This window comes from Arachis hypogaea, chromosome 9 (genome assembly GCF_003086295.3).
Source record: "Arachis hypogaea cultivar Tifrunner chromosome 9, arahy.Tifrunner.gnm2.J5K5, whole genome shotgun sequence".
Taxonomy (NCBI): domain Eukaryota; kingdom Viridiplantae; phylum Streptophyta; class Magnoliopsida; order Fabales; family Fabaceae; genus Arachis; species Arachis hypogaea.
Genome location: NC_092044.1, coordinates 10,858,037 through 10,930,125, shown reverse-complemented (window position 1 = coordinate 10,930,125; position 72,089 = coordinate 10,858,037). Strand labels below are relative to the sequence as shown.

Sequence of the window (72,089 nt, the reverse complement as noted above, 5' to 3'; positions counted from 1 at the left end):
GAGTCAAGACCTAGTTTAGAGACCGGGTCTGGTAGATGCCAGCCATCACCGATCCGGCCACCCTTCAACAGTACACCAAGTGCTATATCATGCTGCTGATCGGTAGATACTTGATGACCGACAAGTCCAACAATCAGGTGCACATCAGGTGGTTGCCATTGTTGGCGAACTTTAGGAGGTGCAGCGGTCTTTTGTGGGGGTCCGCTATGCTTAAATAGACGTACCATTCCTTGTGCCATGCAGCACATCATGATACGACGGACATTGCCTACTGTACACCGCTTCTTACGGACGAACAACTGCTGCAACCTCTCGTAGGTGCATCTCACTATAGCTGAAATGGGTAGATACATTGTTCCCTTCAGCACTGCATTGATGCACTTGGAAAGGCTCGTTGTCATGTGACCACACCGACGTCCACCATCACAATGTTGCAGCCATATTTCCTTCTTAAATCTCCCGACCCAGTCAGCCATCTCACGCGATAAGGTCCTCAGAGCATCCATGTACCACTTGTAGCCAGCACTGCTAGGACTATAGGCATCATTAATGAGATATCGCTTGCCCTCAGCTGACTTGAACTGGTACATGAAGTTTGCAGCCATATGCCTAACACAATATGCATGAAACGCCCTAGGAGGCTTCCATAGGCTATCATCCGCTGTAAGCGCAGCCTTGATTGCTTGGAATCTATCAGATATAACAAGAAGCCCTTCCTGCGGTATGACATGGCGCCTCAAATTGGATACAAATAACGACCATGACTCCATACTCTCAGACTCAACAATGGCGAAAGCCACAGGTAGGATATTGCTGTTACCGTCTTGGACAACTGTAATTAGCAACATCGCTCCATACTTACCGTACAAATGTGTGCCGTCTACTGAGATAAAGGGATTGCAATGCTTGAACGCTTCAATGCATGGAGGGTACGACCAGAAAACCTTGTCAAACTAACTGCAGTCCGGAACCATCACGTGTCCATCATAGTATGGCACAGCACTCAAGTCACATAACGTGCCTAGACAACAACTCTGCAATGCTTGGAGCAACCGTGGCACCCTATTGTGTGACTCCTCCCAATCACCATATATCTGTGTAATTGTCTTTGTTTTGCCATCCATACCTTGCTGTACGGCGGCTTGAAGTGATAGCTTTGTCTCAGTGTACTTTGTAGAACAATGATAAAAACTGATGGACTTGACTGTATGAGCGGCAAGATGAGGCTGCATATGAGATGACTGTCCAACTGCTGATAATCCTGCGACATGGTGGGGGGCTAGACACGTATGCAGTCTGCCAAATTTATGCACCTCCCTAAAGTTTTTAAGTATCATCAAATTAAAATCTAACCAAAATGACAACAGCGATTTTAAAGACGAGCTAAAATCCTGAAACACTCACCAATATCCAAGATTCTGTCGGAAGGTGACCCGGAGGGTCCAAGGACAACCGTACGTGAAATGCCTGCATCGTACGTGGTACTTCATCCGGTCCGACTCAACTACCTGATACTTTGTGCTTCACCGAATGCTGTAATTCTTCACACCTTGCAGCACTGCCTCTCTACTCCTGAATCTATGACCAACCCTAAACTCCACACTACCATCCGTGTTGTAATCCTCAGCCCCTGTGTTCGAGTACGGAGTTTCTCATACATCGCATCCAAGTCCAATGTGTGGTAGTAGCTGGGCACAGATGATAACTCCGGGATTGGTTTGGGAGTTGGCAACAAGTATCGACGTGATCCCCCAATGGGAGTCTTTGGTATGAACTCATCTTCATCATCACCCACAGATGAACCACTTCCGTCACTATCGGCAACGTAGTCATCATCCGATCCTCACCCTTAACTTCCATGTCCTGCACCGGACTCGCACAGTGCAACGGACGTGGTGCGAGAGGAAGGTCATTCGGTAAAGTCTGAGGTACCACTACCGCCCCCACCAATGTTACGAACCTCCACTAAAAGCTCCATCACTTGTTCAACCATAATTCTCCCGTGCACATCAAACATAAGGCGCACATGCTCGTCGCCATCGAGGAAAAACAGATGAAATTGAAACACCTCATTCCCCATCGATGCTAGCATCCTATACCCGACTCGACCAACCTCTTTTGGCTTCGTACCACCAACGTGCGACAATATCATACTCTTTAGTTCTAACAACGAATCCACTCTTCTACTTCGAAAAAGCGTCAGACTCTCGCACTCAAATATCACCCTGCTGTCACTATGTCTCATCTAACAGTTGGGATAAACCATCGTAACAAAAAAACCACTACTATTAGACATTTTTTCCAAAGCTCTAGGAAGGAAAACGGAAGAGAAGGAATATTTGATAATTTTGTGAAGAATACCAATAGTTTGTTGGTCCTTTTATAGAAGCTAGATGTTTGTCTGTCCTATTATATCCCGTTTATTGTGTCAACAACCTAAACTCAGTCTTATCTGATTTACACTGGCCATATCTCGTTTGCACTGTAAACGAGATAAGGCATGTATGACATCATGTTTATAAACAAGATAATGAGAGACATGTGCGTACCATATCTTGTAAACGAGATACAATCATACTTATCTCGTTTACACTATAAACGAGATAAGATTAAATATGAAAAATCGTTAATACTATCAAAACTACATATATCAGTAATTATAATATTTATTTTATTTATTTAAAAAAATCTAACGAGTATATAATGCTTAATTACTTCTCATAATTTCATATTTGCTTTTAATACAAATATGTATCTAAACTCTAAACTAAATAAATTTCTTTTAAAAAAAAGTTTTAAAAACATTTACTAAATGTAAGTATTTTTTCAACTTAAAATGTATATTTAATGAATAGTAGCTGGGGACTGATGGGAGTGATGGCTAATGGTGTACAACGATCAATTTTGGAAACTTTATGGCAGGAAAAAACTCAAAGGGGAAAACAATACATAAATCGGTTTCTGCCCTTGTTACAGTAAATACAAAACATCTCTGGCAACGCAATCTTTCACCAAGAAATACTATTGATAAGAACCAAAGTCAAAGTGAATAGAATAAATCTGAGTTCTGAATGAATCCCTCAGCAGAGTCATGCAGAACCAGACTTTCAACTTGACATGATCATACTTGAAGTGACTATAAGATGCACATAGAGACCGAATGAAACCAGATAAATTACAATTAGAAATAATGGTAAAACTCTGGTTTATTATAAACCATAAGCAAATGTAATTAGAAGTATAGCATGAGAGCATTATTCCATTCCAAACAGTTCAGAAGCAGCAATATCAAGCTTTCAAAATCTCTCCCGCTTTCACCAGATCTTCAAGTGCCTTGGAGATCTGTGCCTCAGACAAGCCTTCCAATTTGATGCCTTTCTCAACACCAAAGTCTAGCATTAACAAATTGAACAAAGTGAGAGCTCGCCATAAAGAGGTGCTCATTTCAAAATAATGCAAGAAATAATCAAGATGTTCGATAGACATAGATAGATGAACAATAGATACGCTGAAATATGGGGATTTATTTCTTATACACATTCTATATGTCAGTGGATTCTTTAAGCACTCTTTAATGCCCTCAAAATCTAGAGAAAAAAAGGGTAGGAAACTGGGAATTCGTTATCTCTATTTCCATGTCACCAATTTTTTCCCAAAGGTATGGTGATGCCTTTTCATGGAATTGCAGGTCTCTTCATAAATTCTATTATCTGGTGCACATTTGGTGGAATGTGGGTAGTTAACCAAGTCATTTTACATAGAAATTATATCAATATCAAATTATTAATTAAGAAAAAAATGAACATAAGCAGGGCCTTAGCAAGAGCAAAAATCGCTCCCTACATTAGGTTCTTGACTTGTATCAAATTTGTTATAAAAACCTATTTTGTTCACATTACATGATGAAGGTTGAAGGATGTCAACCGATATTTAAGAAAAGAATATAATATGATGTTTTCTTTCAATAAATAATCTAAAATTGAACAATAAGGGGTAGTTTTTGTCATTAGGAAGATGTATGTTTACCCACAAATTGAGCATCCCAGGGGTTTTAAAAGTCGTAAAACCCAACCCCACAAAATTATTCTCTCAAATGTGGTATATATTTATGTCACAAATGACAGCATCAACCATCGAAATTGAGTTGCAAGAGAAACAGGTCGGTAGGAATGAGGTAACTCACCAAAATGGAAGAGTAAATCAAAGAGCTAGTTAAATATTAACCAAGCATGCCACATGATATGGAATATAGCGGTGCAAGGAGAAGTAACCACATGAGCATTTCCAACTAAAAAGAGGCACTTCATTAAAGTGAAGGTATGAGGATGGTGAGACTTCTTTCTTATTTCTGCAATTACCTATTCTGATACTATCTATGTACCAAGTTATTAAAATCTTCCATTTGTGTATCAGGTGAAGTTATAGATACCTAGCCATAGACTATTGGGATTCAATTTTAATTGTCAAGTGTGCAGGATGAAGAGTGAATTGTGGGCAAGGCTCTATGGGGATAGATTTATAAAATAGAAACTAACTCTACCAACTAAACAGAGGAGGCTGAATATTTTAGAAGTGGTAAGGGGAAGGGTATTGAGGGGAATATCTCAGAAGTTAGAAATGAACCAGACTTAGGAGAGTATTAAGCTTCTTGAATACGCAACTATAGAAGAGATTTGGCCTCCAGAAGAGGCATGCACATTTTACTATTCTTGCAATTTCAATCTAAATTCGAGCATATTTTCTGTGATCTAGTCCTATTATGCCCATGAGTACAAGGTTAGTAAAAGATAATCATTAAATGAACAATTCATTGACGGTGAATATCATTGCTAATTGTGATTGTAATTGGACTAGTTGGTGTGGATTGATCTTTGTGCAAGACCAGTACAACTAAAACTTTTAGCCTCACTATACATTAAGTGTGTAAGCAAGAAAGTTGAGAATTCTTGACTCAGGATAAAAGCGAAAAGTATTGTATACTAATATTTAGTTATGTATATTGTGCCAATGAACAAACGGGGATAGAATGGCTCATTGATGATGATATAGAACAGAAAAGCATATCAAAGGGTGATAAATTCAAATATAGAGAGAGTTTAATTTTGATGCACTGACAGTGAGTCGTTCACATATCTGTTCTTTTGGAAGACCATTCTTGCGGTCAATATAAAAAGTAGTTATTATTACTGACGTGGTTATGTAATTGGATGCATGTGTAAAACTACTCTACACTATCAAAATTAAATTCAAATAAAAATAAGAAGAAAAAGAATGAGACATTAGAATGATGATACCAAATCTCGCCCATAATTGGGGTTCAGCTCCACTGCATTCGCGGATCAGTATTGGCAATTTCGGGTTCAATGTCTTCAGTTCCTTATAATTCTTTTCCACAAATGTCCTGAAGATAACAAAAAAAAAAGAACACTCATTAGTCATTACTACTTAACTATCTACAAGATTTACATAATCAAATCAAGAGATAAGAAAATGTAAATAATATAATCTTGCAGATGAGCTTGCAGGTGATGACTCGCAAAAACCAACCAAAACCACGGCAAACAGACAAAAAATGACAAAAGCGGTAGATATTGTGATTCACATCATTATTTTGATAAAAAAATTTAATAAAATAATATTTTTTATTTTTTAGCATGTTTGATAAATTTTTAGTAGTAAAAATAAAAGTACTAAAAAAAATAAAAAATATCTTTTTTGAAAAGCTGTATTTTATATTTTTTAAAAGATTTTTTTAAAAAAAATATTTTTTTATGTAATAAATAAACAAAAAAATATTTTTATATTGTTATACCCAAACATAATTGATAGATAAAAAGATCTTTTTGCATGAAATATTTAAACATAAAATTATTTTTATTTTTTTATAAAATCTTTTAAAAAAAGATAATTAAAAAAAGTCTTTTTTTAGAAACTCACACAAACAAATCCATTGTTTGCATATTTATTTTTCTTTGTTATTCTTGATTTTGTTAGAGCTGGATCTAAAAAAGTTGAAGGTAAAGTCGATAAGGTTGTGTTTGTTTTGGAGAGTGCTAGGTAAACAATAACTATCTTGAACAACATAAACAATCACCAATCAAATAAAAATACACTATACCCTAATTTAATGCTACTAATTAAATTTAAGATTAATTTACTCTTTTAACCTTATTAATTCACATTATTCACACATTATTCAAAAATATTGTTCGTTACCTATACTTTTCTGTTTGTTTTTTGGGACAGGACATTGAAATAGAAATTCGGATATATAAATTTGTGTTTGAGGCTCAAAAGTGATATATTCTTTATTATTTTTAATTTTAAAAAATACAATGCATCAATAACAAATTCTGATTATCATATTTCAATAAATAACATATTACACCATTTAAATCGAGACAATATTTGTTTGTAGAAAAGTCAAAATACTCAATAAAAATACAAATATAATCAATTTCGTTTTAGAAAAATCACATAAAAATGCTGTTTATTTTATTTTATACTAATATTTTATTCTATATTTTTATTTATTAAATTTGAAAAGTTATAATACCAAATATAAATGTCATGAAAATGACAAGTCTACCCTCCTGTTAGCTTTGGTTCTTCACCCAAAAGTGAACCGAACACTCGAACAGTATCCATCACTTCGTGGCTTCTTACGCAACAACGCCATTCAAACTTTGTGATTACATTCAGATAAAATAATTACACATTAACTGTTCAAAATTTTGGTTTGATTTTCTTATTGTATACATACATGTCTAATCTAAAACCCTCCTTCTTGATACTGATATCAAGTCACAAGGTGGACATTTTCGGAACCTAGAGGATTTGATACGGGATTTTGCAATATGATAAGAATTAATGTCATTTTCATACTGATTTTCAAAGATTTCTTAGCTATAATTTCTTTATCTGTAATTTTTTTGTCTATAATTTTTTCTCATTATAGTTTGTGGAGATGCTGCTTCATTTTATTTTTTCTTCCCTGGATCAGTATATTCCAATTTTTCGCTGTAATTGTTCTTCAGAAATTAGTATTGTGTAGAAGTATCCAATTTTACCTTGGATCTGTTGTTGTAAGTCTTCCCAAGTATTTATGTATTTTTTTATGAAATTTTTATCATGGTTCTTGTTTATGATTTTATTGAATTTCAAGGACATTCTGCAACCAGGGTGTAGGTATAGGGTTGTACTTTTGTAATATGATTGGAATATGCAGTTTCTATTTTCTTCTTTCAAGTTTTTTAAATTCTAGTAAATAAGTGGCCAAATTTTGGGCAGTAGAACTTCTGCTAGATCATATTGCTCAGTATTGCTTGTTTATTGGGAGAAAACTCAATAGTGGTTGGGCTGAAAATGATAATAATTATGAAATCTTAACCTGAGTTTAGTTAGTTGTTGTCTGGGTGAATGCTTGGGGGTTCAGACACTTTAAAATTTTCTTGCTTTTGGAACTTTTGTGTTTGAGATTAGTCTTCATAATATTGGCATGTAGACTTTTATATCTATGTGCAATGAAAGAACATTGCAAGTATGTTTCCAACTTCCAAGTAGTAGAATTTTGTGTATACTTTTGGGGCCTTTTAATTGATTGTCAATTATTTGTAGCTTAGCATTGCAACTTTGGGCAGTTCTGCCTGTATTAGTTTATCTTACATTGTGTTTGTTGGGTTTTAGTTTTACCTCCCTTCTTTATTGTCTCGTGATGAGAAAAAATCTGAAATAAATTATTAAATTGAGCTAGGAAAGCAATGGCATGGAGAGGACATCTTTCAAAGAACATAAGGGAGCTTAGGTTTTTTATGTGCCAGTCGTCACCTGCAAGCTCACCTGCAAGGTTATATTTATATTCACTTTTTTTGGGGGAAAATATCACCGCTTTATTATTTACATATCTTAGTGTGATTTGATTACTTACATATTATAGATAGGTGAGTATCAATTAATGTTGTTTTTTTTTCATTATCTTAGGACATTTGTGGAAAAGAACTGTAAGGAACTCAAGACTTTGAACCCGAAATTGCCAATACTGATCCGTGAATGCAGTGGAGCGGAACCCCAACTATGGGCAAGATATGGTATCACCATCTAAGTCCCGTTCTTATCTGTTTAATCTGAATTTGTCACCATATTATTAATAAAAATTAATTTTGACTTTTAGAATAATATGTAACGTAGCAAGCATATCTAGGATGAAATGAATGAAAACAAATGAAACAGTAGAATCCACACTGAACAGCCTATTACAATTAGCAATGATCTTCGTTGTTGCTGATTTCTTCCTTCCATATCATGGGAGACACAATTTTTAAGAATTTGATAGATCAGATGGATTGGATAGCAGCAGAACATTCCGGTGAATGAACTGCCTCCATTTAGTTGGCACTCATGTGGTCATTTCTCCTTGCGTCCCAATTTACGTATCTTGTGATGTGTGGCCTACTTGATTAACTAGCTGTTGGTTTACTCAGCACTCTGGCTGAGTAAGCTCATTCCTGCAAACTGGTTCCCAAGTTGCAAAGTGCCCTCCTTCCTATCATTTCTCTTGCTTTAGTATTTGCCTTGTTGATCTTCAACCTCTAGCGCTCTGTGCTGTTGGAACACATTCTAGTGGCTCGTACATACTTGTTCCAAAACAAAATTGATAATCTTAAAAAATTAGTAACATTGAAAGGTCTCCAAATATTGATTCCCTTTGCATCCTTTCAGCAATTTGATTAACAAATTTTTGTTGGGGTAAAAAATTTAAGATTACTCGTTTGCAGTTTACTTTCACTGTCTTAACCACTCATGTTCCATGTTTTCCCTACTAATGTTCCCACTTTTCCATTAACTACTCCATCTTTCTTCAGTTGCTTACTGCCTTTTATTCTCACCACTCATTATTTCTTCTTATTTTTTGCTATTGCATACTAAATTTTTGAAAATGTTTAATTGTACTAAAAGAAGACCATACACAAGGTGGTTAAAGGAGATTGATGTGTAAAAAGTCTCACTATAAATATGATATAAGGCACAATGACATCATTTGATCCATCTAATTGACTCCACCTAGTGGATAAGACTTTGTTGTTGTTGTTGTACTAAAAGGGAATCTTGACAATAACATCCTAGTTGATATAATTACCATACATTGTCTCCTCGCATTCCACTAAATTGTGCACCACAAATAAGAACTAATGAAGAGTCTGACAATTCAATACAAAGACATCTTGATACCTTGTGTGAATAATAATAATAATAATAATAATAATAATAATAACAACTCAGAAACGGGATAAAGATAACAAATTCCTACCATTATTTACAGATTTTGGAGGACCTTGAAAGAGTGCTTAAGAATTTCACTGACATAAAATATGTATAAGAAATAAATCCACATATTTCACGTTAATTACACTGCATATTTACTGTCATGATATCTATCATTAGTGAGCCTTTGATACTTTCTTCTAATATGATTTTTTTAATTTTTTTTATTTTGAAATAATTATCTGTGTAGTTGAGCCCTCGTTTCTTTTGTAATTTGTTGCTTTATATTAGATTTTGGTGTTGAGAAAGGAATCAAACTGGAAGGCTTGTCGGAGGCACATATCTCCAAGGCACTTGAAGATTTGGTGAAAGCTGGAGAGTCCTTGAAAGCCTGATATTGCACCTTTTCAGCCATCTGAAATTGAGTAATGCTCTCATGCTGCACTTCTAATTGAAGATTGCATTTGTTTTTTAATAAGCTAGATGTATTTCCCCTTTAAAAGTGTAATGTTATCTGACTCAGTCTGTCTCTCTGTATATAGTCATTTCAAGTATGATCCTGTTCTTATCAGGGAAAAAAAGAAAAAGAAAAAGAAGGTATCATCCTGTTAGGTTGATAGTCCTGGGTTCTGCATGTCGAGCACACCTGTGATGAGAGATTTATTAAGAACTCAGATTTAAATTTTCATGTATTCATTTTGGACTGCACTGCCAAAGAATTTTGGTATTGATCAAGTCAAATAATCTGGTGTAACAAGACATGGACCAATTTATATTTTTGGAAAAAACATTTTAAATATTCGCAACTTTTTATGCAAAATTTTAGTATTGCCTTAAGTCATTTTCTTAATGGTTCGTGTAAACTGCTTTATATTTTGTTTTCTTAGATTTTTCATTTTTTTCTGTTGGGATTTTTTGACTTGGTTATTTTTATTAACTAATTCCCCTAAACTCCTTCCAAAAAATAAAAAGGTGGGGAGGGGGGATAAAGGAAAAAAAATCAATTAATATTTTTTTTAAAATATGAAAAAAATTATTCTTAAATATTTTTTATTAAATAGAAAATATTGTATTTTTTATTAATTAAAAAAAATAATTCTCTGTTTATTATATTTTTTATATAAATGGTTTAGAATTTAAAATTTAAACTTTATAATTTATAAAAATATATTTAGTTAGATTTAAAAGTTTATATACTATTTGATAAGTGTTTTATTTGTACAGCCACATATTAAAATTTTTTAATATTAAAAAGACCTATCTTTCTTCAACTAATTGGACAAACAATGGCAAAAAGAAAAACACAAGTTCGTTATTATATAACCGGAACCATCTTTCAACAATTCTATTTTGGATTTTATAATCACTCTTTCTTTTTTTTTTTCTATTTTAGGTGAAGTGTAGTTTCATAAACTAGAAATTTTTCTTTCAACTGATCATATTCATATATTATTTTGTCAAAGTTGTTATTCTCGGCTATGACATTGCTTTTCATTTTTCATTTTTTTGTAAGCCTTCTAAGAATTTTTTTTCTCTAATACTAGTCTAAAATATGTTATTTTCATAGCATTCAAGTTATTAAAAATGATTAAGAATTTCTCAAACATTTCATTAGCGCTTTCTCCTTCTTTCGTAAAAAAACATTTCATACTCATTTCTTAATATATTAATCCTTATTTTCTTCACTTGTTTTGTGCCTTTAGGTGTAATTTGAAATTTATTCCAAATTTTTTTTCACTTTTTGAAACTTTTTGAAATTTCTCAAAATTAATAGCACAGAGTAGTATGTTGATTGTCTTTGCATTGAGCTCCACTTTTTTTCTTGTTTTTATCAGCCCACTTATTCTCTCTTTTATGAACCATATCTCCTTCGTTGTTTGTCTTCTTTGAAATGTCTGAAACATTCATGATTATTTTCTAATTGTCATAATTCACGAACTATACAAATATCTTTATTCTTTTCTTTTAATAGGTGCGGTTTTTGCTATTAAAGATGGAGGTTTTTTATTGGATTACTCTTCGATAAATGTGTAAGTTACCACATTTGATTCCATGTTGGCCATTTGAATCTTTCATCCAAGTTGTTACACTGGATACTTGAGACTTTGTCTCTTAATACAAATTGAAATTTTTTAATAACCTAAAGAAGGGAGTTAAATTTATGACATCTTTTAAAAAAAATACTAAAATAGATTCGAGGATTTGTTACTACAGTATTTATTAAAATAATTTTGTAAAAGACAATTATTTTTGTCTCATAACGACGGTATAAAAGTTAGAGCATAGAAGAAGAGCTTGCATCACTATATATCCTAGTTCAACCACTTAATATAATGTGGTTTATATCCAGTCTCCACCATAACAATGATAGAATTTTTTTTATAATTTTAGAGAAATTACAATTACCAACTCCTAATCCTATTAAGGAAAGACACAAGCTGTTAACTAAACTTGTTACTATTAAGTTAATCTAGCTTAAATTTTTCTATTAAGTATTATATCAACTTAGCAAGGAGAACCTCTCAAACTCGTGACACAAAATAAAAATTATATTAAAAAGATTTAATATAATCAATGACTTTTTTTGCAAGTATATCTTTCTTTGCCTATTTTTTTATTGACTTTTATAAATTTCTCACATATTAACTTTGACTTTTATAAATTTCTCACATATTAACTTTTTTTTTTTGAAAAAAAAAAAGATAAACTAGCAAAGCATGACTTTCAAGTAAATACTGAAAAGGATTTAAAGCAAGAATACTTTAAAAAGAACTAAATTTGTGCTCTTTCCTTAACCTCAAAATTTGGCAGAATATATACTCCTTTTGTATAGGTATATGCTTCCAAAAATTAAAACTTTACTTGCAAATAAAATCTGAGCACAGAATACAGGAACGTAGTTGTATTCTTCTCCTAAAATCAGAGTGTTACAGTAGGGGATATTAGAGGTGCAAAAACGCAAAGGAATAAAGTTGCAGTAGCAAAGGAATATGGGTGTTAGGGGTAGTAATGGATATGATATGGTAGAGTTTGGATCTAGCCTTAATTTTATCTATTTGCAGACTGAGAATATTCCAATCCTAACCTATCCATTCTTAATTTCTAAGTATCCAATTTTATTAGTAAGATACTAAAAAGATATAATATTATTATATAATTTGATGATAATTTAAAAATTAAAATAGAACTGAATTTTATGTAAAAAAATATATTAAATTATTAATTATTGATCTTTTTTTAGTGGCTAAATATCTTTTGTATTTAGTGAGAAATTTTTGGTTCAACATCTACTTGAAATATATTTTTATATAAGTATATAATATATATATATACAGGATTCGGATTGGTTGAATAAAGTTAAAGTTCAACCCGTATCTTGCTCGACCTACACCCTATTCTATTTTGTGTGGATTGAGTTGACAATTCTATCTGATTTAAATTGGATCACCGAATACCTGTAAATAAAGTGTATGTTATCCTTATTGTCCTAATTCTTTGCTTTATTTTTTTTGTTGGTAGCAGTGTAGCACCTTATCCTTATTTGTAACATCCAAAACAGCACTATTGATTTTTTTTTTTTACTCGAAGTGTTGATCTTTTCTCACCATCACAATTTAATGAAAAAATTTTAGTGCCAAAGATTTTTAAAAAAAATCACTTTTCCTTCTTACTTTTGTGCTACATCCGAATAAGTGCATCCGTAGATTTCAGCATCTATGGTCCACATTATAGATTAATTTTGGTTCATGTACTTGGAGTACCTTACTTCATTGTTTGCCCAATATGAGTTGATGAAAGGCTAGGTCTTTTTTATATAAAAAATTTTATATGGTCTTCACAAATAAAATACTTATTAAACAGTATTTGAGCTTTTAAATTCAATTAAATATATATTTATTATCATAAAAAATAAAGTTATTATTTTTTAAATTCAACAAAGATATTTTAATTTATTTTTTTAATAATAAGTTAACTTTTAAGAGCATTACACTCTATTTTTTCGAGAGGGCATTAGAATTTGTCGAAAAAAAAAGTCAATAAACAATGTTTCCTGTTAGAAATAAAAAAATATAATTAACCAATTACGAATGTGATTTATTGAAAAAATGAATGTTGTTTGGATGAGAATTTTAAGATTACTCTTGAGCATAAAATTACTATATAAAGGACATAATTTTATACATTTTTTATTTGATTTATATAGAAAAATATTATTCATATATCAAACACTTTTAACATTCTATAAAAATACTATTGTTATTAATTAATTGTGTATTTAAATAATTTTTTAATTAACAAAATAAAAAATCAGTATTTAATCATTGTTAAAAAAATATTATTGTCAAAATGGTATTCACTATAAAGAATATACATCTAACGGGATTAATTTATGTATTTTAATTTAAATCTAATATTTCAAGGCATGCAAATAATTATATGAAAATGTTAGTATTTCACAAAATTATATAAATTTAACTTTTATAATACTTGTATAATTTTTATTTTTATTATTAAATTTTAAATACTAGAACAAAACTTCGATGTATTTTCTTACCTTTGCTTTTCTTTCAAAAAAAAATCTTCACTTTGCGTGTATATACACAGTTACACACTGATGTATATATATTGAAAACTAAAAGAAGTTCTTCAAGATTTCTACCTGTTTTAAGTTGAGTAAGCTGCAATAGATGAAGGTTAGATTTGGAAAGTTAAGACGCTAATTCTTACTTTATAGTAAGCAACGAAAAAAATCTGTGTCAAACACAAGTTTTTTAAGCTTTGCATTGAGAAAACGATTGTTTAAAACCCAAATTCACATTGATCGATGTTGATAAAAAAAATGTTCAAACACAAAGATGCATCATTCTAAGACAATAAACGTTTATTTAAATGATGCAAATAATAAATCAAACACAAGTTTGGTTCGGTAAAACTTTTCGAAGATAAAATTGTGCATAAATATTTTATTTTAGGTTTGGTAAATCAAAAAGTTTATGTGCTTTTGTGTTTACAATTTTTAAAATTTATGAGTGTTTTTAAAAGTACATATAAAAGAGAATTTTTTAAAATTAGCTTGTGTTTATCAAAATTAAAAAGTCTAGTATAATTTTATACATTAATTAATATTTAAATTTAATTCTTAAATTAATGTCTATTATAGGATTTGTCTAGGTGAACTTCTAAAAAAATATTTTTTTAAGTTATCTTTTTTTAAACGATCTTATAGAAAAGTAAAAGTAATTTTATATTTGGATATTTCATACAAAAAGATCTTTTTATATATCAATTATGTTTGGGTATAACCATATAAAATTAAAAGTATTTTTTTATTTATTATGTAAAAAACATCTTTTTTTTAAGAAAAAAGATCTTTTAAAAAAATATGTAAATTGTAATGGGATTTGAACAAATCCAAACAATAGGATATAGCTTCAGGTTACAGAATTGGCTATTTATTTTACCATCCGCCTCTGGAGCTTTGCCCTAATTATATGCAACAGAAAAAGCCGTGGATTGATCTATGGAAGTTGAAATTGCCTCACAAAATTAAGCTATTTATCTGGAAAGCTCTCCATGGCCGGCTCCTGGTGCTTGCTCAGATTCATCACCGCATCCCATCTATATCACCAATATGCCTCTGGTGTCATGAAGCCACCGAAACAGTCACTCATTGTTTGATCGATTGCTCTAGAATTAAAGATGTATGGTCTCAGAGTTATCTTCGTGGCTGTCTTCCCCCTCAGAGTCCTAACGACTTTTGGACATGGTAGATTGCATCAACAGAGATGCTTAACCTGTTGAAGAATGATGACCGTAATCCTCAATTGCTTGCCATCATTTGCTGGAACTGCTGGAAAGCTCGCAACCAGTTGATTTTTGAAGGTTCTACTTCAATGCCGTCTACCATTCTAGCAAGCTCTGTCAAGTTGCTCCGTGAAATCCAAAGAACTCCCAGTTTAGGTCGTCATCTCCATGAGGCAAGCTCTTAGTTGCATTCAATTTGATTTATCATTCTTTCTTCTTTAAAATTTTTTCGTTTTTCGACCTTGCACCGTTGGATGAATACCTTCAATGTTGTGTTTTTGGGAAATCTCCACGTTTCATTATGCTGTCCTGCTTTTGGACATCTTTGTATTTCATTTTTCAATAATTAATGAAATATAACCTACTATCTTTGGAAAAAAAAATAATAGCAAAAAATTGTTTGGTTATAAGATGGAAAGTTCTTTACCAAAATGATCTTTTATATTAATTGTATGTAATAAAATAGTTTTTGAAATTTTAATTGTATTGATTAAGTTTTTGAGATTCACAAAATGTACTATGTTAGTCGCTTAATTCTGTGGTATATTTTTTTTAATATCAAAAAAATAATTGATATAATTAGAAGTTTAAAAAATATTTTAGTATATGTGATTAATCTCAAAAATTATTTTGGAACATAACTCTATGATGGGATATAAAAAATTTTTCTTCTATACTTGCTAAAAAGTGGGAAAAAATTATATTTATCTTTTTTGTCTTTGTAATAGAAAAAGAATGCAAACATAGCTTAGGAGTTGTTTTTATTGGACAATTTGTTCTCTTGTCCTAGCTTGCTTCATTTGGAATTGGAACATTCACGGTTAATTTTGAATTTTCCTCCTCTCCCAAAAGTTTTTGAAGTAGTATGGTGTATGTCTAATGTAATAATGTTGTTGAGTATTGTATCTGTTGGCATATAATAATGGTAGTTTTCTACCTTAGTACATGATTTGAAACTTGAGTTATCAACAATAATGTTATTTATTTGAATGCATGCATTTTTTTTATTTAAATATAAAACATCTCACTCATGAAAGAAAAATTTTTTTAATTAAATGGTTGGTCTATAATTTCATTAAATTTATAATTAGATCCTTATATTTTATTTTTTTAATTGAATTTTTACATTGTTTTTAGTTTTGTAATTAAGTCCTTATCAGTATAAAAAATATTAGAATTAATAGAATATTTTTTTGCAAATTAAAAGTACCCATAATTAAAATTTTAATTTGATCTTTGATCACACAATTTTTTAGAGGAATATTCTGTTAATTTTAACTTTATTGGCTCAAAAAGTACTTAATTACAAAATTAAAAGTAATGTAAAAATCTAATTAAAATAAAAATATAGAGACTTAATTCTAAGACAATAAACGTTTATTTAAATGATGCAAATAATAAATCAAACACAGGTTTGGTTCAGTAAAACTTTTCGAAGATAAAATTGTGCATAAATATTTTATTTTAGGTTTGGTAAATCAAAAAGTTTATGTGCTTTTGTGTTTACAATTTTTAAAATTTATGAGTGTTTTTAAAAGTACATATAAAAGAGAATTTTTTAAAATTAGCTTGTGTTTATCAAAATTAAAAAGTCTAGTATAATTTTATACATTAATTAATATTTAAATTTAATTCTTAAATTAATGCTATTATAGGATTTGTCTGGGTGAACTTCTAAAAAAATATTTTTTTAAGTTATCTTTTTTTAAACGATCTTATAGAAAAGTAAAAGTAATTTTATATTTGGATATTTCATACAAAAAGATCTTTTTATATATCAATTATGTTTGGGTATAACCATATAAAATTAAAAGTATTTTTTTATTTATTATATAAAAAACATCTTTTTTTTTTAAGAAAAAAGATCTTTTAAAAAAATATGTAAATTGTAGTTTCTCAAAAAAAAGATATTTTTTATTTTTCTAATTCTTTTATTTTTATTACTAGAAATTTACTAAATATGCAAAAAAATAAAAAATTCTTTTTTCATTGAATTTTTTTATCAATTTAATGACATCCAAACAAATATATAGTATTTTTTATTATAAAAATTATTTTACTAAATATATTTATAATTACTTATATTTATTAAAAATTATTTTTAATTTAATTTATTAAATACAGATGTTATCATTCTTAAAAATAAAAGTTTAATTAAATTAAGCCTAAGTCTGTCTACAGGATGAACATATAGTAAAGAATTATAAGAACTTGCTTGATTGCTTTTAGGTAATATCGGGTCTAATAATTAATTATGATAATTCTATTTTTATTCACCAATTAATTGTAATGATGCATGGGCGAAGAAGATGTGTGACTCTCAATCGGATACAAAAGGGGTCAACTATACCATCAATTATTTTAATTGGTAAATTATATCATCAATTATTTTAATTTGTTTTTTTTTTATCAAAAGTTCATTATCCTCCTATTACTGCTTATAATAAAAACTAGTGCGTTATATTTAGTTATTAATTATTTTGTTAATCTATATAGTTTTGCAAAAATTTTAATTAGGTTTTTATACTTTTTTTTTTTTTAAGTGGGTCTCTGCACTAATTTTTTTTATTAGGTCCCTCTTGATAATAATTAGCTTAATTGTATACAGGTATAACTAAAAAAAGATAGTGCAGGAATTCAAATAAAAAAAAATATAGAAACTCAATTAAAAAACAATTAGTATAATAATTTAATTAAAAAAATATATAAAAATCTAATTAAAAATTTTGTGAAATTATAGAGACTAATAAAATAATATATTTATTGTGGTTTTATCAAAGCTTTGATATCATTTGTTTTATTAGTACATGTTTCGCGTGTGGATAACGTTCTGAGTTTTGAGCCTTATTATATAACCCAAAATTAAACCATTATTAAAAGAAGGAAGAAGAAAAAACGCGTTGCTTGTGAGAAGAAGAGAAAGTTATGTATATTTAATTTTTTTGAGTTATTATAGCATCAGTGCTTTTAATTTCAAAACACCAGCACCTACTGCTACTGTGAATTCAATTCAAGCCAATAAATGAAGCATTAAATTTCATCTAAGCTAGGAGACAACTTTGAACCAATATTTTTACCAACTTAACTGGCTTCATGATAAATTTCTCAACAAATTATTACTGTGAAGGTAGTTGAATGGAAATAGTAATGAAGCCATCAAGAAATTTAAGTACATAGACTCTCATGCCTTTTGCAAGTTATTAGGTTTAATTATTCTGGTTTCTATAGTTTTTTTAAATTTTTAATTAGGTTTTTTTTTTATTGAGTCCCTATATCATATCAGATTTTGTAATTAAGTTTTTATCGTGATAAAAATGACAGAATTATTAACCGAATATTTCGTTAAACAAATTGAATATATCTAACACTTTACTGAATATTCTATATAGTTTATAGAATATTTCATTAATTTTAACGTTGTTTTTGTTAACTTACTTACAAAATCTGATATAATATAAGGATATAATTTAAAAGAAAAAAAAATATAAAGACCTAATTAAAAATTTGGTAAAATTATAGAGACCAGTAAAATAATTGAAAACCTTGTTATTATTATTAAAAAAAGTCATCAAACCAATCATTCAAAAAAATATAAAATTTTAAATTAAAAAAATATAACATAAATAGTTATATCTCTAACATTCTCTTTTAAATAAAAGCTTTTATTGAGTTTATTTGATTTTTAAATAAGTCTTCTTTTCTTCTTTTATTTAATTTGTTTTATACTTTTTTTTTTGAATTTACTAAGAATCAAATTCTAAATATTTTGGACATAAAACTCTATCTGCTATTATATTATAAAATTACTCATTTTAAAAACTTAAATCGATGAAAAGAGACAATATAAATAATTATATTTTTAACAATTATTATTATGTCTTTTATGAAAATAATGTATGCTTACCTTTTTAGTCACTTATATGTATAATCTTAATGAAAGGTTATTACATGTACAAAAATATTTTTATTGTTTTAGTTACTAATTTTTATTATAAAATATATACATAATTAAAATTAATGACTAAAATCACTGCAACAATGTATTTGAAAATTGGAATGTGAAAGTTTTCCATTCTCAACATATGTAATTTAACCTCCACACTCAGTGATGTCACTACAATGATGTCACATGAATTATGTCACTTTTTGCACACATAAATTGTTACTAACTTATTATAGAGAGTTAGATTTATGCCGCATACATACGAAAATGTATAAAATGTTTCGTCTTTTAACAATTTACTTGTCAATGAGGTTATCACAATATTTGGGCTGAAAATTTGCTCATAAATTACTATAAATGTGTGGGATTTTCTGAAAAATGCAAATTAGGATTTTCTATGCTAAATCGTATTAAGTAGGATTAGAAGTTAAATTTTGTTAAGATCCATTAATACTCGCTTCAATTTTAGTAGTTTTTTTTTTAGTATTAAATATTTAAATCGCTATAGGTAATAGGATATTATTAGGTATAAGGAAAAATACTGAGAATTAAGTCTTTCAAGAAACATTTCTTTTAAATTTTGTTACTATTTTTTTGCTAATTAATCTAAATTGATTCTAATGATTCTCTAACATCCCCCCTTAAACTCAAGTGGGAGCTAAGGAGATCAACTTGAGTTTGGATAGCAGAGTCCGGAAATGCGTTGGGTGATGAGCTTTCGTGAAGATATCAGCAGTTTGATCCAGTGTTCCAACAGCAATGAGACGAACAACATAAATAAGAATACGTTGCCGAACAAAATGACAATCAATCTCAATGTGTTTGGTGTGTTCATGAAACACATCATTATGGGCAATCTGAATAGCACTGCGATTATCACAAAAAATATCAGTAGGGGACGACTGAGGAGCACCCAGATCTTTGAGAAGCCAACGAACCGATATAACCTCAGCAGTGGTGTCAGCGAAGGCACGGTATTCAGCTTCTGTGCTTGAGCGAGCAATGAACGTTTGCTTCTTAGCACGCCAAGAAATGAGAGCGTCGCCAAGGAACAAACAGTAACCAGTAGTAGAACGGCGATCAGTGGGATCACCAGCCCAATCAGCGTCGGAGAATGCCTGAAGGGTTAAAGAAGAATGGGCAGAAAAATAAAGGCCATGAAATAGAGTGCCTTTGACGTAGCGAAGAATGCGAAGAACTGCCGCATAGTGAGTAGTACGATGAGCTGACAAAAATTGGCTGAGGACATGAACTGGATAGGCAATGTCTGGTCGGGTGATGGTCAAGTAGACGAGACCGCCAACTAACTGTCGATAGAGAGTCAGATTATCCAAAACAGTGCCATTCATAGGGGTAAATCGAACATTAGGCTCAATAGGAGTAGACTCAGTGCGACTCTGTAATTCCAGCGCGAGCAAGAAGATTTGAAGCATACTTAGCTTGAGAGAGATAGATGTCATCATCTGTGGAGATGACCTCGAGACCAAGAAAATAGCTGAGAGAACCAAGATCTTTCATCTCAAAGGTACGGTGAAGTTAGGCCTTGAGATCAGAGATACCATCAGCATCATCGCCAGTAATGATCATATCATCAACATACAAAAGAAGAAGGACAAATCCACGTTCGCTTTTACGAATGAAGAGAGCATTCTCATGAGGACTAGAAGTAAAACCAAGACTACATATGGTAGTGCTGAACTTGTCAAACCATTCACGAGGAGCTTGCTTAAGTCCATAAAGTGCCTTGCGAAGGAGACAAACCTTACGAGAAGGACAAGGATATCCCGGAGGTGGTTTCATATAGACTTTCTTTTTCAAGTCTCCATTAAGAAATGCATTCTTCACATCCATCTGACTGAGAGACCATTTTTTAACTGCAGCAATGGCAAGGAGAGCTCTAACAGATGTAAGGCGAGCGACAGGAGCAAAAGTCTCTTCATAATCAATACCATACTCTTGCGTGCAACCTTGAGCAACCAAGCGTGCCTTATAATGGTCAATAGAGCCATTAGAGCGAGTCTTGATCTTGTATACTCATCTACTGCCCACAACTTCCTAATCAGAAGGAGGATCAACCAAATCCCAAGTGTGTTCTTTTTCAAGTGCCTGTATTTCTTCCTGCATTGCTCTTTGCCAATTTGGATTTGTGGAGGCTTCTCTAAATGACTTAGGTTCATGTTGATGAAGAATAGTAGAAAAGTAATGATAATAAAGAAGATGAGGAGGTGGATTCCTTACCCGAGAAGAACGAGTGGGAGGAGGAGGGATGACGGTAGGAGCGGGATCGCCGTCCAGACTGGAATCATCGGGAGATGGAGAAGGCGGAGGAGCAGGAGCCTCGAGGGGTGGACTTGGAGTAGACCCTGTAGTATCATCATTAGGAAAGAGATCAACATTTGGGTTAGTAAAAAATAGTGACGGAGTAGAAGGAATGGACTCAAAAGAGGAAAAACTAGAGAACATGTGATGCTCCCAGAAGACAACATGACGAGATATACGAATACGACGAGAGATAGGATCCCAACAATGATAACCCTTATGTTCAGAAGCATAACAAAGAAAACAACACATGCGAGCCCGAGGTTCAAGCTTATTGTGTTCATGAGGCTAAAGAAGAACAAAGCAGACACAACCAAAAACACGGAGGGAACTGTAATAGGGAGAAGTACGATAAAGACGCTCAAAGGGAGTAATGTTACCAAGAACAGAAGAAGGGAGTCTATTGATAGCATGAACAGCAGTGAGAACAGCTTCACCCCAAGCACGCTCAGGACAAGAAGAGGAAATAAGCATCGCACGGACAAAGTCAAGAATATGACGGTGTTTACGCTCAGCTCTGCCATTTTGTTGAGAGGTACCAGGACAAGAAAACTTGGACAAAGTTCCATGCTCAGCGAGAAAATTTAAAAGTTTGGAGTCACGACATTCCATAGCATTATCACGTCGGAAAACTTTAATGACCTTTGAAAATTGAGTTCGAACCATAGTGACAAAGTTAATGTAAATCTGAGGCAACTCACAACGATTAGTCATCAAATAAATCCAAGTAAAACGTAAATAATCATCAATAAAGATGACAAAATATCGAGCCCCTCCCATAGAAGCGGTGGGAGCGGGGCCCCAAACATCAGAATGAATAAGATCAAAAGGAGAGCATGCAATAGAGGAATTATTACTAAAGGATAAGGCAGGTTGTTTTGCAGTGCGACAAGAAATGCAATCTAAAGACTCATTTTGAACTTGACCTAAAACACCCGTAAATATAAGATGACACAATTTTCCTAAGGAGCTATGGGCAAGATGACGGTGCAACAAGTGAAGAGTAGATGGAGAGGAAGCATCATAGAGATTTGTAGAGGAAACATGAAGGTTCTCGAGCTCAAATAAGCGTCCGACCTTACAACCAGTCCCGATGATCTTTCCCGTCCGACGATCCTGCACACGACAACCAGAAATAGAAAAAATGACATCAAAACCGAGTTCAACAAGCTGACCGACAGAGATAAGATTAAATTCAATTTTGGAATAAAATAAGCATCAGAAAGATGAATATTGGACTGTGAAATAATCCCGTGATGTGTTGCATGCAAGAGGGAACCATTAGCAGTGTTGACAGAAGGTGCATTTATAGTGGGAGACAACAATGAAAAAAGATGACACTGAGGAGACATATGATTGAAACAACCAGAGTCAAAATACCATTTAGAATTACCTGGAGGGGTGGAAAGAGTAGCGGGGGTATTACCAGAAAAAGAAAGAAGTTGCTTAAGAAGGGTTTCAATATCTGGTGGAGAGACAGAAGGTGTGTTGAGAGATGTGGAAGAGGTAGACTCAGTAGCAGCAGCAGCAGTAAAGGTAGGCACATGCGTAGAGTTGTTGGGACGAGGTTGATACTTGTTCTTATCTGAACGTGGTGGTCGAGTAGGACAGGTAGCAATCAAGTGACCCGAGAGCTTACAATAATGGCAGAACAGTTTCGGGCAGTTGGAGCCAATGTGGCCTTTTTGTTTGCACTTACGACATTCAATAGAAGAACAGTCAGAGAAGGAATGCCCAGGCCGGTTACAGTTGCGACAGATTTTGCCCTTTCTGTCGGTGGCAGCAAAGACAGTTTCACCTTTGGAACGAAGCAATCCCAAGCGCGTTTCTTCAGACTTGAGACGAGGAAGAGCATCTTTAAGACTAGGCAAGGGATTCTGACGAAGAAGAGAAGCCCTGACCGGCTCATAGTCATCAGTAAGTGCCATAAAAAATTGGATGAGACGTGTCTGGTTCCGATAATCCTCATATGCCTTAGCATCAATGGGATCTTTAAGAACAGTCTCACAAGAGGTCAACTGATCCCAAATAATCTCCATCTGAGCAAGAAAATCAAAAATTGATTGCCCACGTTCTTGCTTAAGGCTATGAAGTTCCTTAAGCAGTTGGTACTGATGATAGAGATCAGAAATAGTGTAACGTTTCGCCAAATGATCCCATACCTCTTTAGCAGTTTCAAAACGCCCAAACTGTAAATGAATGCCAGGAGTAGAAGTGTTGCGGAACCAAGTGATAATCTGATGATTTTTACTATCCCAATCTTCCAATTTCTTTGCATAGTCCTTCTCCTTCTCAGTATCTTCCTTGGATTTGGAGACACCATCTTTGGATTGGTCAGTCACAGTTGGCTTAACAGGACATGTAATATCACCAGTCACATATGGCCATAATTTTCGCCCTTTAAGAAATCCTCGCATAGCTTCAACCCAATGTGCATAGTTGGAGCCATTAAGAATAACATGGATAGGCTGAAAGACATCAGGCTTTTCCATAGTAATAAAAGAAATAGCAAAGAGAAGAAGAAAAATTGCAAATTTGGGGTAAAAAACAAAAAACAGAGCGCGAAAACAGAAAGAGCTCACCAAAAAACCTTAGAGAGGGTCCCACTTGTCCGCCATGTCAGCGCCACGTCAGCCAGACGATGACACGTGGCGGCACCTGAGAGGAGGGAGAGAGCCACGCTGGCGGGGAGGTGCAACGCGGGTCGGTGGATCCAAGGAGAGCTTTCTTGCGACATGTGGCAGAACGAGAAGCGTACGATCGGAACCAAGATCAACGGCTGCTGAAAACTGGAGGGCAAGGAAGGCTGGCGTCGCGACACGTGGTAGCGCCAGGAACGTCCGATTGGCGTTGAGATCTAACGGCTGCTGAAACTTCTGGAAGGAGAAACACTAATGACGGGCAGCAACTTTCTGGCGACGCGTGAAGGAGCGTCCGATGGCTGATGGCGGCGATTTTGGCGGCGTTGGAAAGCTGACGACGAGAGGAACACGATGATGCCGGAGCTGACGAACCAAAGCGTCGAAAACAGATCGAAAAACAAGGAAAAAGAAGCACGGTCGGAGGAAAAAAACAAGAAGGTTATGAATGAAAATTCATGAAAAAAAACTTTAGGCTCTTGATACCATGTTAAAACCAAAAGACTGAGAGAGTAATCTGAAAAGTGTATTATCCAGTGTGATTAAAGGTACAATATACAGGGGGTATTTATAGGTGCTAAATGAATCAAAATAATAAAGATATAGAATTCTACAATTAATGTACAGATATACTATATAAATATAGACGATACTAATTGATCTAAATTGATTCTAATGATTCTCTAACAATTAGTTTTAAAAAAAGTCAGCTATCTAGCAAAATCATATATACATACGAATTGTCATTATTGTAATATTACACTGCATGTATATATCTATTTATTATATAAACGAAATTTAACAGTGGGACTAAAACTTAAAATTTATTGGAATTAAACTAAAAGAAAAATATGTATAAGGAATGAAATTAAACCAAATATTTTATAAGAACAAAAAAATTATTTAAGTATGAAAAACTGAGATATTTCATTCAAAAAAAATCCAAAAGATTGGTAGGAAGTAATAGAATGATGCTTCTCTAGTTGTCTTCCATATGAGGATAAAAGAAAAATAGTTAAACAAGTTTCAAGCGGACAAAAGGAAACAAGAAATGGTCATGGTTGTTAGAAGAAGGATCTGAGTCAGGAACCAGATGAATACGCGTAACAGAAGAGTAGGGAAAAACATTACTATAATTAATAATGGGTCACGGATTTTACATTCACATATCATTGTTTATATAATGACAAATTAATATATTTATATATATAAATTGAATTCTAATTTTATTATGTTTATGCTAATTATTGCTATGGTAGTTATAAAGTGTTATTAAAATTAAAATTATATTTTTATATTTTAGTAATATTTTTTAGTAATACTTTTAAAAAGTGTTGTTAAATAATAAAAAATTATTATTTTAATTCTAATAACATTTTTTTAAAATATTATATAATTACGTAACTATCATAATATAGTGATATTAAAATGACTATATATATATATATATGAGTAAAATAAAAATAATGTTATATGATCATAATTAAGTTTATTCAAGTTAGTATAATAACTCAGAGATTAATAACTAAAATTTTTAGTTGAAAAAACAAAACTAAGATAAATTTAGTTTAATAAAAATAATTTATTTACCTAATATTTTCTCAAGTAAAAAATAAAAATATGAATATATAAGCCAATACGTGATATATAGATCAAATTATCTTATCTGCATATTAATATTTATCTTTTAACTTCTTATTTAAAAAATATGTCATGTAATTCTTATGCTACAGATTTTATTTTATTTTATTTTGTAAATTTGTATTTGGTTATGTCTATGCATGTACAAACGATTTAGGGTTTAGAATTATGTTTGCACAAAACATTTATATTTTTTTTACAAACTCAGACGATGGTTTGAAAGATAAATTAAATTTTTATAATTTAAAGGACCAATAGTGATTTACAATAATTAGTTGATTAATATAGACATAATATTAAATTATTTTTACTAGCGCTTAATAGCTGCAATTTTTGTTTAGATTATTAAAAATTTCAACCGGAACCAATTTTATTCTCTAATTTTTTTAAAATTATTTTTTATTTTAAATTTTAAATTCTAAAATTTAAACTTTAAATTATAAATTTTAAATTTAAACTCTAAATTTTAATCTTAAATTCTAAAGTCTCAAAAAGATAAAGATTAAAAAAATAATTTTACAAATAAAAAATTTAATTAATATTAACTAACTAAACATTAATTTTCTATATTTATTCATTATCAAACTGCAGATTTTATTTTTATATATTATTTCTTTTATTTTACAATAATTAAACAAGGATAAAAAAAATTAGCATATTATTGTCTAATTCTCAATAAGATACTGGTGAATATTAACGATCAACGTGCAATCCACGGTGCATAAAATAATTGAATGAAAATCTAATAAACAATTTGATTTTGTTGATTTTGTTAATAAATAATAATCGAACAAGGTCAGGTATAACTACCTATAAAAATTTACCAAGTAATTAATAAAGTGTAATAAGCTAAAATATATGTAATCGAAGATCATGCAATATTCGAAAATAATAAAATTAAGATAATGTAAACGCTAGCTAGCTGTAATTATTATTAATTTAGTAGGCTTCAACCTTGCAGACGTAAACAAAACATGTGGCATATTTATTTCTTTTATCTTAACGTCAACCTTTCACGATATATATATTTAATTAATTTTAACTAAGTTGCATCCACACCTAGAAAATTAAATGCACACACAATATGTGCCAATATATATAAATTGGCATTAGGCTGTGTTTGAGACACACACACACTTGAGTCCAAAAGAACAAGAGAATTTTTAGAGTGAGTGTTTTTTTATCCAAGTAATAAGAATGGAAGCTGTGGCACAGAAACTGGAGCAGCCTTTAATGGTGAATGATTATCATCGAAAGGAAGTGGTGTTTGGAGATGAGAAGGCTCAATCGCAGTTTACTATTAACACTAATCTTATTACTACTGCTGCTGATCATGATGAAGTTCATGCCGGTAATAAAGCTTCTTCTATCTTTATCTGCTTCTTATTATTATATTATGGATTCTGTTCGGAGGCAATGAACTATTTGTACAATGTATACAATAGATTATTGAGTTATAAAATGAACATTTCCTGTACTATCTAGAATAACCATCCGAGTATTAGGGATAATAAATATCTTCTAAACTAATTTTAGTTCACCAAGGATCGAACTCTTGACCTCTCAAAAATATAACACTAATGATTATATCTCTAATACTCTATAAACTTTCATTGTATACATTATATAAATATTTTATTGACTCCTCGTATCTTCCCTTATATTATATATGCAGAGGCTGAAAAGTTAGGTTAGGTGTAATTATTTTTATATAAAATTGTTAATTAAAATAATTTAATATGTTTGATTAAATTATTATTTAATAATTTTTAACTAAAAATTTTATATAAATAATTATATGTGGATTTTTACTATACATAAATTTCTTTTTTATTTTGAATATTTTTGAGATAATAAAAATTAAATTATATATATTATAAAAATTCTAATACTACACTAGCTATAGCTATAAAGTCATTTATCCTAAAAATTTGGATAGTTAACGAAAGGTACACTCTTATAAAAAAATCCGAATATTTGCATACTTGTGTATAATGTATGTTGTAGAGCATTTCATTTCATATAATACTAATAATAACAATTTTAGATTGATAATATCATTTTCTTTTAATTATATTTTTTATTTTTTCAAAAACTACTCGTAATTCTTATTTTTATATTTAAATACATGCAAATAATAATAATAGTAATTCAAAAATTTGAGAATTAACTAAATCAAATTAAAGCTATATATTTTCTTTTTTCGTTCACAGTAATATCGATCACCTGCATATATAATATATACTGTATCAAGTATTTTTTTTTTCTTTTTACCCATATTCTACCAATCCAACCAGGAAACAAAACCATAAAATTAAATCAATAGGATGATTTTTGGGATCTCATATTCAAACTATATATCATATTATTATAGGACAACAAGAACAAAATTTTTCTCATAAAAAATGAAAAAGAACATATAAATGAAGGATTTTTACTGTTGGCAATTATTTATATACACAAACATATCATACTGTAAAAATCATATGAAATTGACAGCTGAGAGTTAATTAAATAATTTGACTAGTTAATTTAACTAAATTTTTATTTAACGGCTCTCAGTTATCAATTTCAAGTGAAGTTTACTACACTGGAATTTTCACCATATTGTATATATAATATTGTTGCTCAGTTGATGAATTTTTTACTTATTTAATTTGTTCATGTAATTAATGAACAGCTTCTGCGACTCATTACAACACAAACGACTTTGGGCCAATATTAATACAAGAGGTTCTCAAAGGAACATACCACCACCACCAAGATGAGAAGGGTATTTCTGGAACAAAGGAAAAAAATTGGTTACCCATTTCTGATTCTTCATCTTCTTCTCATGAAGTGAATCCCCAGAAAGCATTGGAAGAAGAAGAACCAATAGGGGTAGTAATTTCAACGACGGAGAAAATAAGAGAAATATATCTGAAGAAGATATATATTATGCCACCAAACCATGAATTCTATTGCCCTAATTGTAACGTTTGCATAGAAAAAGTGGTTTTATGCAAAACTGGAAAACAAACAGATTCTCCACAATTTACTGATGAACAACAAGAACCTCCAGTCAGATGCTCTGCATGCTTCGGTTTCCTCATTCAAAAGGGTACTTAATTATTTTTACTTTATTTTACTTCTAATTTTCGCATATAAATATAATAATTTAATTTTTATATACTGTCATATAAAAATTTGTATACGTGCGTCATCTCAAAAAAATAATTATTTTTTATATTAATCGTATATATAATTATCCAAAATTAAAAAATAAATATATATAATTATACGACTGTATAAAATATTTTATATTATTAATATATTAAAATTACACTCTATTACACTCTCAAGCACTCACATCACTCAGATGTGCAAATAAATGTTTATGTTTATATGTATTTATCAAATTAGTCATGTGTTACTTTACACATTTTTAATATATATTTTATGTAAATAATTAATTTAGTAATTAATTTTTACTGAAATATATAATATTAATCATATTAAGTGTATAAATTATATAACACCTTTTATTTGAGAAAAATAGAATGAACTCGTAAATTAGATTTTAATGAATTTTGTGTCAAAAAATTCGTTTGTTATTTACGGAGTAGTAACCATGTAAAATTACTTTAAGATAAAATAATTTCTCAATATTTGAATATGACATTTATTTTTAAATTTTTAAAAATTAACTAATTTAAAAAATAGTTTTCTTTTGTACGTGAGAGGATTAATTTGTCCCTTACTAATGAATTTTGAGAAACTTTTTTCCGATTCCTAATTTATGGATAAGTTAATAAAAAATGATAAAATATGATAATATTTTTATATAAATAATTTAATTAATATGTAATTTAAGAATACATAATAAACTTATTAATTAAATTTATAATACAAATAGAAAATTTAAATTTATTAAATAAAAAATAAAAAATTTGCTAATAACAATTTTAATATGTATTTTAAAAATACATATCACCTAAATCATTATATTAATATGAAATAACATATCACACAAGGAAGGTAGGTATCAGACTTGGACATAATAAATAAACTAATAAGTAATAACTTATAAGTATCGTAATCTTAGAAAAAATTATATAATTTTACCCTTTGACTTAATTTATTTCTATATGCATGGTCAATTAACCTACAAAGTCATATTCACATATATAATATCTTCGTTATGGTTGCATTTCTTTTCATTTTTCATTTTCTGCAGGCACTTATGATTGTTAATTTGTCACGTAGTGTGTTATTTTCTTCTTCTTATCTTTTGGTTATCTTATTTGTATTCGAAAGTATGTTGAATTCAACTTACAAATTTTAAAATTTAAAATATATATTAAAATTATATAAAATAACATATACATAATATTTAATTTTTTATATTTCTTTCATCGTCATCAATAGCCATTATCAATGGTTCAATCCTATTAACTTGCACTCATGTTAGTTTGTTATATATATTTATATGTGTGAGATATTTTTCAATTTATGAGCTAGCTTTTTAGATCCAGACATTAATTAAGTTCTTAATTTCTTTAATTTTGAACAGGTAGAGAGTGGTTTTCTGGGTTCTTACCAATTAGTGCTCCAGCCCCAGGTAACTTATTTCTTTCATCCAACCAGTTTAATTATTATTTAATTGATCAATTAAATAAACGACGTAAAAATCATTATCATTGTTAGAATATTAGTTGTTTGTGCCTTTGTGGAGTAGTAGCAAGTGGTAAACAGCTGGACTTTTTGTTATAATAATAAAGACATAATAAGTTTGAATATTAAGAAGCATACTTATTAATTTAAGGGATAACAACTTTGAAAGTTTCTTCCCCTAAGACTGCAAGAATAGTGTATAGGTACGTCTGATAATTTAATTATTTTTCGTCCAAATTATTATTGTCCATTTTACAAAGCTACTCTTATATTATTTGGCAATGGCGTCTTATATATGATGATAAACAAAAACCTATCTAATTTCATTAACGTGATAATTAATTTAAGGGTATAAGTATAAGCACACCACTTTAATAAAAACATTAAAAATATTTTTTTTAAAGATGTTTATATATGTCATGTTATTATTGGACATCTTTATTAAATCGGTTAATAATTTATTTTTTAATAAATTAAAACAAAATCGATTTATTATAACAACAATAATAAACCTACTTGTCTATATTATAATTATTAGATCCGGTTTGATCCGATCTAATTACATAATCTAAATCGAATATTTTTAAATTATTTGATAAAAAGACAAATATATTTCTGACTTTTTATTTTGCAGACATTTGAATCCCTATAAATTTAAAAATACAATTAGATTCCTAAAAAAATTGGATTTATTGTTATTGTTATTATAAAAAAAATCGGTTTTATTATAATTTATTAAGAAATTAAAAAATAACCAGTTAATTAATACATCTAATAATAATACGGCAAATAAATATCTCTACAAAGAAACGTTTTATGCATCTTTATAAAAGTATTCATCTAAATATAATTGACTACTTAATAATAAATTCTATATCAGATCATTTAAAACAAAATAAATACAAAATGATAAGATAGTATTATTTCTTCATTTAACAATATACACCCATTTGTATCTTATAATTATTAACTAATGATAATTATATTTAGGTAAAGTCTCATATATAATTGTGTTCATATAAAATTAATAGTTAAAAATTATTAAATAATTTAATATATTTAATTAAATTATTATTTAATAATTTTTAAATATTAATTTTATATTATCAAAATAATTACATTCAAATTTTTATTTTATATTTTAATAAAATTGTGAAAAAATAAAAAAAATAAATTTTTATGATTGTATTGTTATTTCTAATATAAAGAACAATGTCACCTATTTATACTAAACTGAATTTAAATTTTAAAATAAAGTAAAACAATCAAAATTTTTAAAAAATTCTGTTAAAAAAAGATAAATATAACAGACTTAAAAAAAACATAACAAATTTAATATATTTAATTAGCTTGCATATAATATTCTCTCTAAAAATGTTTATATTGAAATAATGTATGAGGAAGTATGTTTTGATTGATCAGGGCCAACTCCAACTCCAACTCCAAAGCCAAATGTAGCAAGAGGAGGAATAGAGGAGGGTGAGATTATAGCAAGTAGAAGAAGCAATAAAGGATGGGAAGTTCTTAAGAGCTTTGTATATGGTGGTTTGGCTGAATTATTAGCAAGTCTCAGTCTTGTCACTTCTTCAGCTAGTGCTGATGCTAACACATGTATGAATTATTAGCAAGTCTTATTGTTTATTCGTTAGCATTGATTTTAATTGTACCTCTTCATCCATTTTTGTTTGCAGTGAACATTGTTGCTCTGGCTATTGCAAACCTCATTGGTGGCCTCGTTCTCCTCATCCATAATGTGAGTTCTGTTTAACGCATTGTTCTTTTTATTTATTACTAATAAAAAAAATAAATAGATGTCACTTTATAATTCGAATACATATAATTAATAAAGTTGCTGGTCTCCTAAACTTTTCCTTTTGGATATATATGCTAATCTAATATGTATGCATGCATTGACAGCTTAGAGACCTAAAAAACACAGAAGCAAGAGAAGAGGAAACAGAAAATGAAGCAGCGGTTGATAAATACTATGAGTTACTTGGAACAAGAGATCATTTCTATCTTCACACATTTGTTGCTGTTCTATCATTCCTAATATTCGGACTATTGCCGCCGGTTGTGTACGGATTTTCGTTCCGGGAGAGCGACGACAAGGAGCTGAAGCTGGCGGCGGTTGCGGTGGCTTCTCTAATTGGCATCACATTGCTTGCATTAGGCAAAGCACATACTCAGAGGAGACCAAACAGTAACAGCTATGTTATATACTTCACCACAGTGTTGTATTATGTTACCTCTGGAGTGTTGGCATCTTTGCTTACTTATGTTGCTGGTGCACTTGTTAAGAGGCTTGTGGAACAACTTGGCTGGTTTGACACTCACCCTACTATAAATGCTGGCTTTGCCAATGCCATGTCCTTTCCTATAGGCAAGAATCAAGGAATGAGTTACTACTAGTTTGTTTTTTTTTTTTTTTTGTTGGATTGTGTTTGGACTATATTTTCGAGGGGTGAAAGATCTATTAAGGTGAAGAAGTTGATAAAGTTGTAAAGTAAAGAGTTAATCATTTTTAAATTAAGATAATGGAATACACATTTTATAAAAGTTACAAAATTAACGGTGATTAATCTTTTATTTTACTACTTTATCAATTTCATCGCTTTAGAGTATCTAAATTCATCTTTGAGATAGAAATAATAGCAAAAAATTGTTTGGTTATAAGATGGAAAGTTCTTTATCAAAATGATCTTTTATATTAATTGTATGTAATAAAATAGTTTTTGAAATTTTAATTGTATTGATTAAGTTTTTGAGATTGACAAAATGTACTATGTTAGTCGCTTAATTATGTGGTATATTTTTTTTAATATCAAAAAAATAATTGATATAATTAGAAGTTTAAAAAATATTTTAGTATATGTGATTAATCTCAAAAATTATTTTGGAACATAACTCTATGATGGGATATAAAAATTTTTTCTTCTATACTTGCTAAAAAGTGAGGAAAAATTATATTTATCTTTTTTGTCTTTGTATTAGAAAAAGAATCCAAACATAGCTTAGGAGTTGTTTTTATTGGACAATTTGTTCTCTTGTCCTAGCTTGCTTCATTTGTTGAATTGGAACATTCATGGTTAATTTTGAATTTTCCTCCTCTCCCAAAAGTTTTTGAAGTAGTATGGTGTATGTCTAATGTAATAATGTTGTTGAGTATTGTATCTGTTGGCATATAATAATGGTGGTTTTCTACCTTAGTACATGATTTGAAACTTGAGTTATCAACAATAATGTTATTTATTTGAATGCATGCATTTTTTTTATTTAAATATAAAACATCTCACTCATGAAAGAAAAAATTTTTGAATTAAATGATTGGTCTATAACTTCATTAAATTTATAATTAGATCCTTATATTTTATTTTTTTTAATTAAATTTTTATATTGTTTTTAGTTTTGTAATTAAGTCCTTATCAGTATAAAAAATATTAGAATTAATGGAATATTTTTTTGTAAATTAAAAGTACCCACAATTAAAATTTTAATTTGATCTTTGATCACACAATTTTTTAGAGGAATATTCTGTTAATTTTAACTTTATTGGCTCAAAAAGTATTTAATTACAAAATTAAAAGTAATGTAAAAATCTAATTAAAATAAAAAATATAGAGACTTAATTCTAAATTTATTAAAATTTATTAAAATTATAGGGACCAATAGAATAATTAAATAAAAAAAAACACACATTTTGTTTCTCCATAGTTTAGAAGGGAAGAAAAAAGTTTATCATCAAATCCACAAATGCCTGAAGGTTCATGAATTTGCTATAACAGGCAAGCTATATGTATATTTGTGTGTGTGGCATGAATAAAATTTGCGTTCACTACTAGAAATAGAAATGGAGTGAGTTGATAATTTCTTTTTTTCTGTTTTAGGGGTGGAGCTAGATAAAATATTAGAGAAGATAAAAAATATTTACACAATAAAATAAGATAAAAATAAAATTTTAAAAAAGATTAAATTAAAATTTATATATAAATTACATATAAAAAATTAAAATTAAGGAGCTATTGCCCCTTTCCTACAATGTAGTTCCGTCCCTGCTCAGTTTTTAGTAAGAGTAGTAATACTAATGTAACAAAAGGAGTTTCAATTGGTTATGTTAGTTATGTTATAGGATGGTTAGTTAGTGTTAGTTGCTTGCCATATCAGATTCTGTTAGGCCCGTCCACCATAATATATTAGCCGGTACCTATACATTATAACTCTTGACAGTTCTTTGTGAGTGTGTGTGAAATATGAGAGAAAATTATATTATGTTATGTAAGTGATTTATGTGAGTAAGGAATCTTTGAGCTAAGAAATTATGGACTTTAACTCAAGATTTGGTATTTGCTGTGCGATGTGAGAAAATTTTTACATAACTGTTTGCTCATAAAATTTGTCAGACAAACATTTTAATATTGTGTAACATATTTTTGAATTAGATAAAAGATTGATTATAGTTATTAGAAAATTTTGATATTTATTCATTTATAAGTTCGAAATAATTGGAGTTTCATTGAACTAAATTGTCAAAAAAGTGTCAATATAACTCTTAATAAAAATTTGAAATGCCTCATTCACAAGTTCTCTTGCACTATATTATTATCCTCCTACAAGAAGGAGAGTGTTTTGTCGATTTTTTGTAAATTGATGGTGGTTCGATATCTAATGGTTTGGGAGCGAAACAAACTCCTTTGTGCGAGTACCAATTTTTTAAAAGTGCATCAAAGCGTCTTCGATTAAACTCATATTAAAAGTAAAAATAAAGAAAATTTATAAATTGATAAACGAACTTGAAAATTAAAGTTTTTGAAGAATAAATGTACGAAAGATGAAAAGAACTTGCATTAAAATTTAGAAGAAAAGAATAAAAACACCTTTGATTAGATCAAAAGGTTTCAACATAAAAATTAAAGAAAAGATGAAGATAAATTGAACAAAAAAAAATAGAAAAAACGTAGAAAATAAAATTACTTAAAATGTTAAATTTACAGAATAGTAAAGTAAATTGAAAGAAAAGAAATGAAGATGGAAGAAACCCTACAGAAAAGATAACTCGATTGCAAACTCAAGAAATTGTTGAGATGTGAGTGTGCTTGAGTGTTTTTTCTGAGTAAAAGTTCTAACCCTTATTCTTTAAAATTTTCTAGTATTTATAGGCTATCTTACATAACGGACAATTAATTTACAATTAATTACAATTAAATAAAATCACAAATTTGAAATACAATCCCTCTTGGTAACCGTTCTCGCCGTGTGATTGTAGATATTCCCCATAATTTTCTCGTGTGATAAAAGTCACTAACTCTCCTATTTCCAAAACTATTTGACCAGCTCTTCGAAGGCCTTACTCAATTTCCCGAATCGAGTCTCCTACTTGATTTGAATTACTCGATCAACAAAACAACCGAATTCCATATCAGCGCCGATTTCTTCTAACTTCATACTTATACGCATGTCTCCTCAAGAAACCACACTTGACTCATTTCGATTCAACTTACTCTTATCAAAAATATTTTTTCGACCAACAAATTGCCCCCTTGGATTAATATGGTTGCTTTCGATAACATTATCAAAAAATAAAGCACTTAATCCAAAAGATGTCAGTTTTTAAATCAGTAATAATTGTCATTTAAACCCCTCATTACTTCTGATCCACTCGACACGTCTCCCGAGACTCACGCTTTCTCTCTCTACCACTTCATCTTCCTTGCGAAGTTACCTCTATTCGCATTCTTTCCACAGTAACGACTAAGTGACACTTTAAATTTATCACTCTCTCCTTTGTTCAAATTTCTTGAGCCTCATCATTCTCTGAGTTTTCTCTACACCCAGAATCTCTTCACAAAATATTCAACCTTTATTCTCCTTTACTCTTTCTGAAAATGGCTGGTTCTTCCTCTCAAGCTGCCACCCAAGATAAGGGTAAAGGCCCTATAATAGCACCGTCATCTCCACCAGCCCTTCGCATTCTCAATCAAGTCAATGATGAAGTTATTGACGATCCCCATTTGCAAACTAATGACACCAGAATCCTAATCTTCTTCACAATCGATGCTGATACACACTGCTTTCTTGGACCGATTGAGTCTCTGGAGAGGGCGAATAAAAAACTCTCTTTCTTCCCAAGTGCTGGAGGTGAAGACTTACTGATAAACCAAGCCTTTAACATCTCCCATTTTATCAACCAAAAATCCTTTAGGAACAATCCAAAGATTAATCCTCGGGGATACGATTTTACAGCTTGGTATCGACGTCTTGAACCTACTAAAAATGCTGACTGGAAAGCTTTAGGAATTCATGAACTACTAAGGCTCTCCCACTTCTCACTTACCACATACCCTTGGATGATCGGGGCTGTGACTTGTTTCTGGAATAGAACAAGCAACAACTTCCACCTTCCATGTGGAATGATCGGAATATCTCTTCTTGACGTGGTTATTTATTACAGTGACTTTATCGCCCATAACATGGGTGCAGAAGGTACGAAAATCACTGAAAATGAACATGTAGCCTTCTTGTTTTATTGGTTGAATGCAATCTTGTTCTGCTATCGAAGTATCCAAATTTCGAAACTCTACCTTTCTTTAGCTACTCTCCTCCATGAAGGAAAATCCCTCAATTTGGCAAAGTTTCTTCTAGGACATATTTTTGAAGAGCTTGGTCAATTTGTTTGTGACCTTCGAGACAACAGAATAATCAGTGCACGGGGCCCTCTATGGCTTCTTCAACTATGGTTTAATGCCATTTTTGAAAATTTCATGACAAAACCTGAAAGTGGTAGTACTGACAAGCAATACATTGAAGGTTTTCGACTGTCTGATTTCAAACCCAATTTTCTGGACACCCAATCAGATGAAGATAGATTCTGGGCTGTTTTCTCTATTTTTCATTCCTGCAAAGATTTCGAAAATGACAAACTCAATTTTACTCCTTTCCTGCATCGCAACCGTGGTCCTGCCTGGCTGGATCGTTTACTTTTTCCCGACACTAATGAAGAAAATGAACTTGCAAATCAAAATTGGGCGAACATGTTAGTTGTTCAAGTAATTCTAATAGGGCTACCTTTACATAAGAAAGAAAGGTTCAAAGTTACCCTGTATGCTCCTCATTTGACAGCCAGACAACTGGGATTTTCTCAAGCTATCCCAACGCCACAACCTCGCAATGATGCTCCTTTCTGCCACATTGCTTTAACCACTCAAGAGGATTTTAATTCTTGTCTCTTAAAAAATCAACAGCGCTGGGATCGTTTTAATTTCGTGGTGTACGATTGCAGCTTCTATATCACCAAATGCTATTTCGAATCGTGTGCTACTTATTACTCTAGGTACACTCGGACCTTAGAGGAAATTCAACAAAACGCTATTCGAACCATCCCTGTTGCTGAGAGTTCTCCAAAAAGAACTCACAAAAGGAAAGCCGAAACCACCCGACCACCACCATCCAAAAGTAAAAGGACTCCTACAAGAACTTCTCGAAAGGTAATTATTTATATTTTTTTATAACTCCCCCTTTTGACTTAGGATGTACTTCGATTTATATTTTCTTAACCATACTCAACTCTGAATTTCTTATAGTTGGTACTGCCATCATCAACTGAGAATTCTGATGAAAGTTAACCAACCAATAAAGACACTCCTGCTGCCTCCTCTCAATCAGAAGACACGGCCGATTCAGAACTTTGTCCTTAACCAATTCGGCAACAAAAACTTACTCTGGTAGCATTTAATATTCCCATATATGTCTTTGTTAAAATTGAAATAAATTCTAACTTGCAATTATGTACCTTTTACACCAGCATTCCACTGTTGCTCATTCAATCACATATCCTGTGATGCCCGATCAGCCAATTCTGCAACAACAACATGATCAAGGGCATTCTTCATCTCATGATTCAATTCAGTTCACAGGACCCACTCAAACAATTCCAGCCGCTTTTCCACCTCTTCTTCATACAACACAGGTGATTAATCTAACAGCAAATCCCTTGCAGCACTCTCTAGAAGAAACCCATAGACTTGAATCAATTTCCCCAAATAATCAAGCTATCTTCTCTGAAGAGAACCAAACGGTCCCGGATTCTGATTCTGCTTCTAAAGCTGTCGAGACTACCAATTCAGATTCCTCCTGATCCAAGGTTTTAGAAACCCCTCCAGAGCTACAACCTAATCCTTCACTCCAAGCTAATTTTCAGACCCCTCCAAGACCAAAACCCGGAACATCGAGTATTCTTACCACTCCGACCAATGCTACCTTGGATGACTTGATCTCTGTTTTGAACAAAGTTATACAAGAAAACAAAGTGCCAGTGCCTGTACCAGCAATCTCAAGACCTGCTACGTCAAGGCCTTCAATCAAATTAGATCCTGATATTTGGGAACAACTTCGATCACTCCTGAAACTCTTGGATCATCCACCTACTACATGGGTTAATGATCCAATTCTCAACAAACTCTTGGCTGGTCTTTTGAATTCTTCTTTTGAACTCCCAACTAACACACTACATTCTACCTCAATTCGAGAATTCAAACAACTTCTCAATGAGAGTGTTGCATCTCAGTTTTAACTCCAAGAAACTGAAAATGAAGAAGCCAAAGCTCAATCTAATATAGAAAATTATCTTGCAACCGTTCAACCAATCCAAGTCTCTCGTGAAGAATTCGATCTAAGGATCTCCCATGCTATTTCTATTCAAGATTTTCATGATCAAGAAGAAGCAAGACTCGCAGAGCTAACTCAGATTCAAGAACAACTTGCCACCATACGCCAAAATCGAGCCACCATAGCCAAACATCTGGCTGCAGCCCAACAAGAACAACATCTCCTTATTCAAGAACTTGTCTCAATCGACACCAAGCGAGGAGAGTATGAAAAATAACTTGAGAAAATCCAAGCTGACAAGTTCATTTAGATTGAAGTGCTTTCAATTCTGGAAAACAAAAGAGCCAAGCTGTGCTCAGACTTAGCAAGGCTGATAGCGCCTTGAATTTATTTTTATCTCGAGTTTCGTTTCATTTTGTAATGACTTCCTTGTTCGATTTGGGTGCAGATAATGCTAATATTGCATCTGCTTTATTTTTATCAATAGCTATCGCTTTTTTATGAACAACAAAACCTAAGAAATTTCCAGCCGATACCCCAAAAGCGCATTTCAAAGGATTCATTTTCAGCCCTTTCTTCCTCATAGTAATTAATGCTTTCCTTAAATGATCAATGTGATGGCTTACTGAGATCGATTTAACCATGACATCATCGATATACACTTCCATAAACTTTCCAATAAACTCATGGAAAATAGCATTCATTGCTCGTTGATATGTTGCTCCAGCATTTTCCAAACCAAAAGGCATTACTACCCATTCATATGTACCTAATGTCCCAGGATAACGGAAGGCAGTTTTAGCCACGTCATCTTCTGCAATGAAAATCTGGTTATATCCAGAATAACTGTCTATGAAACTGAGAACTTCATTTCCCGCTGCAGAGTCGATTAACATATCTGCAATAGGCATAAAATATTCATCTTTTGGAGTAGCATTATTTAAATCTTGGAAATCGATGCACACTCTTAACTTCCCATTCTTCTTCATAACAGGGACAATATTCGATACTCACTCACATAACGTGCAGTTCGAATAAATTTTGCTTTGATCAAGTGTTCTATTTCCTCTTTAATTTTAACATTGATTTCAGGAGCAAAACGTATTGGAGTCTGTTTTACTGGTCGAGCATTGGGTTTCCGTGCTAACTGATGTTCCACTAATGAACGATTGAGATCAGGCATCTCATGATAATCCCATGCAAAACAATCTTTAAACTCATGTAAAAGGTTGAAGAGTTCAGTTCGAAAAGGATCAATGAGATCTTTACAAATATATGTAATTCGAACATCATCAGGAGTCCCCAAATTAATTTCTTCTAGGGGTCTTAAGACTCAAACCCTTTATAATAATCATCCTCTTTAATTGAATATTTTTCAAACCCCAAAGGTTTCAAATCATAGATGCAATCAAAAGTGAAATCAATAGAATCATCAGAAATATAAGAAACTTGATTTTTGATTAAATCATCACTACTTTTATTTTCTACACAATGAGCCTCTGCTATTAAATCAGCAGTCCGGCTTGCATCATTAGTTTCATTACAAGTAATAGGGAAATCATAACTACATTCGACTGGAAGCGTCGAATCGAACATATTACAATTAATAAACTTACTAACCCTATCTGATTCAACTTCATCAGAAGAATCATCTTTATTTTCTAAAAACTGAAAATTATTTAAATAATTATGCAATGTTATCAAGTAGTTGAAAACTTCCTTAACCTGGTCCATAGTGCGGTTATTGAGGTCCTCAAGAAAGACAGTCCCAACCAGTCGGTTCGAAGCCCACGTCTGGATAACGCAACTTTACCGAAAGGCTTTCTGAAGTCAAATAACACCTTTCACAATTACAAGAATTTAGAGATCGATCAACATTTAAAGGCTTCAATTTGCGATTATAAATCCTAAAATTGACATGCATTTGTTCGACATACAGACTCGAATCTGCTTTGATAATTTCAGGTTTACCCTCTTTAGTCCAGAGAAGCACGCTCTGATGCACAGTAGGAGGCACAGCTCCTACACCATGGATCTAATCTCTTCCTAACAAAGCATTGTAGCTAGCCTTTGATAGCACCACCACAAACACAGAATACCTTTCTGATAATCTCACTTTTACAGTCAAAGTGGCCAGCCCTCTTGCTGGCGTAAAAGTCCCACTAAAATCAGTCACAGCAATGTTTGTAGGGACCAGATCATCAGGATGCTTTTCTACTTTTCTCAACATCCTCTCAGACGGAAGACTAATTGCTGCCCCACCATCAATCAACACCTTGTTTATTTTAAACCCATCCAGATTTGCAATAACATGAAGGGGGCGTAGATGAGACACTTGTCTTTCAGTTGGCCGGGGAAAGAACCCTGACTCATCTTCTTGATCATAATCCTCGTCTGGGTTACTCTCACATTCCCCAAGGTATTCAGTTGGAATGATCGAGATCATCCCTACCATATCATCATCTCCTTTATCAAAATACTCCTCATCGACATCAACGTCCTTATGTTTATCGACCCCAGAGGATTGAACCACTGCTTTACCTTTTTCCATCTTTGCAGGCGATGGAATTTCTTTAGGGTAAGTCTCTCCATCAGAAGGAAAGACAATTCGAGAATGCACAGAAGGCGTTGCCCCCTTTCTTACCTCTTTTCCTGTCTCCATTTGAAGTTTCTTATTCCGATTGAAACTTCTTCCTCCACCTCTTCCTCTTGGATAACCTCTGGCTCGACCCCGATAGAAGGCATACTGATTTCGGGAAGGTGCTCAATGCCCCCACTGAGGGTTACGTCGATATAGATGATCACGCCTTTGGAATTCCTGACAATTCCTAATCCATTGAACACCTATAGCCTGGGAATGGCTTAAAGGTGCAGTCACATCATGCTGAGGGATCTTTGAACTAGAACCCTCCACACGTCGAATTGGCTGTCTTTGGCATACTTGTTCCTCCCTATGAGCCAATTCTTTCTTTATCCTTTATTTTTCAAAGATCGCCGCTGCTTCAGCATCGAAAACAGCATTGCATCGAGGACACAGAGATACATTCTGATCTTTCATCTTTTGCTGAACTAAGAAATCCAGCAGACCATCTCCTATCCTAGGGTATACAGATCTTACTTGTGACTCAAAGTCATCTAGAGCCACATCAAAATCATAGGACATGCCAACCATGTTCACCCCTAGGCAAGGTTCGACACAACTAGCATCAACTTTGAAGGGATCTACATCACCCTTCATTTCTTTCTTGCCATCATCGAACTTCAATCGTCCTTCCATAATTGCTTCTTGAATCAAGCCCCTGAAACGGACACAAGTATTAGTCGAATGACTTGTTATTTAATGAAACTTACAATAAGGCTTTCCTTTTAAATCTTTCACAGAAAGCAAAGTCCTACCCTCAGGCAAAACTAATTGTTTATCTTTAAGCAACTCATCAAAAAATTTGATCAAATTTTGAAATATCAAAACTATATTTCTTTGCACTTTTTAGTTTTGAATCATTCGACTTTTCATTGCTAGAAAGCTTATTCAACAAAGAACACACATATAGAGGACCTTTCTTAAGTTCAGCCAAATCGATTTCTATTTCGAAATTGAATTCCTCCTCTGAGGATTCCATGGTTACATAAGCAACCTTTTCTTTTCGAGTAAACGGTTTACTCTTTGACCTCTGCTCATTCCTATATTTTTCTTTCTCCTTTTTCATGAATTTGGTCTGTCGGACCTTTTCAGCCAAATGAGCCAGATCAGGAATATGCACATTAAGCAACTTCCTGCGCATATAAAATTCCAACCCCATAATTGCTATTTCCACTATCTCATTTTCAGGTAATGTCACATAGCATCTACTTCTAGCGTTTTTGAAATGTAATAAATAATCATCGATGGTTTCACCATCTTCACATTTCAAAGCCACTAGATCAGTAACTGTTACGTTCATTTCACCTCTATAAAACTGAGCGTGAAAAGCAGTTTTCAACTGATTCCATGTTGTGATCAAATTTGGTCTGAGATTTGAAAACCAAGTAAATGCATTCTTCGTCAATGACAAAGGAAAAAATTTCATTTTCAAATTTTCATCATTAGCTAGATTCCCGATCTCGACCAAATAACGAGCAACATGTTCAGTAGTTGATTCTCCAACTTCTCCAGCAAATTTTGTGGCTATCTTCAGAATTTTCACCCCTCTTGGCACTTCAGCCATTTGGATCACTTGGGAAAAAATGGACACAAAATGTGGTTGATTCATAAAACCAATATTCAGCCCAACCCGATTTAATACCTCTTCTACAATTCTAGTAACTTGATAACGATCACCACGCAATCCGGCTAAAAAGTCATCAGCATTTTGACCTCGGGGAACTACGTGAGGATTTTCTCGATTTGGATTATTGTTTTTATTTTGAAAACTATTTTCCATCCCTTCGTTATTTCCTCTAGCATTATGCCTCTCACCTTCATCATAATCGACAATTCGAGCAATCATCTCGACTTGTCTAGGAAGACGCTCGAATCTCGATTCATGATCAGCCATCATGGGATTCAGAATTGTAGTCATTTGCTGAGTCAATAAATTGACCAAGTCATGGTGACTTTCCTCCACTTGTTGCCAATGTGCTGCCATCGAATTCACAGCATTCGAAGTGGATCCCACATTATAATCACGAGAATACTCGAAATGTTGTTATGGGTTTTGAATATTATTTACTCCATTTGTATTCCCAAAACAGACAGGCGGAACAAAACCACCCACCGGTGGGGTATAACCAGGAGGAAGACCATAAGAAGGCCAACAAGCGGTTAATGGAGGTTGATATGGTGGCACAGGGCCACGTGGACGAATATTGCGTCTAAGATTTCCAGTTTGAATAGTCGTAACGACTATGCTTTCAGTTCCGATTGCACCTTCCGAATGTGAAGACACGTTGGCTTGTTGCACCGATACTGGTATGCTTTCATTAGTGGATGAACCACCATTCACAATTGATATCTCATCAGCCATGTGAATGATTTTCCCACTTTGCAATCGCATACACTAAGTAATACTCAATTTGACACACTTCGGTTTAAAACTGTCCCACCAGTCGTGCCAATTTGTTTTGTTGATTTTTTGCAAATCGATGGTGGTTCGATATCTAATGGTCTGGGAGCAAAATCTACTCCTCTGTGTGAGTACCTGTTTTCTAAAAGTGCATCAAAGCCTCTTCGATTAGACCCATATTGAAAGTAAAACTAAAGAAAATTTATAAATTGATAAACGAACTTGAAAATTAAAGTTTTTGAAGAATAAATGGACGAAAGATGAAAAGAACTTGCATTAAAATTTAGAAGAAAACAATAAAAACACCTTTGATTAGATCAAAAGGTTTGAACATAAAAATTAAAGAAAAGATGAAGATAAATTGAACAAAAGAAATAGAAAAGACTTAGAAAATAATATTTCTTGAAATGTTAAATTTACAGAATAGTAAAGTAAATTGAAAGAAAAGAAATGAAGATGGAAGGAACCCTACAGAAAAGATAACTCGATTGCAAACTCAGAAAATCGCTGAGATGTGAGTGTGCTTGAGTGTTTTTTCTGAATAAAAGTTCCAACCCTTATTCTCTAAAATTTCCTAGTATTTATAGGCTATCTTACATAACAGACAATTAAGTTACAATTAATTACAATTAAATAAAATCACAAATTTAAAATACAATCCCTCTTGGTAACCGTTTCCGCCGCATGATTGTAGATATTTTTCATTATTTTCTCATGTGATAAAAGCCACTAACTCTCCCATTTCCACAACTATTCAACCAGCTCTTCGAAGGCCTTACTCAATTTCCCGAATCGAGTCTCCTACTCGATTTGGATTACTCGATCAACAAAACAATCGAATTCCAAATCAGCGCCGATTTTTTTCCCATGATTTGTTATTAATCTTTTTGAATTAAAAATTAATCTGTAAATTTAGAATAATTCATGGTCGAAATCGCAAGAGAGTGCGTTGGAAATCTTTTACTGGATTAGGGTTCAAAGTTTTTTTTTCCTAAGTTTGGGGCTACTCATGGTCGAGAGAGTGCGTTAGGAAAAGGTGATTAGAGTTTTTGAAAGGGGATTTTAGTGTTTTGATTTTTTAAGATAGATTGGGTTGTTTAATTGAAAATTTCAACTAGATATATACATTAACAAGGCTATTATCTCAGTAAAATATAGTGATCAATTCAACAATTTTCATTAAAAATGTGTTCTGATGAGTTCAGGGAGCGCTAATTAAATTTTAAGTTCTTTCAGAGATTATATTATCAATAACAAAAATCTAATACCATTTTGTCAGTGTCAAAATTTTTCAAATACTAATTTAGTATTTACATTAATGCTCAATTTTTTAGTTATGAAAGAATAAAATGTCGTTGATGTTTTGTAAAAAACCACAACAATATATAATACATAATTTGTGTTATTTTTGAAAAATTTATTCTTAATAATTTAATACTAAAAAAATTCAGATTCTCAATTTTTACTTCAATTTATATTATTTTTTATAATAAATATATTATAAATTTTTAATATGTAAGTTGAATTGATTTATTTGATAATTATTAAATTATGTTTTTTATTTAATTTTTTTAATAAAAGTAATATCCTGAATACTCGCGGATATTCGTCTTTTTGCATGGACAAATATGGGGACATGGGACAAGATTAGAGAGGGTACAAGAGTTATTTTCTTAAAAATGATGAAGGCAAGGTGAGGGATATCCACTCCAATCATAGAGGTTAGTTATTACTTATTAAGAGACATATAATCGTGGACTGTTGTGACTAATGGAGTTAAATGTGGGAAATTTAGATGATTTAAATTTTAGATTTTTATTTAATAGGATAAAATATGATTTCTTTTATTTCTGAATTTTTTTTATTTTATTTATAAAATAAATTATAAAATATTACATTTTATTTTTTTAAGTAAAATTTAAAATTAAAAAAAATCTAAATTCAAAATATATCTTAAAATATAAATATATATTAAAAATAAATTAAATTATATATATATATTTATACACAAATATATTAGTAGTTGATTTTAGTAAGTAATTTTAATGTATAAATAATATTTTTATAAAAAAAGTTAGAAATCAAAGTGTTAGTACAAAAAATTCTGTCACTAATTTAAAATATGAGTTTAATTTTAAAATATTTTATACAATCGTGTAATTATTTTCATTTTGTTTAATGACCATTGATGGGATCTATGAAAATAATAATTATTTTTGATAATATAGTGTATTTGTATTATATGATTAGATACATATATAAAATTAACTGTACATCAAAATAAATTTCTTAAAATATTATTCTAAAACATTATTATACTTAAATGATTCAAAAAATGGTTAACTACGATTTTTGTCTTTAAGATATAAGTCGAAAATTTTTTTATTTCTAATTTTTTTGTATACAAAATTAAGTTTTTATTTTTTTTAAAATCAGGTTTTAAAATCTTTTCTTTACTTCCACAATTTTAATCCTTAAGATAAAGATAATTTTAAAATTAAATTAAACTTTAAAAATTATTTTATATATAAAAAAATAAAAATAAAAAATTTTTGAGATTAAAATCGTACTTACACCTTCAAGCAATAAAGTTTTGATTATTTAAAAGATGAGTTTTAGGGCAAAATACTATAATAAGCCAGCACTAGAACCAAGCTACGTAAATAAGCCAAAACGAAAATCGTTTCAGCAATAAGCCAAGGGATATTTATATATAATTCGAACCAGAGTGGTTCGAACTACATAACCCAATAAATCGAACCAACTTAGTTCGAAATAGGAACAGAATTGCTTGAGCATAATTCGAACCAAGGTGGTTCGAACTCACAATGCACATAATTCGAACCAAGCTAGTTCGAACTACACCTTGGAATGCGTTGCATGTAATTCGAACCAACCCTGTTCGATTTAAGTAGAGGTAATTCGAACCAACCTAGTTCAAATTACTCTTGAATCGGCTATATAAGGGGTTCGAATCAGCCTCATTCGAACCATTCTTCCCTTCCCCTACCCCACCAAATCCCAGAGAAAACGACCCAGATTCTCTCCGAGGAAGACCTGAACGGAATACTCTGCTGAATGGGGGACAATCCGGCACGGTTATATCGGTTGGACGGAGTCGCTCATATAGCCGGGGTCATTAACGAGGAGGTTAGTACAGATATAACTTCGTGGTAGTGGTATTTGTGAGTTAGTGGTTTTGCATGTGGTTTTGGTGGCGGTTCATGTTAGACGGTGCTTTAGTTGGTGGTTTATGTATGTGGTTTCTATTAGTGGTTTATGGTAGCGGTTTATGTTGGTTCTTTATGTTGGTTGTTTTATGTTGGTGGTTTTATGTTGGTTGTTTTATGTTGGTGGTTTAGTTGGAGGTTTAGTTGGTGGTTTAATGTTAGTTGTTTTATGTTAGTGGTTTGTGTTAGTTGTTTTATGTTAGCTGTTTTTAAGTTGGTGGTTTATGTTAGCTGTTTTATGTTAGTGGTTTGTGTTAGTTATTTTGTGTTAGTTGTTTTATGTTAGCTGTTTTATGTTGCTGGTTTGTGTTAGTTGTTTTGTGTTAGTTGTTTTATGTTAATGGTTTCACTTATGCTGTTTTATGTTAATAGTTTTACTTATGCTGTTTTATGTTAGCGGTTCTAGTTAAGCTGTTTTATTGTAGTGGTTTAGTTGCGTGATCTATGGTAGTTGTTTAGCATGTGGTTCTCCTTCATCATTTTTTATGTGGTCTTATTTAGTATGATGTTTTGTTGGAGAGTTATCGATTTCGTTATGTTTGTCATTGGTTATGAATCCGGTTATAACAATGCGGTGAATGTCATGTGCAGCCCCAGCGATGCATCAGGAGCATGCGGTGGCAGCAGGGCATGCGATTAGATGACAGATACGTTTCGTACTTGCAGATGGCAGGTCTATACCATCTTGCAAGGCTGAACGATAGATGGTTCCGGTTAGACGAGGCCCTTGTCAGTGCATTTGTCGAGCGATGGCGTCCGGAGACGCACACCTTCTATATGCCATTCGGAGAGTGCACGATCACACTTCAGGACGTGGTATACCAGTTGGGGTTGCCAGTCGGAGATATTCATCGTCATGTGACCAAATCTCCGCCCCTCATCACGATGCTGAGTCCATAAGGAATAATCAATCTGGTTCGCCCACTCGCACATCGCCGGGTTTTCAGACCGCAGAATATCAAACCAGTAATCAAATTCAACCTCAATCTTCGCATATGCCGCATTAACTAGAAGCCTCCGTGCGTCTTTGCCCTTGAAGGTCAGGGAAAAATTAGCCGCTACGTGTCGAATGCAGAATGCACGGTATGCAGATGGAGGTAACCAACCTCCGTCAGGAGCCTCAAGCGCAGCCTTGATGCCGTTATGCCTGTCCGATATAACCAGCAGACCCGGCTGTGGTGTCACGTGCTGTCGAAGGTGCGAGAGAAAGAATGTCCAGGACTCTGCATTCTCACCCTCAACTAGTGCGAATGCAACAGGTAGAATGTTGGAGTTCCCGTCCTGTGCAATTGCGATGAGCAACGTTCCCCCATACTTCCCATACAGATGTGTGCCGTCAATGCTGACTAGCGGCTTGCAATGACGGAATGCCTCGATGCACGGAGAAAAAGTCCAGAAAAGTCTGTGAAAATACGCTTGAGACTCGTCTACCTGTCCTCCAACTCGAACGGGGCTCGTCCTTAGGACTGCAACAGTACCAGGCATCGTCAGCTGGACACCCAACACCCACCTAGGTAGCTCGTTGTATGACTCATCCCAGTAACCGTAGATGAGGGCGATTGCCTTCTACTTTGCCATCCAGACCCTCCTGTAAGTCGGCCTAAACCCAAAGTGTGCTGCCGTGGCGTTCAGGAGCACCTTTATGCTTATGGATGCATCAGCCCTAACCATTGGCATAATGAACGCCGATATCACATGATAATCCAAACTCCTGTGGTCACTAGAGATGGAGGTGGCAAGACAGGTGTGAGGTCCGTTGTACCGTTTGACCTCCCAAATGCCCTTGCGTTGCCGGAGACTCAGTCGAATCAACCATGTGCACCCATTTCCAAACTCTGAACACTTGCCCATATACCTGCGATAATCAGACTCCACTACCTTGTACTGTACCCCTCGCCGGATGCTGTAAGTCTTCACACTTAAAAGGGCCTCATCTTTATCCTGAAATTGCTGACCAACCTGGAACTCTGTCAGACCAGCAGTCCCTTCCGCATCTCTAGCTCCGAATCCAACAGAGTGCCCAGAAACCCCCTCCTGCCTCATGGCATCCAAGTCCAAGGAGGAAAAATGTGGTGGATACTGCTGTGTGCCAGTGCTAGAACCACCTACTGCCAATGCAGGCTCACTCGCTCCAATATCATCGCCGTTGTCATCGTCAATCATATCCGGCTCGACGTCATCCTCATCTGCATCACCCAACACTCCGTCTCCAACGCCAAGCGGTGCAACGCCGAGTAAATCATCCGGCATATTTTCCCTTGAACCTACGTCGTTACCTACGCTGCCATCGAGATCAACAGCAAAAGACGGGGAGGCGATAGCATGGACCACTGGCTGGTAAACAGGGACGGAGGAAGAAGCAACAGCAGGCCGGGAACTAGAACCGGCTAGCGTGGCTAAAGTGGTGGTATTCCGGTTTGAACCCCCTGAGCTGGATACCACATCAACCAGCTTTGCCAACAACTCTGGGGTCCTGACCTCCGGAAACTGCCGCCGACAAAGAAACATTACTTGCAAGTCCTCATCACTACTAATCGTGAAACAATCATACTTCACGGTATCCTGGAGCACCGTGATTGGAATGCGATAGAAAAACTTCTTAACCCTCTTCGAATCTTCCAGCCCGAGCTTCATCAGTACAGATCTAACAAGGTCATCATAGCTCGTCTTAGGAGTAACAACAATACAGAGAGGATCTTTATCTGTGAACTTCACTCCGAAACGAGTTTTCCTCTTAATGGATCCTCTGTGGTGAACCAAAATAATAAAACTCTCCTTACTAGCCATCTTACTCACTCTAATGAGACCAACTCACGTTTAGACCGGTTATATATATATAGAGCTCTTTCTCCCACTAATTCGAACCGGCCTGGTTCGAATTATGGTTTGTCTAATTCGAACCAGCCTGGTTCGAATTACTAAGGCCGGAAGCTCTCTCTATAATTCGAACCACGTAGGTTCGAATTACGTGCATTCATGGTTCGAACCAACTTGGTTCGATTTATTAACAACAACCAACTTGTAATTCGAACTGATCCGGTTCGAATTACTACCACATACAGTTCGAACCACATTGGTTCGAATTATATTAATATATGATCTGGCGCATTACTGAAACCATTTTCTGTTTGACTTATATACGTTAATTCTACATAGCATTGGCTTATAATGGTTTTTTGCCCTGAGTTTTATTAATGAAGAAATAGTGGAAAACACATTATAGTCGATTGATGATTGAGTGTTGATTTCCGGCTCCGCTCCTTTCGTTTGTTAGTCTTAACTGGTTTCACGACCACGGCGTTTGTCTCTCTCTGGGTCTCAGTTTTACACCCTGTCTTGTCTTTTTAGACATCACATCACGCACATGCTCCCTATCACCACCACCGCCACCACCACATTTCCCAGATCCAACTACTCTCTCTCTCTTTCTCTCTCCAACCGCAATGGTTGGTCTCACTGAATCCTGGTGCTTCTGCAAAGGCCTCAGCAAGTCCGAGCGGATGAAGGCCGCCATTTTCTCCGGTAAGGCCCACGCCATGGCCACCATCTCCCCCTCCGGCACCGGATTCTTGATCCACCGGAACCTACTTCTGACGACGCACGCCAACATTCCGTCTGCTGTCGCCGCCGAGACCTCTGAGATCCGGCTGCATAACGGCGTCGCTGCCACTCTTGTTCCTCAAAGGTACTCCCAACCTGAATCAGAACTCTGATTTTGTTTATCTTATCTTATGAGCTCATTTTAATGCTGAAATTATGAGCACTTGCTATAATAGAAATTAACTCTTATTTTGTTTATTACAAAAGAAAAAGAAAAAGTTATTTTATTTTATTTCATAGTAAAATTAGTCATTATAAAATTACTAATAGATAAACTCCTTTTCCTTCGAGTGCTTGAATAGGATTGTTTTTTATAGGAAGATATATGTTTCCAACAAAAAAAAAAAAAAAAAAAAGAGTATCAGGAAATAGTTTTGTTAGGGAATAAAATATCAGGAGCCTAATTGCTGAGAGTGATAGTAGAAACTACATTGAGAATTGTTGGTGTGTTTTGCAAATTAAACTCTGTCTATTTCTTGCAGATTAGGTTTCTAAATTGTTAGAGAAATTAGTCGGTTAAAATCATTTGGTTTTGGTTCTAGGATAGAGAAATTGGAGATGGCTGATAGCTATTTAGAAGATCAATCATCAATGTGTTGACAAATTAGTCTCTAAAATAGCTTTTGTTAAGTTGCTGCCTTTGTGTCTGAGAACAGGATAAGACAAGACACTGAGAACAAGACATAAAGGACAGAGACACAAAGTTTTGTGTTCTTGTATCTTGTATGGTGATAAACTAGAACAAATTATGAAAATTTAATTTTTTTTCATTTTTTTCATTCAAAAAATTTGAGGTGAAAAATATAATAATAAAAAATATAATTATAAAAAATTAACAAGAATAATAAAAGAAAAAATGAAAAATAAGTTGTGTCTTTTGTTTGTGTCTCTGTGTCTTTCCTGGCAGGATGGACATAAAATACACCAATTCAGTGTCTCTGTGTCTTTTGTTTGTGTCTCCGTGTCCCTGTCTCAGTGTCCTGTCAATTAAATTAATCATTGTAGCACTGCAAACTAATAAACCACCTTTCAAGAACTATTCTTTCAACAAAATGATTTTTTACAGTTCAAAATGGCGGTTCCCCCCTTTTCTTATGTGTTTCTATGACTGTTTGTTACTTTAAGCCAGTGGTCATAATGGCATTATGTGTTTGATGTAGCTTTTTGAATTGTAATTTATTTATTTATTTTTGGTTAATGAATTGTAATTTATTTTATGTGAAGTGAGATTGCTTTTAGAAATCTTTTCCGTAAGCAGATGGATTGATTAGATATTTACGTGCCAAATGATTTGTAATGATTCCAAAGCTAGAAGGTGACATTGTTTTCTTGTTAGCTTTATTATTAGTTTCAATTAGCATAAGTTGTAGGTGGAGCTTTAGCTTATCATTTGATTGACTTTTATTTACAAAAGTAAAACATAATTATTAAACTGGTTTTGTTCACTTGTTGAACTACAATAATAGTAATTTTACTCTAATTGAATATTCCATGATTTTATGAACCATGCCTAGGCTTTTATCTATGAGTTTGCCAAGTCTGAAGACAGTTATACCTATAGTTAGTTTGCTCTTCTTGTCATCTTCAGCTAAATGTTCCTTTGACCAATAAATACTCACCATCTTGGTGCTTTCATGTTCAAGAGATCAAGCAAGACGTGGCTTTTAGTGCGTTATAGAGTTCATAACAAGAAAACAAGTCAGAATGTTAAAATGGTAAATATTATACTAGACCTGGGAATCTTAGAAGCAAGGTGAATAATGCTTATAAATAATTTTGTTAGAATATTGTGCTTCAGAAGTTATTGGAAAATCAAAGCTAAATATATAAGTAATTTAGTGTTGTCTTTATCTAATGTTAACACCTACCGTTTCTTTTCATTTCCTATATACCATCGCAATTTTCTTTAAGCAAAACAAGCTCTAAATGTTACAGACCAAAACACTATCTTGTGCTTTAATTGGTTTATAATAAATTATAATGATAAAAAGTTTGTTGGTATAGTCTTTTATCTCCCTTACAAGGCTTTAAGAGAAATGACACCCTGAATAGGATTACAGAAAATTTGGTTTTAATAGGGTTCAATGCACTGATTGAGCCTTCCTTGTTCATTTATTCCTTTCACCACTCTTTGTTGAAATACCATTCTTTCCTTGCTTGTTCTTTATATGATGTTTCTCATGTTTCATAAACTCAGCATTACTCATCAGTAACTTACTCCTTCTATTCCATATTGATGAGTCATTTTGACTTTTATGATTCATTCATGGATTAATGTATCTAGATACAAATTGCATCAATTTATGAATGTGTTAGAAAATTTTAAACAACTTACCAGTAGTGAATGGAGGAGAGTATTAATTTAATACTCAGACACTCATGTGATCTTAAAATATTCCTTGAATGTATCGGAAACTCTATTATTATTCTTCACTAATGATCTAATACATAGGACAAATGTGTTGACGCACAAAACCTAGTTATTAGTTATTGCAGATGATTTCGAATGGTATTTGCAAAAGTAAATTCATAGGTTTTACCTTCCTTTTTCTCTCCACTTAATTAAGGCTAACACTTACTCTATGACAATTATGAACTGCTTAAGGTTACTTTTTTTTTCCAGTTCATTAACTTGTTTATTACCTAAGTAGCCTTTATAAATATTCAGACACTCCTTTCCTCCCCTTAAACTAGCTTTTTGGGGGAAAAATATAAAATTAGTTATTTAGTTCACACTATGTTGTTTTCTTGCTTGTTGAGCTGAAATTACTGCTAACTGTCCCTTACCTTTGTCATTCAAAGTATTAGCATGTTTCTCATTCCTACTTCGTTTTTGTTCGTACATTAATTTATAGACATTTTCATTTTGGACTATCACCATTTTTCTCTCATAATTATTTATCTTTATTTCATTATTTGATTGTTTTCCTCGATTCAATTCTCTAGAAATATTGATCATCCAAGGCTTTCTTCATGTTTGAAGTATGCCTTTTTTTTTTATATACTGCATTAAGCTATTGGTACTCTCTTGATTTTGTTTCCATGAAGATACCATCTTATCAAATGAACTTTTTTCGGTTATATATAGAAATTTCCATAGATAGAAAACTGGCTTCCCTATGCTGGTATTGGGTCATGTTGCCTCAAACTTCTTATTCCCATGAGAAGGACACTGCTTCTAAGGAATGTCTTTTGGCAGATACGCAAAGACATTCACAGCCATTCTTTCATGAAGTATTTTCTTTCTCGTTTTTTTTTCTTTTTTTTTTTCTATTTTCTACATAGGAAAATCAAATCCATAACTTTAAGGTCTCTTTGGTGTTCCCTAAAAAATAGTGGTAACAAATACAACAACAATAACGAAGCCTTATCCCACTAGGTGGAGTGGGCTACATGGATCAAACGATGCCACTGCGTCCTATCATGTATCATGTCTACAATGAGACTGTTGACACATAGATATCTTTTGATCACCTCATGTATGGTCTTTTTAGGTTTTCCTCTACCATTTGCCACGTGTCCATCTTTCATCTCATCTACCCTTCTAACTGTGTGTTCTGCTGATTTTCTTCCCACATATTCAAACCACCTAAGACAAATAATTTATATTTTTTTAAAACTAATTTTATTTATAGATTTCATCTATGATGTTTTCAGGCCTAGTTTTAGAGGGTTTACCATAATACCAAATTTTACATTAAGGGCGTACATAGTTTGTTTTCTTTTATAAGTTCTTGTGTAATAAAAAGCAAAGAATGATCTGTATTGAGAGCAACGACCTTTGCCAATCTGAAAAAATAAAGTGTTTATTATTGTGACAGTGATCTTATTCTTTTGACATTGTTGCAGGTTTTTCATTACGAGTTCAGTATTAGATCTTACAATTGTGGGTTTGGACGATGCCGATGGAGAATTGATTGCCCAGGGTCAGTGTCCTCACTACTTGAAGACCTCTTGTAAAACCACCCTGGATCTTGGAAGTGTAGTTTACCTTTTAGGCTTCACTGAGAAACAGGAGCTCACTGTTGGAGAAGGGAAAGTGGTCATAGCCACTGATAATCTCATAAAACTGTCAACTGATGGGATTCCATGGAACCAAGGTTCTGCTGGTTTCGATGTACACGGCAATCTAGCATTTATGGTTTGTGATCCTATGAAACTAGCCACGTCACCAAATACCAAGTCCTCTTCGACTTCTTCGTCATCCTCATCATCTTTGAAGAAGGATCTCCCCATGCAATTTGGTATACCTATTCTTGTTATCCTTGATTGGTTAAACCAGCATTGGGAAGGTAGCCTTGATGACCTTAACAAACCAAAATTACCTCTTATTCGGTTGATGTCTGCTGGTCCAAAGAGTGAGCATTCGTGTGCTTCATTCTCAATGAGGCAAGTTTTCAAGTCAACTGCTGATAATGATGGCACCACTCCATCTTCATCGAACACTATCTCGAAGACAAGGGATCAAGGACAGAGTTCTAATGCTGCTGCTAATACCATTGAAGAAGAAAGCTTAATCACAAACCTGAATGCTGAACATGTACAGGGGATTCCCACTCCAGAAATATATGAATCTCCAAGAGTAAATGCTGCGCCACTCGGAAAGAAAGAAACTCCACAAAAGCAGCTTTTGGACATTAATTTTCCTCCAAGAAACTCTCAACCGACAGTTTTGCCGAAATCATCAAGGTTACCTCTTCCAAAGTCTGCTGAAAACTTTTTGAAGGGTCCTTTACCAGAAAACCGGTTAGACAAACAGAACCAAGACCGAAGACCAGCGACTCCTAGTGAAGAAGTTGCCTCAACAGGTTCTGTTAATGTTGCTCAAAGTCAGGTTCAGTCTAGTTCATCTCCCATAGAAGTATCGGAAATGCACAATGGATATAGCAGCGAAGGAGAGACTACTATGTATTCAGCCGAAACGGCAGAGAGTCGCAATTATACATCTCCAAGGGAGGTGAAGTTTCAACAAGTAGGGAGGAGCCAAAGTTGTGTTAATTACAATAGATGGGGTGCTTCTCAAAGGAACCAAGCTTCTCGCCGGACGACACCCGAAAACCAGAGGAGCTTTGGTCATGGGAAGAAGATGTATTCACAAGGAGCTACCTCTCAGAGGAGTAATGACTTTTTCAGCCCCACTGTCTCGTCGATCATGAAGCGCAACCCTGACCACATTATTAGACCCCGGCAAACTCCTGTGCATTCTTCTTCGCCGAGATGGATGTTCTGATTGATACTTCATATTAATAAAGGAAACAAAATCAGAATAGTATAGTCATCCTTACATTTTCTTTCTCTATTTTATAACATTGATTCTTTTAGAATAGAGTACTCTGCGTCGTTGGATCCATATAACCAATCCTATACAGGGGGATAAGGCTTAACTGATGTTCGGTATCTACTTGCTAACCTTTTTCGTTGTTTGGTGAAACATGTGAAAAGACGAGCATGGTTTATAAGAAATTTCTGCCAAAATGCAAATTTCTTCTAAAGTGAGTTAGAGCTAAGGTGATTTATATTAGAGAATATTTTCTTGTCTTAAGATATGTTGAACTCTCTTTATTAAAAAAAAACAATATATTTACATAAAATTATAAATAAAATCTTATTTTATCATATGAACAATAATGATATTATAAGAATGGTAAAAAGTAATTATTCGTAGATATTTCTTAATATAAGCTTTGATACATTGATTGATAGTACAAAACAATTTAAATAGTCATCTAGTTCTACCTACTTATTGCCTCGCTTTCTAATTGAGACAATCCATTTGGACATGGTTGCATCACAGAACATCAAAAGCAAAACAAAATGAATTGACCAATTCATTGAGACTTGAGAGAATGAGAAAGTTCTGTATGAATTAAGTCCTCTCAAAAATGCAATAAGACACAAACACTCAACTAAGTTATGGATTTCCCATGTGTAATATCGAGAAAGGGAAGAGGAAAAATCTTCACACAATCCAAAAGGTGACTAGAACTTAATCCTCAACAGTTCTGAACCTCTGATGAAGACATTGCTCATCACTCATCAACTTGAGAAACAAGCTGAAATACATTATTAGAAACTAATAATGTTGAGAAGGGGAGAAGGGTATATAGAGTTTTAACAGTGAGGAGTTGGACCATTAGAGATCCAAGGCATGCATAATCATCACAACCAAAAAATAGTGTACAGTTTTTCAAGATTTTTCTTCCCTTAGACTACGAATCCTTGCCCTCTGTGCAAGAAACTCCTCTTCCTGAGCTCGTTTTTTAGCAAGTGCTTCCTCATCAAGTATCCGTATCGGGGACCATTCTGGCAATCTAAACCAGTTTCCATTTTTCTGTGAATTCTCATGATCCTGATGTATTATTTTAGTTTGATCTCTCAAAAAGTCTTTCGCTTTGAGAGTAGCATAATCTATTGTTGTCCCTACAACAGCGAAGATGACAGAGTATCGAACCGCCCCAAGTTGACCGCCTGAAATTCCAGAATAAGAAAGCAATTTTAAGTGACAAATTTATCCATACATTTTCACAGCCAAGCAATGCAATCTACTTAAAACGAATAGTATCTTTGCAGAACCAGATCGGAACTGATCTCTATTTGGGACCCCAAGTTGGTCAAATTTTCCCTACTCGTGGGGGCAGTATGGAGACAAAAGTTTTCTCGGCAACCTTCGAGGACAGGCATCACAATCACCACGCCTTGGTCCCCATATATGAGAAATTATTTACCATTATATAGGTACATATATAGCATAATCATTTTAGTCAACTATATATGATTAGTAGATTAATAGGCAATTAGACACTATCCACCTTTTTCTAAAATTCAATGTGTGTAATAGCAATAAGTGTGAGATAGTCAAGATGGTAAATGGTTTGCTGTTCTAATAAGAGGTTTTGGGTTCAAATGAGTCTTAGGAATAACAAAAAGCTTTGGTTTTCTATAAATATATGAGAAGGCTATTTTAGAAAAGAAAATTTGTGCATCAAATCACTCTCAATCCCCTTTATATATAGTAAATATTATTTTTAATAAATATTAAATAGTTAATTTCCCAATCTTAATTTTCTTATATCATTTTCATACAATAGAAATATATTAGTTTTACTTTCTTTGTTTAACTTTCTAAAATTTTAGTAACATTATTTTTCTATTTCAGAGACATCCTGAAATGGAGATTAAGGATGAACAAATGAGGTGGCCGGGACTTCTACCAACGTCAACTGCTATCCCTGCTCCTATCTATTGAATTTGAGTTCTTTTGCTTGAGTGTGTCTCTGATTCTTGTTCTACTCTCCAACATTGAATTGTGTCATTATTTTTTAATTTCCTCTCTTTTGGTCTAACTGGTTCATCCTTATTTCCATTTTCAACATCTAAACTTAAACATATCTGCTTTAATATACACTTTTTTCTACATTAGATGAACCCTGTGAAAGGAAGTTTGAATGTAATCTAAATTCTAAACATATTACCCTAATCACGAATAGAGTGATACTCGCAAATCTATGTTCACGAGCAACACGATTAATCATCTTTGAAACCAGTTATTAATGCCAAACTATATAAATATGTTGGAATCGTTAAAAAAGAGTTAAGGGGATAGGGTGGAAAAGTTGAAAGTAAATCTTTTTCTTTATAAAATATGTGATCCTGTCAAGCAAACATGAAATTCATATCATTGTTACAATAACAAAAAAACACCATGTACCAAGAGGGAGAGTGCAAAAAGCAGAACCAGACCTTGCAGACGCCCTAGAAGAGCACCTGTTCCAAATCCAGCAACTACAGAATTCCATAAATCATCAGGTCCTGTTTTTCTAGTTTCTGTCACAAATTCTCGTGCCCCTGACAATTTAGACAAACCATAGTTGCAATTTAATCCAAAATAATGACCTGAATTATCAAATGTTCATGCTCCATCCACACTTCTAATGTTGATATTTGACTAAAAGATGTAGTTCTAACACAGATAATTGAAGATTACGATATTTATTCTTACTGAAAACAAACATGCTGATATTTTACAAAAATGTATCAAATTTGAGCCCTTGAAATTGATAGTTGAAGTCAAACTTAATTTGACAAAAGCAGAGGAGGGCAGCACCATCATTTAGAATGACATTGATATATAAAGAAGATATAATAAAGTGACAAATACACAAATAAGTTTTCTTGCACAGGTAATGGTATTGCTAGCAATGAAACTTGAAACGTTTATCTTTTTCTCTCATCACATGATACTGTTATGTGAAAATTAAGAAGGATCGAAGTCCATACAATAGTATAAGATAGTATAACTCAACAAAATGTTATAATCTATGACAACAACATAATCAAACACAATACATGAAAACATATTTACAAAACTCTTAACTGATAAGGATCTGATCATAAGAAAATCAAACAATTACCGCAATAGCAACCAGTGACGATGGCAAAATTAGCAGCATAGCTGGCAGTAATATTTGCAAGACCAAGACTCTTCCGATGCTTCGAGATTAATCCAGTTCCAGCACCAGCAACCCCTAATCCCAAAAACAATCATAAAGGTAACAAACAAAAACAAATAGAGACCAGTATCAATACTCTGTAGCATTCTATCTATTCCCATTAAAACTAAACATAAAATAGAAATGGGTAAAGATTCATCATAGACTATTAGGCATGATCCTCCAATTTAAGCATGTTTAGATTAATTAATTAATTAATTAATTAATTAGGCATGATAGACACCCAAAAAGAATGATAAAAGTTCACAATCAAACACATAGGTTGCACTTGGATTGACAGAAATAAATAGGATCTCTCTCTCTCTCTCTCTCTCTCTAAACACGTAAAACTCCAAATATCAAAAATAAATATAAAATTAAAACAGAAGTGAGTAAATATCGATGATAGAGAACATGGCAAGATACTCCAACATAGGAAAAACAAGTTTATGAGAAGTGATAGAAGGAAGAGAAGAACAGAGTGATACCTGCAAGAAGGGTTGGGATTAAGATGCGGTTTTTCCATCCATTAGAAGGAGGCAAAGTGTTGAGCTCTCTCTCAGGGGCTTCTTCATTTTCAGCGCCCATTTCGAATATACTCTTCAATCCTTGTGGATTCCACGGCTTTTGCGTTACAGTGCCAAATGCAGTCACACAGGTTTTGTGAACAAGACAATAAGAAACGGAACTAGGAACAGAGTGAAAATTTAAACTATAATTTTTTTTTTCTTTTGTACAACATAGTCTGACTGAATTAATAATTTAATTTAATAATAATATATAAATATTATTGATACTATGAAATATTGAAAAACTAAAAATTATATTTGAATGAAAATAATTTTTTTTAGCGATTGAATCGAATATGATCAGGTTGAAAAAATTAAGATGCAGATAAGATTGGAATAGAGTTTAAATTATATGTACCTTATTCATTCACATTCTTATAAATAAATAAAAAGTTCAAAATTTTATACATAATTATCAAAATTAAACTGGTAACTAATTTAGTCAGAGTACTTTAATAGGTCACTTAAACTAATTGACTTAATTATAATTGAATAATTATATAAATAATTAGTTTATATTTATTATATTTTTCAAGTATTTATTAAAATAAATATTAAGAAATATCATATAATTATAAAAATAGAAGAATTGTGTACAATTAAAAAATATTATTAATTTGAGAAAAAATAAATATAAAATAAAAAATAAAAAATAACATTTGATTGAACATTTTAAAAATATATATATTAGTGCACCTCATAATAAGTGTAAACTTGGTCTGGGAACTGGGAAGCAAGGCTATAATAAGCTTGTTAGCTTCAAGTTGCAACTTTGAATTTTGTGGAATACATTTTGGAATGAATTCTCCGTCGCTTAGCATAAAATAGAATGACAGATAACAGCCTTGAGAGGAGACAGTGCCTTGCAGCAATGGCATAAGAAAAATGAATCCTCTTAATTGTTAAAAAAAATTAAGGGTATAAAATGTGATTTTTAACCTTTTATTACTCTCTCTCATTTATTTTTTATTTCACTTATAAAATTAATAATAAAAAATTACACTTTACTCTTTTAATTGTTAAAAAAATTAAAAAAAAAACCCATTATTAAAAAATTGAAAAAATCCATTCCCATAGCGTAAGTGGCTCGGTTCCATCAGTGAACTTGCAGAGGTGCACCCACACAGGTCTGCAAGTAATCGATTTTTACTGGGTTTGACCCTCAATGACCGATTCTACAATGAATATAAGCGCAATTAGAATTTCTGAAGAGTTATACATTGATAAGACCATTATTATTTCTTGAAGTTCGATCACTCCCCCAAGAGAAACCATGAACCAGATTAGAAAAATCTGGTCCTGACAGAAAATCAAACAGAACAGACTGTCGATTTTTTGTCAAACCAGCCAGTTCAATCCAATCATCGACGATCAACAACCTTACTAAGTCAGCATTGATGTTTCTTCTATTGTGATGATCACAATTGTATAGATTGGTTGTAACTTTTTTCTCGTAGTAACAAAGATATGAATATCGTATTAACAATAGCACTTCAAAAGGATTTATAAAACACCCCTAAAATGCAACTTCAGTCCAAAACAAGAGTCACAAAAGCACATACAACCCTAGCAGAGTAAAATTATTACAACGCTAAAACAATCTGTCGGCGAGGATTATGCCTTGGCTTTCGAAGTCTGAAGGGACTGAATTCTCTGTTGCAATTTTAGTATCTACAACAAGATGGCAAATGAAGAAAAACATGCAATCAATCATTATTTAGAATCCATATAACATCAAGTGAGTAATAGCAAATCAATCCAAGCATGTTCACACACAAATAAAACACAATTTATTGTCCGTCCTCTTAAGTAGCAATGAATGATCACATCCAGAAAATAATCCTCAAGCATTATTCATTTTAGTTTATTTCTCACTAAGCCTCCCAATTCAAAGTAACAGGGTTGGAACTCCCACTGGATAAGGTGGATGAATCACCAAATATTATTTGTTAACTACTAGAATCTCTTATTCTTTTCGCAAAAGATCATTTTACATATATAATAAATAATTAAAATTTTTATCATTCCTTATAAAAGAGCGGGAATAGTCATGTAAGTGAGTAATCCCTGAATAATAAAACAATATCAGACACACTAGTCTCCGAACTCTGAGGACTGAGAAAGACAAGTCCTTGAGACAAAACATTGTTATTTTGAAATATTATTTCAGAGTTTCTAATTTCTCAACAACTAATGTAGTTGTTGCTGTATTAATCAAGGGAAATTTTAGGGTGTTTAAATAAATGTAACTTTATGATCTTGAGATGGAGAGGCTACGCAACTTATCTGAGTTAAGTATCACAATCCAAGTGCAATAAAAGAAACCATAAGGAAGATGAAACTAGAACTACACAAATAAGCATGGAAGAGCTAGTACAAACCGCATCTTTCTTGCTATTCTGCTTCTCTTCCAAATCTTGAACAGTTGCATCGAGACGCTTCCTGTCAGGCAGAGACCATTTAACACTTATATTTCACAAAAGTAATGTTATAAGATGCCTAACTTAGATAAACCAATCGAAATATTTACAAAGTGAAAATGATGAAGAAAACAAGCAGCAAGCCATAAACAATAAAGCAGCATCACAAATGAAGTTGATAGAGGAAGTAGAGAGAATAGATATTGGCAGGCTTTGGTATCGATAAACTTTTACAACAAAATTTCACCGCTTACTCTCGCTCAGCTAAATAAAATAATAAATTGAACAGCATTTCAAAGAATTCTTGTTTCACTTCCAAACTTGCTAAAAGTGATGAATGGTGTTTACATGGAAAATTTTCAGTTTAGCAATAGAATTATACATCGGCTGGACACCATATTTTGGATATCTTTGATCAATGAGTGATTTTGCAGACACATATCTGGTATGGTAGTTGTTGGACATTGGTATTTAGTTGCCCAACATTTTGGTTTTCACTTTCCAGTTTTCATAATCAAATGCTATTGGCAGATATCAGCCAATAACTGCAATGTATTGTTGATATGAGTTAGTTATACCAATGTTCTGAAAACCGGTTCGAACCGGCCGGTCGAACCGGTCGAACCGTGAATCGGACACTAACACGGTTCGGTCAACAAAGGAAACCGCAGAATTTGATAACCGGCTTTGAACCGACGAACCGGCCGGTTACCGGTCGGTCGAACCGAACCGGGACCCGGCCGGTTTTTTAAACTGACAGCAAAACGCCGTCGTTTCAATGTGGGAAGGGCGAAGCCCTAATTCTCGTCTTCGACTCTTCGTGCTTCACAGCTTCAGCCTTCAGTCTTCTCAGTTTCTCCTTCACCCAAATGGCCAAATTCCAGCGACGACCCACCACGACCCACCGGCCACCACTGCGAGAGACAGAACGCCTGAACTGAAGCCCTCAACGCACTCACGTCCTTCGCCCTAATTCCAGCCTCAGCGTCCCACAGACCCACACCCACACTCCAACTCCGACAGAACAACACCGACGAGGCCACCTTCACCACGACCCACCACGACCCACCGGCCACCACTGTGAGAGACAGAACGCCCGAAGCCCTCAACGCAGTCACCTCCTTCGCGCCTTCAGCAGCGTCGCGACCTCAGCAGCTTCGCGGCCTCAGCCTCCGTCGCGCCCTCAGCAGCGTCAGCACGGTCAACGCCCTCAGCCACTTCGCCGTCAGCGTCTGCCTCATTTCCAGGTAAGTTTTATTTTTTAATTTAGCTATGATTTATGAACATGATTTTCTGATGAATTTTACTCTGAACTCTGTGAACAAAGAATTTTGATGAAATTCTGAGTATCTGTAACTGATATGTTGTGATTATTGGGAGATGAATTTTACTCTGAACTCTGTGAACTGACTGAACTCTGATGAAGTCATGAAACTGTGATGAAATATGATTATGAAGTATGAACTGATTCTGTGATGAAACATGAATTGATTTTGTGAATTGATTCTGGATTTGACATTTTGTATACTCTGATTTTGAGAGATGATTCTGTGAATTGAATTCTGATTTTTTTGAACCTGAGATGTTGTTTGTATACTCTGATTTTGAGAGATGATTCTGTGAATTGAATTCTTATTTTTTTGAACCTGAGATGTTGTTTGTATTGGGAGTTGAATTCTGATTTTTTTGAGAGTTGATTTTGTGAATTGAATTCTGAATTCTGGATTGATTCAATGTTCATATGTTGTGATTAACTGATTATTGGGAGTTTCTGATTTTTTTGAACCTGAGATGTTGTTTGTATTGGGAGTTGAATTCTGATTTTTTTGAGAGTTGATTTTGTGAATTGAATTCTGAATTCTGGATTGATTCAATGTTCATATGTTGTGATTAACTGATTATTGGGAGTTTCTGATTTTTTTGAACCTGAGATGTTGTTTGTATTGGGAGTTGAATTCTGATTTTTTTGAGAGTTGATTTTGTGAATTGAATTCTGAATTCTGGATTGATTCAATGTTCATATGTTGTGATTAACTGATTATTGGGAGTTGAGATTATTGGGTTGGATTGCTGGTAATATTTAGGTATGGAAGAAAGTATCAACCAAGACCTACCTAGGAATGATAATGCTGAAAATAATTCTGCTTCTAATGAACGTTCTCTTCCTCCCGCGAGTAACGAAAATCTGCAGCAAATCATGGAGGATTTTGATGGTTGATGACAAATTTGGCTCATTTTGATGCTGCTATGTTATGTTTGGTTGTTTGTTTCTTGACTTTTGCACTTTGAATTTGTATTTGAATGAGATTATAACATTTGGTTTATGTAGTACTTTTAATTTGAATGATATTTTCAAGTTTAGATTAGACTATAATTATATTTTTATGTGCTTATTTATATTTTATTTATTATTTTATTATAAAACGGTTTTTACGGTTCAACCACGGTCGGATCGGTTGAACCTATGAACCAGTGAACCAATATTTAGAGCGGTTCGATGACCGGTTCGGTTTTCAGAACCTTGAGTTATACAACTAAGTTGATTATGTAACTAGCTAGTGAGTTCCTTAAATAATAAACTTGATGGATAGCTAACTTGTATCTCCAAATACAATTAACAAACGCGATAAAAACACAGTCCAATCAAATCTTTTTGTTGCAACGCAAACAATAGGCATGAGAAAAAATTAAAGAGAGAAGAATCTTACAATTCAGCAGTGATGTATTCGATTCTCTTGCGGACATTAGAGTTGGCCTCAGCCAAATCTTGCTTAACCAGCACTGGACCAATCAACTTGTAAACATTTGCATCTTCGTTCAATAAATCCAATTCCTTAATTAACAAAACAAACAAACATAAAGTTAGAAAAGGAATGAAAAATATAGTATCTGAGGTAATTGGGAATAGGAATGGATTAGGGATAGGTTATACCTTAAGGACCAATTCGTTCTCTCCAAGTTGGACAGTGTACTTCTTTCTAACTTGGTGATTCTTTGCAATATCTGAAATTGGAAGAATATTAATATATCAAAAACCAAAGAGACGGGGATTCAAAGGAATAACGAATGAATACCCTTTTGAAGCTTGGAGAGATCATTGGTTTTGTTCTCTAATTCGCGTTGAAGATCTCGCACCGCACTGCTCAACGAACTCATTCTCAACTCTCTAGTATTTCAAAATTAAAATATTTGGTCATAAGGATTAACATAACAAACAATTACATTTCTCATGGAAGCAGAGACTAGTGCATTGTTTTTTATTACTATCAAGGGTTTTCTGACCTGGATGGAGGAAGTGGCAGATGACGGCAAGCAACGCTGTAATAGAGATATCAACAGAGCTCGGCGAGATGGCGTGAGATCTTGAGTCTTGACCGCGACAAGAAGGTCAGAGAGATTCAGGTATGCCTTCAGGCTTCAGGCAGGTGCAGTATGAAGAAGTACAAGAAAACATAGTTATCAGAACCGAACCAGTAATTGACCCGGTTATACGACTGGGTCTCCGGGTCATTGGTTCAACCGGTGGGTCACTAATTCACCCGGTTGACCCGGTCATAATTAAATAAAAATATAAAATTATAAAAATAAAATTAAAATCAAAAGTTAAAACTTAAAATGTATGTCTTCATAAATATATTAATAACAATCAAATATCAATTATTAGACATAACAAATGATGCAAAAAAAATAAAATAAACTAGTCAATAGTACAAAATCCTTTCTCAGTTTAAAGAACAAGAAACAACAAAAGATAACACAGTCTAAATCAAATTCAAGAGATGATTTGAAAGTCGGCATCTATATCTTCATAAAACAAGTTTGAAGCTTGACCAACATTTCCTTCATTTTGATTTGCATCTATATCTACATTTGTATATCTTTCACAAATCAATACAAAAAATAATTCATAATAATACAAACAGAAAGTGTGGGACAACAATTTAACTAAACAATTGCAGAGAGCATAAACATCTTTTCAACAATAATTCAACTATAATAATTTTTAACAACAGAATATTTATACCAAGAGATGATTTACAATTTACAACAACAAAAAATTTAGATAAGTGATTATTTCAGCAAGACAATAATAGATTCAATCTTCAGTGATGATAATAAGTAATAAATTCAACATGATTTACCGATTTACAACAACAACAAAATTTAACCCCATTCAAGGTTCAATAAACTCAGTAATGATTTTCAGCAACGAACAAACTTGAGCTAAGTTAGGCTAAGTGATTATTTTGGAAGTCAACAACAAATTCAAGGTTCATGATAATCAGTAACAAATTTCAGCAACACATTCAACTTTCAGCAACATGTTACTTTCAGCAACAAAATCAAGGTGCAGTGATGCGGCAACAAAATTGAAACAGAAAGAACAGGGGAACTCACCAAATCCGGTTGGGCGAAGGGAGCTGACGGCGAAGGAGAACCTGATGACGAGGGAGAAGCTGACGGCAAGGCTCGAAGCAAGAAGACCCACAACGAAGACCAGCCCACCGGGATCTGTTGCCTCTGCTACCGGCGACGAATAGCGCAGGGAAGGGAGAGATCGAGACCAGGTGCGAGACAGAGCCCGTAAGAAGCAAGAAGACGACGACCACCACCACCCGAGGGACCAGATGCGGTTCCGTCTGCTTCTGCCGCCGGCGAAGCGAGCGCAGGGAAGGGAGGGCTTGAGCTGACGAGAGCTTGACAGACCGGAGACGAGAGGTGAGAGACCGGAGATGAGACGAGCTGACGAGAGCTTGAGCTCGTGGGAGAGAGTGACGAGAAACTGAGAAAGGGAGTCGAGAGAGGAGATAGCGTTGGGGGCTGGGGTTGATCTTCAGCAATTAGGGCTTCAGAGAGGGACAGGGGGAAAACGTGGACACCTGAAAGGCTGAAACGACCCGGTTTCAGTATTGAAAAAAAATATATATATATATATATAAACACGACCCGGACTGGTTTAAATTAACCGGCCGGGTTATCGGATTTACGAAAATTTGTCAGGTCGAACCGAATTTTACTGGGTCTATAATACACAGCCGATTTAACAAGTAACTCGGTTTGGTTAGGTGACCGAATTTCTAGTCGAACCAGTCGAATCGAGCCGAATTTGATAACAATGTAAGAAAATGTGGAACAGGAGTGGAGCGTAAACTTATCCAGCTAACCTTCGTTTCCTCTCTCAACCGGACTGGGTTAACTAAGTCATAAGTCATGACATTCATAAAAATAATCAATTTATCAATTAGTTAAGTATTTACATTCTATATCAATGTCGCATAACTATTAAGGAAAAAGATGAGGGAGAGAGAGAGAGAGCGTGGATGAGAGAGCGTGGGTGGGAAACACAGAGGAGGGTAAACATAAAACACAAGACAGAGATCCAAGGATTTGAAATCGAGAAGAATACCGAAGGCTTGAGAGAGAATCTTTCTCAATCTTCATGGATAACCTTCCTAAAGACATATCGAAGAGAGAACTGTTTCAACTGTTCAACTGGACGGGACGTATAAATGATATATATTTATCACGAAAACAAAAAAGTGATATATATATATATATATATATATATATATATATATATATATATATATATATATATATATATATATTTGCGTTCATACGTTACACGACGAAAGGATGAACATTGAAGGCTATAAGAGACATGAATCGATTAAGGTTGAGAGGGAAAGCAGTTTTTGTGGGGGGAAGTGAAGTACAGGAGAATGTCGGGTACGAATGAGATGAAGCTAACTCAGAGAAAAGCAGATGTTCAAAACACTACTGGCCGACCACAATGCAAGGAGGTTCAGGTAGAGACGTGGATGAATACAATAGAACAAAGAAAAGAGAAAAAAGACCTAAATCCACATGGAAACAGATGGACAAAAAAGGTAGAAGTAGCTATGGCAAAGGAAAACTTGGACTGGTTACAAAGAAGTCTCATGGGAGGGACAACAAGTGCTATGAATTTTAACTCACTGACAGATTAGATTGCGAAAAATCTGCCTCAAGTTACTCAAGTACGAGAATTAGGCGCATACAAAGCTTTGCTGACCTTTGATAGTGTGTTAAGCGCTGAAGAGACATACACTTTTAAAATGAATAGCCTTCTACAATTTTTTCATGGTGTGTGGAGATGGGAAGAATCGGAACGAAGTGAAACTAGAAGAGTGCGGTTGGAATGCTTTGGAGTGCCACTGCATGCCTAGTCCATGGAAACGTTCAAAACCATAGGAAGTCAATAGGGTAAAGTAGTTGGGTGTGATGCGATGACGGAATCGTGCAATCACTTCAGTGTTGGACGAGTGTAAATTGATACCTGTTTTATAGAAGTAATAAACAAATGGATTCATATCACAATAGGCATAAGCGGATTCGATGTAAGTTGGATAATGATGATGGTGATACAAGCTGCGACCAACGAAGGACAAGTGCTGCGTGTAACTCTACAGGTGCGGCTGTCAGATCGGTGGGAAGAACAAATCTTTTGGAATGCATAGACCAAGTGGCAAAACTACTAACGGCGGTGACGCGGGATGGTGAAGAAGCAGAGGACAGGATGGTAATTCCAGAAAGTATTTTGAACGAGTGGATTAATGAAAATTTAAAACAGAATTGTCTTAATTTGGTAACATACAAATCAATTAATGATGATAATGAAGGGAGTGCTTATTTGGTGGGAGAAGTCGTTATGAGTAATAAAGAAGATTCAGATACAACTATATCATGGACTTTGGGCAATTTGAATTGGGGGCTGCAAGGGGAGGCCAAAAAGGGGAGAATAATAAACACTAACACTAGGAGAACAGGGCCCGAAACTGTTAGTACTCATATGGGCTTCACGTTGCTGCCAGGCCCAAGTCATTCAGCTGGAACAAAGTTGGGGGCGCTGGATCAGGGTAGCTAGGGAGTGGTCATCCGGGTTGGGTGGAGCACGATCCCCTAAGGGAAAGTCGACCTGGTCATAGCGCAAAAGCAATGTACAATGTGCTTGGAGATGGAGGCTAGGCAGCTTCCCTTGCGGCACGAGCACGGCGAATAGGAGAAGAGTGAGGGATGATTCATGGGTGTCATGGCATCGAGGTCCGTGGGGTGGTGGAGAAAGGTGGGTTTGTGACAGAGACATCAATGAATGGCAGATGCGGTGGTGCTGGAGGAAGGAAGGCCTTCAGGGAGTGAGGCGGCTAAAAACAATGGGGTTCCGGCGGATGCTGTCGTAGGTAAAAATGGTGGTGTTTGGGGAGCATAGTGACGACGGGAGTTTTGGGGATATCGACGGGAAAAATGATTCAGAAGATGAGATAAATGCTGTAAGTGAAGTCGAAGATAGAAGCTGGCCAAATAAGGATTTCGAGGTCGATGATGCTGGATATGGACATGGCGAATCGACTGTATGTAGGAGGATGTTGGTGCAGGATGGGGAGGAAATCAGAGATACTCAAAGGGGAAAACACGAATATGAAAATGACGAGGAAATTGGTGACGACCAGAGTTCAACCTTGGAGGAGCAAATGCTGGAAAACAGGAGAGCGTGGGAACTCGCAGTGGAATCCGGTGCAGTGTTGTACAACGAAGAAGAAGATATCATGGCTATTCTCCAAACTCAAAATGATGAAATTGCTCAAAAAAAGGCAGGCAAAACAAAAGGCGAAAGCAAGACTTCACGGACCTAAGAATAAAAATAAGGTGTGTAACAATCTTTTAAAATGATCTTTAGTTCGTGGAATGTTAGGGATTGAGGGGGATGAAAAATTGAGAATGATTAAGGACCTAAAGCAAAGATTTAGATTGAATATGTTAGGTTTGATTGAGACTAAAAGGCATATAGTGACGAAGTTTGATGTAGCTAGAATTTTGGGGTGTGATAGTGTTGGGTGGGAATTTGATGAAGTTGAGGGTGCATCTGGTGGATTATTGTTAATATGGGATGAAATGGTTTTTAAAATGAGTAATTGTTATAAAGGAGAGAGGTGATTATGTGTGGAAGGGGCTATATTAAAGAATAACTTTAACTGTGGCTTTTTATTCGTTTATGGTGCTCATACTAGAGATGAAAAACTTGTTGCGTGGGAAGAATTGAGCTATACAGCTGGCTTATGCCAGGTTCTTTGTTGTTTCATGATGCTGCTAGTTTAATAGTATTTGTTGAAAAATTCAAGAATTGGATACAGGATATGCATCTGGTGGACTTACTGCTTAATGACCGGAAGTTTACTTGGTTCAGAGGTCTTTCATGTAACCGGATTGATAGAGTTCTGCTTAGTCTAGAATGGGTTGAGGAGTTTCCAGAGATTCGCTTGAGAGGAGGACCAAGGGGCCTGTCAGATCATTGCCCGATGGTAGTGGAAGATACAAGGTTGAGATGTGGACCAAGACCGTTTTGGAGCCTTAACTCATGGTTTACACACACAGATTTTCTAAGAATGGTTAAAGAGGAATGGAGGGGATTAGAGGAGATGCAGTTCACAGATAAATTGAAGGCCTTAACGATTCTACTTGGGAGATGGCACAGAGACAACTTTGGTGACATGGATAAGAAGATTATGATGTTTGAGGAAGTGATCAAGAAGATCGATGACATGGTTATCAATGGGGTGTATGATGGAACGATGGAGGCAAGGAGGAAGGCGTTAGTGACTTGTTGTCAAAAGTGGTATGTGAGGAAAGAATTGCACTGGAAACAGATGTTATGATCCCGTCTCGCGAATGACATGGACAAAAACACCAGGTACTTCACAACATAGCTTCAACAAGAAGGAGGAATAATAGGATTGATGCATTGGTAATTGATGAAAGGTTAGTAAGAAATCAAGCAAGAATAAAAGTAGCCATCAGAGAGTTTTACAAGAAGTTATATTATCAAGAGGAGTCTCCTTTGGTGGGTTTTCGGGATGGACAAGTAGATATGATAGCTGAGGAGGACGTTGTGGCTTTAGAGGTGCTGCCGTCGATTGAGGAGATCAGAGGTGCAGTGTGGGACTGTGAATCATCGAGGGCACCTGGAAGCGATGGGTACAACATGAATTTCATCAAGAAGTGTTGGGATGAGGTTGGGGCTGAGTTCACGGCAGCTATGTTGGAGTTCTTTCAGACTTCCAGGTTACCAACAGATTCTAATATCGCATGGGCTGCATTAGTGGTGCACGAAATTGCAATCACACTTTTGCAATCCCGCACAACTAACCAGCAAGTGCACTGGGTCGTCCAAGTAATACCTTACGTGAGTAAGGGTCGATTCCACGGAGATTGTCGGATTGAAGCAAGCTATGGTTATCTTGTAAATCTTAGTCAGGATATCAGAAATTATCAGGATTGATTATGAAAAGCAAAAGAACATGAATTAAGTACTTGTTTTGCAGTAATGGAGAATAGGTTGGGGTTTTGGAGATGCTCCATCTTTTGAATCTCTGCTTTCCTACTGTCTTCTTCTTCAAGCACGCAAGGCTCCTTCCATGGCAAGCTGTATGCAAGGGTTTCACCGTTGTCAGTGGCTACCTCCCATCCTCTCAGTGGAAATGTTCAACGCACCCTGTCACGGCACGACTATCCATCTGTCGGTTCTCAATCAGGCCGGAATAGAATCCAGTGATTCTTTTGCGTCTGTCACTAACGCCCCGCCTTCAGGAGTTTGAAGCTCGTCACAGTCATTCAGTCATTGAATCCTACTCAGAATACCACAGACAAGGTTTAGACCTTCCGGATTCTCTTGAATGCCGCCATCAGTTCTACCTTATACCACGAAGATTCCGGTTAAAGAATCCAAGAGATATCTACTTAATCTAAGGTAGAACGGAGGTGGTTGTCAGGCACACATTCATAGTTGAGAATGATGATGATTGTCACGGATCATCACATTCATCCGATTTAAGAACAAGTG

At 33.6% G+C, this 72,089-nt stretch overlaps 6 protein-coding genes across 8 annotated transcripts; 3 read left to right on the top strand and 3 right to left on the bottom strand.

Annotated features, from left to right (window-relative positions):
- Positions 1-3,006: 3,006 nt before the first annotated feature.
- On the bottom strand, positions 3,007-6,648 carry LOC112708862 (NADH dehydrogenase [ubiquinone] 1 alpha subcomplex subunit 2-like). Its single transcript, XM_025760789.1, has 3 exons — positions 6,590-6,648; positions 5,295-5,401; positions 3,007-3,392 (listed from the first exon to the last, which is right to left on the bottom strand). The coding sequence occupies exons 1-3, from the start codon at positions 6,646-6,648 to the stop codon at positions 3,289-3,291; spliced, it is 270 nt and encodes an 89-aa protein (XP_025616574.1). The 3' UTR covers positions 3,007-3,288.
- Positions 6,649-6,671: 23 nt separating this feature from the next.
- On the top strand, positions 6,672-10,081 carry LOC112710355 (NADH dehydrogenase [ubiquinone] 1 alpha subcomplex subunit 2-like). Of its 3 annotated transcripts, none has more exons than XM_072202504.1 (4): positions 6,672-6,811; positions 7,754-7,846; positions 7,981-8,087; positions 9,553-10,081. In XM_072202504.1, exons 2-4 carry the CDS (start codon positions 7,761-7,763, stop codon positions 9,654-9,656), a joined length of 297 nt encoding a protein of 98 aa, XP_072058605.1. In that variant the 5' UTR covers positions 6,672-6,811; positions 7,754-7,760; the 3' UTR covers positions 9,657-10,081. The 3 variants fall into 3 exon arrangements, with proteins under 3 accessions (XP_072058605.1, XP_072058606.1, XP_029144732.1); XM_072202505.1 differs by having other exon boundaries at positions 6,737-6,872; XM_029288899.2 differs by having other exon boundaries at positions 6,737-7,085.
- A 16,620-nt stretch (positions 10,082-26,701) lies between these two features.
- Positions 26,702-32,843, top strand: LOC112710353 (uncharacterized). The gene is made up of 6 exons (XM_025762530.3): positions 26,702-26,959; positions 28,289-28,708; positions 30,161-30,208; positions 31,684-31,872; positions 31,953-32,014; positions 32,179-32,843. The coding sequence occupies exons 1-6, from the start codon at positions 26,806-26,808 to the stop codon at positions 32,671-32,673; spliced, it is 1,368 nt and encodes a 455-aa protein (XP_025618315.1). The 5' UTR covers positions 26,702-26,805; the 3' UTR covers positions 32,674-32,843.
- A 17,456-nt stretch (positions 32,844-50,299) lies between these two features.
- On the top strand, positions 50,300-56,241 carry LOC112710352 (uncharacterized). The gene is made up of 2 exons (XM_025762529.3): positions 50,300-50,819; positions 54,584-56,241. Exons 1-2 carry the CDS (start codon positions 50,578-50,580, stop codon positions 55,962-55,964), a joined length of 1,623 nt encoding a protein of 540 aa, XP_025618314.1. The 5' UTR covers positions 50,300-50,577; the 3' UTR covers positions 55,965-56,241.
- A 135-nt stretch (positions 56,242-56,376) lies between these two features.
- LOC112710351 (uncharacterized) lies at positions 56,377-60,062 on the bottom strand. Its single transcript, XM_025762528.3, has 4 exons — positions 59,712-60,062; positions 59,146-59,259; positions 58,475-58,579; positions 56,377-57,202 (listed from the first exon to the last, which is right to left on the bottom strand). The coding sequence occupies exons 1-4, from the start codon at positions 59,809-59,811 to the stop codon at positions 56,922-56,924; spliced, it is 600 nt and encodes a 199-aa protein (XP_025618313.1). The 5' UTR covers positions 59,812-60,062; the 3' UTR covers positions 56,377-56,921.
- Positions 60,063-61,225: 1,163 nt separating this feature from the next.
- On the bottom strand, positions 61,226-67,121 carry LOC112710350 (prefoldin subunit 6). Its single transcript, XM_025762527.3, has 7 exons — positions 66,611-67,121; positions 65,495-65,627; positions 65,287-65,378; positions 65,145-65,215; positions 64,921-65,045; positions 62,174-62,234; positions 61,226-61,463 (listed from the first exon to the last, which is right to left on the bottom strand). The coding sequence occupies exons 3-7, from the start codon at positions 65,366-65,368 to the stop codon at positions 61,407-61,409; spliced, it is 396 nt and encodes a 131-aa protein (XP_025618312.1). The 5' UTR covers positions 65,369-65,378; positions 65,495-65,627; positions 66,611-67,121; the 3' UTR covers positions 61,226-61,406.
- Positions 67,122-72,089: the final 4,968 nt, after the last annotated feature.

Coding starts and splice junctions, on each gene's coding strand:
- LOC112710352 (XM_025762529.3), top strand. CDS start 50,578: ATGGTTGGTCTCACTGAATCCTGGTGCTTCTGCAAAGGCCTCAGCAAG. Junction 50,820..54,583: donor GCCACTCTTGTTCCTCAAAG/GTACTCCCAACC, acceptor ACATTGTTGCAG/GTTTTTCATTACGAGTTCAG.
- LOC112710351 (XM_025762528.3), bottom strand. CDS start 59,811: ATGGGCGCTGAAAATGAAGAAGCCCCTGAGAGAGAGCTCAACACTTTG. Junction 59,260..59,711: donor AATCCCAACCCTTCTTGCAG/GTATCACTCTGT, acceptor TTTTGGGATTAG/GGGTTGCTGGTGCTGGAACT. Junction 57,203..58,474: donor TCTTCTAGGGCGTCTGCAAG/GTCTGGTTCTGC, acceptor CTGGAATTTCAG/GCGGTCAACTTGGGGCGGTT.
- LOC112710353 (XM_025762530.3), top strand. CDS start 26,806: ATGGAAGCTGTGGCACAGAAACTGGAGCAGCCTTTAATGGTGAATGAT. Junction 30,209..31,683: donor AATTAGTGCTCCAGCCCCAG/GTAACTTATTTC, acceptor TTGATTGATCAG/GGCCAACTCCAACTCCAACT. Junction 31,873..31,952: donor TAGTGCTGATGCTAACACAT/GTATGAATTATT, acceptor TTTTGTTTGCAG/TGAACATTGTTGCTCTGGCT.
- LOC112710355 (XM_072202505.1), top strand. Junction 7,847..7,980: donor CCTGCAAGCTCACCTGCAAG/GTTATATTTATA, acceptor TCATTATCTTAG/GACATTTGTGGAAAAGAACT. Junction 8,088..9,552: donor CCAACTATGGGCAAGATATG/GTATCACCATCT, acceptor GCTTTATATTAG/ATTTTGGTGTTGAGAAAGGA.
- LOC112708862 (XM_025760789.1), bottom strand. CDS start 6,648: ATGGATACTGTTCGAGTGTTCGGTTCACTTTTGGGTGAAGAACCAAAG. Junction 5,402..6,589: donor GAACCAAAGCTAACAGGAGG/GTAGACTTGTCA, acceptor TGTTATCTTCAG/GACATTTGTGGAAAAGAATT. Junction 3,393..5,294: donor CCAATTATGGGCGAGATTTG/GTATCATCATTC, acceptor TGTTAATGCTAG/ACTTTGGTGTTGAGAAAGGC.
- LOC112710350 (XM_025762527.3), bottom strand. CDS start 65,368: ATGAGTTCGTTGAGCAGTGCGGTGCGAGATCTTCAACGCGAATTAGAG. Junction 65,046..65,144: donor AGAACGAATTGGTCCTTAAG/GTATAACCTATC, acceptor TTGTTAATTAAG/GAATTGGATTTATTGAACGA. Junction 62,235..64,920: donor GAATACATCACTGCTGAATT/GTAAGATTCTTC, acceptor TCTGCCTGACAG/GAAGCGTCTCGATGCAACTG.